The 72089-nt window shown below is 43.4% G+C and overlaps 1 protein-coding gene across 2 annotated transcripts; it reads left to right on the top strand.

Annotated features, from left to right (window-relative positions):
• The first annotated feature begins 10874 nt into the window (after positions 1 to 10874).
• On the top strand, positions 10875 to 52239 carry LOC147684704 (somatostatin receptor type 5-like). Of its 2 annotated transcripts, none has more exons than XM_086940542.1 (2): positions 10875 to 11270; positions 50601 to 52239. In XM_086940542.1, the coding sequence occupies exon 2, from the start codon at positions 50648 to 50650 to the stop codon at positions 51593 to 51595; it is 948 nt and encodes a 315-aa protein (XP_086796668.1). In that variant the 5' UTR covers positions 10875 to 11270; positions 50601 to 50647; the 3' UTR covers positions 51596 to 52239. The 2 variants fall into 2 exon arrangements, with proteins under 2 accessions (XP_086796668.1, XP_086796669.1); XM_086940543.1 differs by lacking the exon at positions 10875 to 11270 and adding an exon at positions 11284 to 11397.
• The last annotated feature ends 19850 nt before the right edge of the window (positions 52240 to 72089 follow it).

Raw genomic sequence — 72089 nt, forward strand, 5'->3', positions numbered from 1 at the left:
ACGCCACGCCCATAGAGTGATTTGCTCTCGATTCCCTAGGTTCATCCTCCGTTAATCCCAAAGAAATGCAATACCGTGCAAAATGGGCTTGGTTCAAATAAACAAAAACGACATGGCCTGGAATTTTTATTTACATATTCGTGCTAGTGCTATATTAAGTAGGTAATGGAGCCTATTATACCAACGTGTAAGAAATCCAGGCAGCCCAATCTATACACAAGCCCAATGGAAGAATAGTTCAATCTGCAATTTTTTTTTATATATATTTTTTATTGAAGTCCTTTAACATCATCACAAATTAATAGCAATATACATTCCACCGTCATTTCTTAAACTCTTACATGAGCCTTTTTTGGATAAAGCAAGGCCTATACACAAAACAAAACATTATAGCACTGCACTTAATTACAATATACTCGAAAAGAAAAATCTCCCAAACAGAAAAACAATAATTCCTCTCAAATCTAATCAAAGAATGTTCCCCAGATCCTATCAAATCTTTTAATCCCCCCTACCCAGTTCAATCTGCTAGACATGGCAGTCTATCACCAATCAGCTCAGCTGCTGCAGTTATCTCCATGGGTCAGGAAAAAGACCATAGACTTATTTAGGTGAAACTTGGGCATAGAGATGAAGCAGAAAGCTTTTAGTTTGATATATATATGTGTTCCGCTGATTTCTTCTGGAGGTCAGCTTTGGTGGTTTGTGTGTAGCCGGCTTTTCGCTGATACCGGCAAGGGACACGCCCTCTCGGTCTGGAGCTCCGCGAAATCAGCAAACATTTGGTACAGTACGAGGAGTACATCGCGGCGCCCCCCCAAGCAGAGGTATTCTCCAATTGGTGTGTATCTGCGCGAGGGGAGAGAGGAGGCGGCATCAAGCTGCATGATAAGGGCTCTATGAAGGTCTTGGACATACCATCAATACCCAGGACCCCTGACGTGGAATGCAGGAAGCGCCAAGAAATTGGGGTCATTAATTTGAGTCTGCGTCCCATACACCTGTATACGGGACCTCGTGAACTGCAACATCCACAATGCAGTGCTCCTGGGCGGTGCAGCACAATTAAGACACTCACCTGTGGGAGGAGGAGTCGAGAGACTGCTGTTAAAAGGAGTGGTCTCTGGAGCCCACGAATTTTCACTTGCCTGTGGGACCGGCACTGATGACGGCCATTCCGGCCAGAAACGCGTCTGCCACAGCGTTTCACAGACTACAGGAGTGCATGTACATTAAGCCAAATAAATCCTTCATTTGAGCCCGGAGCATGTGTCCCGCTGATTTCTTCTGGAGGTCAGCTTTGGTGGTTTGTGTGTAGCCGGCTTTTCTCTGATACCGGCAAGGGACACGCCCTCTCGGTCTGGAGCTCCGCGAAATCAGCAAACATTTGGTACAGTACGAGGAGTACATCGCGGCGCCCCCCCCAAGCAGAGGTATTCTCCAATTGGTGTGTATCTGCGCGAGGGGAGAGAGGAGGCGGCATCAAGCTGCCTGATAAGGACTCTATGAAGGTCTTGGACATACCATCAATACCCAGGACCCCTGACGTGGAATGCAGGAAGCGCCAAGAAATTGGGGTCATTAATTTGAGTCTGCGTCCCATACACCTGTATACGGGACCTCCTGAACTGCAACATCCACAATGCAGTGCTCCTGGGCGGTGCAGCACAATTAAGACACTCACCTGTGGGAGGAGGAGTCGAGAGACTGCTGTTAAAGGGAGTGGTCTCTGGAGCCCACGAATTTTCACTTGCCTGTGGGACCGACACTGATGACGGCCATTCCGGCCAGAAACGCGTCTGCCACAGTGTTTCACAGACTACAGGAGTGCATGTACATTAAGCCAAATAAATCCTTCATTTGAGCCCGGAGCATGTGTCCCGCTGATTTCTTCTGGAGGTCAGCTTTGGTGGTTTGTGTGTAGCCGGCTTTTCGCTGATACCGGCAAGGGACACGCCCTCTTGGTCTGGAGCTCCGCGAAATCAGCAAACATTTGGTACAGTACGAGGAGTACATCGCAGCGCCCCCCCAAGCAGAGGTATTCTCCAATTGGTGTGTATCTGCGCGAGGGGAGAGAGGAGGCGGCATCAAGCTGCCTGATAAGGGCTCTATGAAGGTCTTGGACATACCACCAATACCCAGGACCTCTGACGTGGAATGCAGGAAGCGCCAAGAAATTGGGGTCATTAATTTGAGTCTGCGTCCAATACACCTGTATACGGGACCTCGTGAACTGCAACATCCACAATGCAGTGCTCCTGGGCGGTGCAGCACAATTAAGACACTCACCTGTGGGAGGAGGAGTCGAGAGACTGCTGTTAAAAGGAGTGGTCTCTGGAGCCCACGAATTTTCACTTGCCTGTGGGACCGGCACTGATGACGGCCATTCCGGCCAGAAACGCGTCTGCCACAGCGTTTCACAGACTACAGGAGTGCATGTACATTAAGCCAAATAAATCCTTCATTTGAGCCCGGAGCATGTGTCCCGCTGATTTCTTCTGGAGGTCAGCTTTGGTGGTTTGTGTGTAGCCGGCTTTTCTCTGATACCGGCAAGGGACACGCCCTCTCGGTCTGGAGCTCCGCGAAATCAGCAAACATTTGGTACAGTACGAGGAGTACATCGCGGCGCCCCCCCCAAGCAGAGGTATTCTCCAATTGGTGTGTATCTGCGCGAGGGGAGAGAGGAGGCGGCATCAAGCTGCCTGATAAGGACTCTATGAAGGTCTTGGACATACCATCAATACCCAGGACCCCTGACGTGGAATGCAGGAAGCGCCAAGAAATTGGGGTCATTAATTTGAGTCTGCGTCCCATACACCTGTATACGGGACCTCCTGAACTGCAACATCCACAATGCAGTGCTCCTGGGCGGTGCAGCACAATTAAGACACTCACCTGTGGGAGGAGGAGTCGAGAGACTGCTGTTAAAGGGAGTGGTCTCTGGAGCCCACGAATTTTCACTTGCCTGTGGGACCGGCACTGATGACGGCCATTCCGGCCAGAAACGCGTCTGCCACAGCGTTTCACAGACTACAGGAGTGCATGTACATTAAGCCAAAAAAATCCTTCATTTGAGCCCGGAGCAGGTGTCCCGCTGATTTCTTCTGGAGGTCAGCTTTGGTGGTATATATATATATATATATATATATATATATATATATATATATATATATATATATATATATATATATATATTAGTTTCCCAACAAAACTCCTTCCGGATCCCTCGACCCGTGAAAGGTGGCGTGGACGCCGGCGGAGTGAAACCGACAGAAAAGTTCTCAATAAGCACAGTCCATACCCCACGCTCTCAGGAAACAACTCTACATATATATACCATGTAGCTCCTCCTCGAATCTCTCAGCGTCTCAGGCACAGCACAGCCTCGCACACCAGCAAGCAAAGGGAGACGGACCACAACCAATCAGCATCGGGAAGTTTTATTGATGCACAGAGATCAGCTACGCGTTTCTGGCAAGTTATGCCCTCGATCACGCTGTAACTTGCACAACAGACAGAATGCTTTTTTTATGCAGTGTTTGAAGAAACACCCCCTCACAGTGATGTGATACATCATGTGATGAATAGGCAGTGAAGACATACTACCACTGATAGCTAATACAATTAAGTCAGCACAGTGAAATATATCCGGATAAATCAAAAATTCACGTGTGTAGACTACAAAGGTATTGATAGTCTATCTACATACACAATTACGTCATCAAGTTCAACAGAAACTAACTGTATAAATACAAAATACTTATATGACATAACTTTAGACATGTATAATATGGTACACAATGTGCCAATATAGCTTAAAAACAGTGGTAGACAATAAAGTGCTAAGTGAGAGTAAAATATGTGCAAAGAGTGCGAGAGAAAAAGTGCAATACCATTCATCATAGAAGAGATAAAAACATCATAATATAGAAAACTTCTCAGATCCCTGAGATCAGTAGACTGCATTTTATCCATGAGAATAAATTATCTCTTAGTAATAAATAGTATAAAAATATATCAAAAATATGTTAAAAACCCAATAAATACACCTAAACCGTAGTAAATAATATATATACATATATATACAATGAATAATATGCACGTATATATATATATATACATGAGAATAAAAATGTGATAAATACAATACTTCATTTAATCAATAAATACGCAGTCAAATAGAAAAATAGAAGAATATGTCAAGGAAAAAATTGCATATGAACCACACTCAAAGATCTCATTTCATAATTCAACACATATGTATCCAACTGTAAAAAAAAACCTTATATAAAAAGTGTTAAAATACAAGGATACACATACATGAAGTAGAAATTACACAGAAGGAGGAATAAATACACTGTAAACAGGAAATATAACAAGTACTAATTGACTCTGGTATGTGTGTAGGAGGACAGATATGTGTAAAAAAGTATCTAGACCCAGCCTCAACCTCGAAATAGGGAACCTAACTAAGAGGTAGTGGATCTTGGATGCTGAGTACTAAATTCACACTGAGGAAGGAACAGCAAAGTAAGAAAGAGGCATCATAAAAAATGATGCATTTCCTCAATGTTGTTCATATATATATCTAAAAGCAACTACAAAATAATACAGTACTGAACAAGGCTACAAACGTTTTTAAAAGCACATTAGGCCCGGCAGCACTTTTTATTTTACTTATGAAATTGGAGGAATTTGGCAACTTTTTGTTAGTCTTTTAACGTGGAGTTCTGGCCAAATTCAGCCAATAGACTTATGGCGGGATCTTTTTCTTGTTCGAGCAACGCAATGACAATAAAACAGCATAAGGCTTCAGCAAGCGAGCTGGCAAGAAGAGCAATATTAGACGCCCCCGGCACGATTTCTGGGTGCTAGAAAGCCTCAAATACTCACATGGAAGCTTGAGTCAAGGGCAATAAAAAAATTGAACATTTCCTTTCACATGGAAACCCAAAGAAAATTAAATGGGATAAGTTTACTTTCATTAAAGAAAAGGAGGGGAATAAATACATAAGTTACAATGAGAAATTCAAACTCCCATGTTCAGGAATCTTGATTTTCCAACGTAAACAATGTTCAGGAAAACCGTATTACCCCCATGCCCCCCCGTCCTCGACACCTTCGGATACAAATGAGATAATTCTATCTCCGACAGAAAAAAAGAAAGAAGGAATGCTGGGACTTGTACCCTTTTGTAGTCCTGGCGTGAGGGGGGGTGGGGGTAAGTCCAGCATTCCTTCTTTCTTTTTTTTCTGTCGGAGATAGAATTATCTCATTTGTATTTGAAGGTGTCGAGGACTACGGGACCCGGAGTAATGAAGATTACCATACGTAATAGGACATTAACCCATGTCCGAAAAAAGAGGTCCTTCGGTTTTGCTAAAGATCTCGCTCAAGAACTCACTGTCATGTTGCATGGCTCTGTAGAGGACGACGCATACTTCAAGCAGCACTGCACTGCCACATAACCCAGGTGTGACCCTTCACTGGAATTTAAGGGTCGGTGAGTGAAACCACAATATTGTTTTCTCTCAAAATATGAAAAGTTCTTCTGAAAGCATGTTTTACAAGACATTCTTGGCCAGCATTGTGCATTAAAGTTTAACATGAGGGTGTATCTCCCACACAAAATTCATGTGAGATATTTAGACATTAGTTCTAAAAGAAATTCATTCTAAGCCTTGGTTTTAAAGTTCCTATGAGAAAGTTAAATGGTAAAATATTTTGCAGAATTTGCATATCGCAAAATACATGAATTTAATGAAATTGCACTCATGTAATACCATTTTCACACAGACTTTCTTGATTTCCAATTACCATAATAACCACTGAGCTAGAATTATCATGAAACACCATGAAGAAATTAGAGTAGCATGCATCAGGCTCAAAGTATAAAATAACATAAGGCTGATATTGATTGCTGAACAAATTGAATAATGCAGACCACTTCCCTGTGGAACCCTAGTGATGAATCACTTCACAAACTGGTGCTCTACAGCATTGTCCAGCTGTCAAGTCAATCTGGTCCAAGGTCCTACTTAAAAGTGCTGGTACTCTGGGGCGGCTCCTCCGTTGGAGCAGGGAGTGTCACCCCACAAGCGCTCCACAATCCCCAGAGATGAAAATAAAATGGAAATTTATTACAATTTTACTTTTCATGCCCTGTCCCGAACAGAGCGTCAGGATGGGGGGGGGGGGGTCTGCTGCTGAGTGACAGCAGCATGCCACTCAGCAGAGAGGAGGGTGGGCTGGTTGTGCACTGCACATGTCTTTTATGGTGGGCCTTCTTGCCACGGCCAGCCACACATGCGCACTTTAAACAGCTCTAACCCAGCTATCTTAAGACATCTGGGTTACAGTGTTTTATTTATTTATTTGATTTAGAGTTTTAGAGAGCGCAAACGTGCCCCGGTATCAGAGCGCTTCACCGAGAATTAGAAACTTTCAGTGGAAAAGAGCAAGCAATCATAACTAACATCAGAGAGAGAAACAGAGGCAAAAATATCCTTGTCTTTCTCATTCCACTCCTTACAAATTGAAGATGAGCCAAAGCAGACACCACCAGAACATATACACAGGAAAGTGAAAGAAGGCCTTGAGGTTCACAAAGGAGATGGAGACACAAATGAAAGGGGCAAGAAGAGATCAGTCAAAAAAAGACCAACGTGAATGAAACAATACTCATAGAATGCACAACCCAGAAAAGGGTATATAAAGGTGAGTGGCAACATCTAGGTGTCACAGAGCAAAATGCAACAGGGAGGCCACCTGGACATGAATAGCCAAACCATAACAGAAACACACGGAAAAAAAATAACAAAAAAATGACTTACTGATTTGGATGTGATATGTTGCGCAATACAAATATCCAGACTAGACTAGACTAGACTAGACTAGACTAGGAAAGGCTACCACTGCCAGACAGACAAAAACAGGTGGAGTGCTGCCCATGTCCCCTTGCTGTGACAGACAGGAAGGGGAGGAGCCATTCCTCGAGCCCATGGGGATGGATTTTATGTTTTTGGTAGGGATAGGTTAAATAAATATGGTGTGTGAGTGAGGCAATCTTTAATTCATAGTGACTGTGAAAAGGAGATGGTGTGCTGCAGCTGAAAGTGAGGTGGACCAATGAGATGATGGAGGTGATTATCTACATACAAGAGAGTGCAAGCTTCCTCCCCACAAAGCAGTAGGGTACTCGTAGCTATAGTAGGTGAGGCAGAGAGCAGTAGTGCAGATGTCTCTACACATAGCCACAGTAGGACAGGCTCCACCTACGCGAGGCATTTATAACTGTAGTACCTGCGCCCTCTGCACGTTGCCACAGTAGGACAGGCTGTACTCACACGAGGCTGATATAACATGCAAAAAATTAAGGAGGTCACTGCAGCTTTCACCACCCATGGCCCCTGCCAGTGGTGCCATTGACAGTACAAAACCGGCTACTAGCCATCACACTCCTATGAGTGGAACAATTAGGACTATTTCCGGCCACCAAAGCTATAAGATTAGCAAAGGAGGCAGGTAATTGCCCTTTTTAACGTATATTGAATTAATAAACAATTGTTGTTGTCCTCAGCTTTAAATCAGACAAACAGCTCCACCATGTAGGAGACTGTCATAAGTGCTGTCAATTAACTTAAAGTGTAGGTGCCCAGCACCGGAAAACACTGGTTCAAATTAAGCACAGCCAGGCTCTACCCACAAGAGGCAGATATAACAACATTACATGCACCCTCCACAATTCGCTACAGCAGGACAGGCTCTACCCACATGAAGCAGATGTAACAGTAATGCATGTGCGCTCGCCACAGTAGGGCCAGCTCTACCCATACGAGGCAGACATCACAGTTGTACATGTGCCCTCCATACGTGGCCACAGTAGGACAGGCTCTACCCACAGAGGTAGGAATAACAGCAATACATGAACCCTCTACACCAGGGGTTTTCAAACTGGGGGTTGAACCCCCCCCTCCACCCCAGGGGAGCCTCAAGTGATCCAGGGGCGGGTACCAGTCTCTGGTCAAAAGAAGCATCATGAAGATAACAGTGCTTAGATTTAAGCGGAAAAAAATTAGTTGCATCAAGCCGCGCTGTAATCGGCCATCACTAATCTTTTGCCATTGATATCCTAGCTGGGAGTATATTGATAACCTGGTAATTGTAAAGGCCGAAATGATCACTCCTAACGGTTTCAAGGCGCTGAGGGCCGATTGGGAGATTAAGTGAGCTGTTTCCCAGAGTCACAGGGTGCTGGGCTGAGCTGCTTCCGGCGACTGGACTGTAAGCCGTGTGCTCCAGAGTCCGCTGCCCTGACCGCTGCACCACAACTCTCCTCTAGAGTACGTGTCAAAAGGGAAGGGACTCCAAATATTCTTCAAAACCCCCACCATTTCTAATAATCACACTGTGGTAACTTGTATGCGTCAGTAAGGGCTGCCAGAGCAGAATAGTATGTTTCGCAATTGTGCATTTGATTGCATTTTTAAAACAGTAACAGAACTGAACTACAATATTTAAAAAAGTCTAGACATATTTCAACATTGCTAAATTAAACTGAATAATTGTGGAAAAGGTAGAGATGGGCCCAGATGATTTTTTGCCACTGGGGAAACTTGAACCGTTTCTCGATTTAATACAAAAACCCATGGATAGATTACTCAATTTAAAATTAAGGGGGCATATTATCAAGCCTGTGCGCTAAAATTATCGCCGCTTTATCGGCCGAAAACGGCCGATAAAGGGGCGATAATGGGCTTGATAATATGCTCTGTGGAATTCCAATCGAAGCCCATGTTAGATGTCTTCACATCTAACATGGGCTTCGATTGGAATTCCATAGAGCATATTATCAAGCCCATTATCGCCGCTTTATCGGCCGTTTTCGGCCGATAAAGCGGCGATAATTTTAGCGCACAGGCTTGATAATATGCCCCAAGGTTCGGGACCCTCCAGGGTGAATAAATTTATGGCAGGGTGGAATATTTTAAGCTCTCCGGCTAAATCTTGTCCTGGGTGTGCTGCCCCTAAGGAGTCCGTGGCTCATCTCTTCTTTGCGTGCCCAGCATATAGGGGTGCAAGAAATATATGGCTAAAGCCAATATGTAAGGAACTGGGCCTTAGGTGTCATAGGATGGCCCTGCGGGTATTTACTACTGATACTTCCTCCCTAGTCTTGATCTGTGGAGTAGCAACATTTTTGGGTAGTGCATGGCAGACTTGCATGCGCAGGATAAAGCACATGCCCCAATAGACGATTCTTTTTATGGATTTTGGTACGTTGTTTTTACGTGATTATATATTTGTGTTTTTATTGTATATATTACTCATTGTAAAAAACATATGCGTAAATTTTTGTACTTTTAATCTATAGCTGAATATACGTATGGATTGGTGGTTCTTTTTGTACTGTAATGAATGTCAACTTTTATGATAAAAATGTTATCGAATAAAGTACTACTACTACTACTACTACTATAATATTTGAAAATGTCTAGACATATTTAAACGTTGCTAAATTAAACTGGATAATTGTGGAAAAGGTTGAGGTGGGCCCAGATGATTTTTTGCCACTGGGGCGCGCACCATTAAAAGGTTTGAAGACCATTGCTCTACACATAGCCGCAATAGGGCAGGCCCCACCCACATGTCGCAGATATAACAGCAGTACACATGCTCTCTACAGTAGCCACAGCAGGGCAGGCTGTGCCCACGCGAGGCTGGTATGACAGTACAACATGTGCTCCCCTGCACATAGGCGCAGTAGGGGCTCTACCCGCAGAGGCAGGTATAAAAGCAGTACATGCACCCTCTACACATAGCCACAGTAGGGTAGCTTTCCCTAAAGCTGCCGGATGCAGGCGTAGTGCTAACGTTTATCACGCAGGCGCTCATCAAGCGCCGCCTCACAAGAAGCGCAGGAAAACACATCAAGGAGCTAGGTGAAGGCTGCAGGTTAATGATTGTTGATCAACTTTACCAGTGCTTAAAACAGAAAAAGAGAAGTGCGGGTACCTTATAACAGAGTGCCTGCTTGTTTATGATAAATGCCCATACCCCCTTCCCCTCAACCAGTGCTTGAAATTGAAATATAGAAGTGCAGGTACTCTGTACCAGAGTACATGCTTGTTTCTGAGAAGTGCCAATACTCTCCAATTAAAGGTATTGCAATTCTGTTGAGAAGTGCCGGTACTCTCCTTCTCTAAATAAAAAAGTGCCGGTACTCCGTACTGGACAGTGCCGGCCCATTTAAACCACTGCCCCCAGCTAAAAATATTGCACCTCTGCTAAGAAGTGCAGGTACTCTACCGCTCACAATAAAATAATGCAGGTACTCAGTACCTGACAGTACCGGTACATTACCTCCTAAGTCAGCCCTCCCCGTCCCAGTTCTAACTACATGAACCTGGACTGGGAGAGGGAGGGCTACAACTCGGAGTAATGAATATTACCGGTGAGTAACCGGTCATTTAAAGCCCTGGGCCTACCAGACAGAGACTGGGACAATTCTCCAGGGTTCAGACCTGTGGACTGGTTATTGTACGCAGGGCTGCATTGACCCACTGAGCTATCTCGCCTGCTCTGACCACAAACCAACCTTAGCCCAGTCCGGGTACGTGTTTCTTAAGCCTCCTTATGCAAGTTTATCATCAAGTTGGGTCTTTATTCCCCCTCCATGCGCTCGGCATGTGAAGGGTTAAATTGCTGTTCTCTTACACGTGTGAAGCTGTTCCGACTCATTTTGTTTCCAAATGATGCCGGCACGAGGCCAGCCTTTTGACGTGTACAGGCGCGTGATCCTTTAGTCTGCTCTGTGTTCATGCGGGGCCTCCTCTCTGTTTATGCGTGGCCCGGCGCGGCACAGGTTAATGTGTGGGGGTGCCGAGGGGGCTCCGAGCGCGGGGCCCTCGTGTTTCCCAGACAGTCAGAGGGCCGCTGCTCTCCCTGCGGCCTCGTTGGGGTGGAAGGGGCCAGGCGCAGCCCGCGCTCCCTGCCGTGGGAAGGCGGCCTCCTATAAAGTTAGCAGCAGCACATGCCGGGGATGGATGGGAACCGCGTGCCTGGGGGTGCCGGGGCAGGGTCTGGGCGGGGGTTAGCGGCGCTCGTGTTTTCCTTGTAGTCTGACACTCTGCGCCTCAGCTGCTGCCGCTGGGGGTGCAGCCGGGACTCAGTGTCTTCTCAACTTCTTACAGACGCTTTTGTTGGCCTCCAGAGCGAGAGCAGCTGCGGAGAGACGAGGACACTGCGGGAGGGGCCCTCCCAGCTCTCAGGTACGTGCCTTAGCCTGTCCGCGCCCCACTTTCTGCAGCATCTGCACTGTGGGAAAGAGATGGGACACAGGGGCCTGGAACTCACCTGTAACATTTACTGGCTGAGTTACCTGGAACAGCGGTCCAGGTGAGTCCTATTGCCTTTGGCCACTTATCCTGCACCCACTGTTCTTGTCTTACGGCTTCCTCTTCTTTTCTCTTTCTCTTTTCTTGTCTTCTCTTCCCTTAACTTCTTCGCCCATGTCTTTCCGTTTCATATCTTGTTCGACCCTTCTTTAACACTTGAGCCTCATTTGATCCTATTAATGTCCTTTCTCTCCTCTCCCATGTCAGTTTCTTTTCTTTCCTTCCCTTCCCTGTCCCGTTCTCTTCCCTGTCCCGTCCCTTTTCTTCCCTTCCTGTTTCCTCTCCTTTCCCACATGCATATGTGTAGAGACCACACAGGTATGTTCCTGTTCATTAGCCTGTATGATTAGTGTGATTTATAAATCAACTTTCCTTTCCTTTTCCTTTCCTTTTCTTTCCTTTCCTTTCCTTTCCTTTCCTTCTTCACTGGTTTCCCCTCCTTTCTCCTTCCTTTTCCTTTCCTGCCCCTTCCCTGTTCAACCCTTCTTTTACCATTCATTTGACACTTCTTTATACTGTTCAACCCAGTGATACACAAATTATGGCCCAGGGGCAGTGGCCCTCTGACCTTTACATGCAGCCCCCTGATTAACAGCATCACTGGGCTGCTGTTCACTCGATTCAGCACTAACATTAAAACAATGTTAAATATACAGGTAGGCCTTTGTTGAAAGGTTAATTGAAGTTAAAGAAAGGAAGTAACTAGGTTGTCCTGCACCAATTAACTTTAAGAACATCTTCATTTTCAAAGTCATCTTGTAGCAAAAGTATGAAAATATGATAAGGTTTCCTCAAAAAGTGTATTTCATTATCATGCAGAACTATTTCACCTCAGTAAATCAGATTAGATTGAGAAGTAGATTTTTTAAGTGATAGTTTTCAAATATGAATTTAGCAGCCTGCTTTCTTCCTCCACACTGACAACAATGCCAATAGTGAACTAAGAGGTAAGTCAGTAGTTATGTGCACTCTCTCTGACAGTGGCCTCCGATTATACACGAACAACATTATAGTTTATTAAATCAAACACAGGATAAGGTTTTGTGCACTGCACTTCCCAAAATCATGTATTTCAAGGTTCTCTTATGTGTGATGATAAAAGAAAAAGGAGGTAAAGCGAAATGAAACAATTGGCCAGGATCACACATTTTGGTGAAGTGGGAATGCTGGAATTCATCCCAGGTTTTCTGGTTTCACATTGTGCAATTCAGCCACTAGGTGCATCTGTTTTGCTTCCCCTATACCCACTTTAGTGTGCCTAACCAACCTCACCTCCCAAACTGTCATATCACAGACCAAACTGTGTGCACTGGGAACATGTATGCGAGAACCCATGGTTTAACCCCTTTCCCTCCTGTTTGTCCCCCATCCCTGTACTTCCCTCGCTCCCTGCTCGGAAATTCAACCTCATCTGTGTTCATAGTGGAATTATGAATACTTTTAATTGTGTAAATGACAACCCGTGTCTAAAAGCCACGGCAATCACTTTGATCATAATCCCATATGCTGTGCATACCACATACCGCTGCATACTCTCGCGAGATTACAAGCATCATTTTCCTGCCGAAAATGCATCTTTTCTGTACACTTCCCAAAAAGAAAATATAGATTGTTTTCTTTCCTAAAATGAATGTGCCCTACGTTCTTCAACACATTATGACAACTCCTGGTAAGCAATGGAATCTCCCGAAATAGTGGCTGGCGCCAGAGCCCCTAGCCCGGGGCCCTCTAATCTAAACACGCGCCAGGCCTTTGATAAGCACGAGACGGGGCTCTGGGCACGGGCATGAAAGAGGGCTCCGCTGAAAGGATGCTGAATTAGTAAACCACAATCTTGGTGCGTGAAATGCGGAGCTTCAAAAGAGGGCTCCTCTGAAAGGATGCTGAATTAGTAAACCACAATCTTGGTGCATGAAATGCGGAGCTTCAAAAGAGGGATCTTTTGAATGGATGCCGAATAAGTAAACCGCAATCTTGGTGCGTGAAATGAGGCGCTTCATAAGAGGGCTCTTCGGAAAGGATGCTGTGATTGTAAATTTAAGTCTCGGTGGTTGAAATGAGAAGCTTCCAAAGAGGCTCTTCTGAAAGGATGCTGAGATTGTAAATTTCAATCTCGGTGGTTGAAATGAGGAGCTTCCAAAGAGGCTCTTCTGAAAGGATGCTGAGATTGTAAATCTCAATCTCGGTGGTTGAAATGAGGAGCTTCAAAAGAGGCTCTTCTGAAAGGATGCTGAGATTGTAAATTTCAATCTCGGTGGTTGAAATGAGGAGCTTCCAAAGAGGCTCTTCTGAAAGGATGCTGAGATTGTAAATCTCAATCTCGGTGGTTGAAATGAGGAGCTTCAAAAGAGGCTCTTCTGAAAGGATGCTGAGATTGTAAACCACTTTGGTGCGTGAAATGAGGAGCATTCTTTAAGACGTGATATGATACCTTTTCTCCCCGTGTTGCACCGTGGCCCCAACGTTGCCCTCCGGGGTTCATGTACTGACAGCGGCTGAGAAGCAGCTGCTTTACAAATCTTTGCCATTTTTAATTCCAACCCTAACATGAGCTTGCGTTGATATATGCTTTATTGTGTCGTGCTATTATGTGCTTATGGCTATACTATTCTACCCTATAATATAATGCTGTATGTTATTCTCTGTAATTGTATGCTACCTTGCTATGGTATGCTAAGTTTTGTTACAGTAGTCTTTGTTATGCTATGTTTAGTATGCTATGGTATGGTATGAACATGTTATGTTATTGTGTGGTATGCACATGTTATGGTATGATGCTGAGTTGTGTGGGTATGTTCTATGCTATGTTATGTAATACTGCCCTGCTACGCTGTAACCATAACAACGCCTTCCTATGCCTGGCACCCTGTGATATAGTGGGCTGTGGTAGGTTACATTATGACGTGCTTTGCTGGACTATATCACGTTATGCTGTAGAGTGTGATGTTGCTATGAAACACAACACTGCTATGCCATACTATCCTATGCTATACAGTGCTATGGTATGTCATGGTACCGTATCCGGTGCTATGACGCGTTGTTATTCCATGCATTACTATGTCACGCTAGCCTGAGGTATGCTTTGGTATGTTTCTTTGTCACGCTGCTGTGGCATACTGTGCAATGCCGTGATACATTGTATGTGTGTGTGTGTTTCTCTTGACACTATTGCCACGAATAACCAGCTCCGCAGTAATCTGGCGTTGTAGCACACCAGGGAGGCATTCGGCTTCTCCTGGTGGGCCCGATGATGAAGCATGTCACCCCCCAGGGTGGTGAGTGAGGGCTTCTTGAAAAATCCCTACTGATTTCCAATGTGACTCATTCAGGTTGATTTTTCCTTCTCTGCTTTTGTGCTTATACATTTGTCTTTCACGACGCTCTTTTGTTGTTTGCAAAGAAATGATACATTGTATGTCATGCTACAATATACTGTGCTGTGCAGTCCAGTGTTATGGTATGCTGAGATAGGCTTTAGTGCGCTGTACTTTTGTGCTGCAATCTCCTATAACACTATGTTTTATCATGCTGGGTTACGTTATGTTATGTTTTGTCACGCTGGGTTACGTTATGTTATGTTTTGTCACGCTGGGTTACGTTATGTTATGTTTTCTCATGCTGGGCTATGTTACTTTACGCGACACTATGTTACATTATTCTATGCTACGCTATGTTGTGCTAGGTTATATTGTGCTATGTTATGCTATGCTATGTTATGTTATGTTATGTTCTGCTATGCTGTGCTTTGCTATGTTATGTTATGTTCTGCTATGCTATGTTATGATATGCTATGTTATGTAATGCTTGGCTTTGCTATGTTATGTTATGCTATATTATGTTATGCTATATTATGTTATGCTATGTTATGATATGCTATGTATGGTATGCTATGTTATGTTCTGGTATGCTGTGCTTTGCTATTTTATGTTGTGTTCTGCTATGCTGTGCTGTGCTATTTTATGTTGTGTTCTGCTATGCTGTGCTGTGCTATGTCATACAATGGTTTGCTATGCTATGCTATGCTGTGCTATGTTATGTTCTGCTGTGCTGTGTTATACTATGCTATGTTATGATATCTCACGTTCCGCTCACCCAAGATAGCAGTCAATATGGCATACATCGCCCCAGGCACTGGTTGGGTGAGTTTCTGTTCATTCTGAACAAGCAGCCTCCATCCCTACTGTCTACTCTACACGGTGACGTCTTCTCCCCACTCACACACTATCCTAGCGCCGCATGGTCCCGATCACCTGGCCGCAATCACGAAAGCAGTAGCCCTGTCCAGTTCAATGGTGCAGCAGGTGCAGTTGCACCAGGGTCAAGAAACCTGGGGGAACTTTGCACTAGAGCCTGCACTATCGCCCATGACTCACTCACTGCGCCGCTGCTCCAGTGGAAGCTTGACGGCATTATTATGGTCTAAGCCTGAAACAAAACACACATTTTCCTGAAACAAAAGCAGTAAAAACAACTTTAAATAAAAGAATGAAAAACCGAGGTCAAACGGAATGAATTACAATGTTTTAAAAGCGTTAGACAGATCGGCCTTTAAACAATTACTGATTTTTATTGTTTCCATGAGTGTTCAGAATTTATAGGTCTCTGAAATGGTATACAAAAGGAACCAGGGAAATTAATAGCACGTGTTCAACATCCCAATTACAGCCCACAGCTGAAAGCACTCTGTTTTGTTTGAGCACTCTGATCCTAAAAGTCTCTGGCATATTCCACCTTTTATTAGTATATTTGTCACGATGCTGTCACGTTGTTGCTGTCTGCTGCATATCAGCTGAAAAGGAGTCTAAATTTGTCAGAATTTTCAGTGTGTTGTAGTCCCCCAAAATATGACTGATATGCATAGCTAAAGTTTCACTTAAATAGCTCTTTCCAGTTTTTCTCTTAGAATAAATAAGGGTTTCCATACGTTGAGCATATGATGCCATAAAACAAGCTCAGAGAAATTAGCTGTTTCTGTGGTCACCGCACTAGTGTCCTTTCAATTGCTTATTGTTTTGTTCAGGTGCAGTGCTTAATTTGTAAAAAAAATGAAGTACCAGGGCCCTGCTGGGAAGGCCACTATAGCCTCCACCATCCATACCCTGCCAATGGCAGTACCAACATAACACCTAACCAACACATGCCTACAAGTGTGAAAATTCATACTATTTCTGGCCACACAAAGCTATAATAATGGCATGGGAAGCTAGTATTAGTAATTCTCAATGCCTATTGACTTAATAAACACAGTTGTTGTGCTTAATTCAATAGGCAGCGCCACCATGGGGTGGACTATCACTAGAGACAGTGCTGACAATAAAATGCTGGTGCCGAGTCCCGGAAACCACCGGCTCAAATTAAGCACTTTTCAGGTGGTAAACAAAGCGCCAAAAACGTGAAATCTTTCACCATATAGTATTAATTTGAGTTAAAACTACAACATACAGATATAATGAACCCTCAGTATGTGCTGCATGCTGGTGTGCCGTTCCTTGCAGGCCACCTGCTGTTTTGCAGCCAATCACAGAGGGTTGCAAATAATGAGCCTGCCTAATTATTATTCTTCTGCGACACCCTTTGTGATGCAACCTATTAGTAATTGGGTCAGATTGTAAAACTGAAGACTGGTTGAGGAAAAGGTGGTGCACAATTTGAGACTTCTTTTTGAGACCAGTCTTATAATCTTGGTCCCTTCTAAAGGGCCCCAGGAGAAATCCACAGTGGTTCAGCACTCAGAAAAATGTAAATCCCATCACTCATATTAAAGTAAGAGTTTAGCAAAACTTCTTCAAATAATTAATACACATGATCCATGTTTTTGTAGTACATAATATCCTTTAGACATGTTGAGTTAAACATTCTTTATTCATTTTCTTCTTTTGACAATTCATCCAGAAACATAGCCAACGCTTTTCGTCCTCGTGGACTGCTTCAGGGCTATAATCAAAATCTCTTCTTGTAGAGTAGGTAGAATATTCTGTGGCATTTATCGTCGTGTACGTAATTTGTTTGTAAAATTAGCTGATGTCATCCTCTTAGTTAGGGGGTGTGACTCGGTGATTACTGTATCAAATTGGTAGTTCAAAAAATATTCCGGGTAATATCATGGCATCCAATACAAAAATGTATTAGTCCAATCCAATTGGTTATGTCCTATTGATAAAGGACACGTTCCAATATATCTGCTCATATGGCGTCCCGTGGTCAGCCGCAGTCGGCAGTAGGGGTTCCTGCGGGGCCCGGATCGTCTCGTATGCTGACGACACTCAGCTCCTCTTCACCTGTCGCAAGGGTGAAGAGTTCGATGGTGAAGGGATCCGCGAGTGCCTTGGGGCTGTTTTCAGCTGGTTTTCACAAAACAGCCTTAAGTGCAACTCGGACAAGTCCGAAATACTATTCTTCGGATGCCCATCAGAACCAGATTGGCGAGGATGGTGGCCTGCTGACATGTTCCCTCCCACACAGTCCTCTAAGTGGGCTAAAAACCTGGGAATTAAAATCGACAACGAGCTCTCGCTCAAATCCCAGGTTTCCACTCTCACGGGAACATGTTTTGGGATACTTAGAATGTTGCGCAAGTTTTTTCCCCTTCTATCGGAGCAACATCGGAGGATTACTGTTCAGGCCCTTATAGGGTCCAGATTGGACTACGCCAATGTTTTATATCTTGGCTTGCCTGAATATCTCCTCCAGCGTCTGCAGATTACCCAGAACGCCGCTGCGCGTGCCATTTTTGGCCTTCATCGTCGCACTAGCGCCTCTAACCTTCTTGCATCCCTCCACTGGCTTCCGGTGCGGAAGAGGATACTGTTCAAGGCCATGACTCTTGCCCATAAGGCCTTACATGGCAATGGCGCCAAGTATCTTCAGAGGAGGCTGGACTTCTATCGACCTGCACGATCCCTCAGGTCAGAAGCCTTGGCTTTGGCGCGGGTACCACGTATTAAAAAGGCTCGGCTAGGCGGCCGGTCTTTTAGCTTCCTCGCTCCTCAGCTATGGAACTCGCTACCGTTGTTCCTGCGAAACACCTCAAATCTGCTTGTTTTCAGGAAAGACCTGAAAACCTGGTTGTTTGCTGGATAATCTTTTCCCTCTTTGGGCCCCTTTCTGTTACTGTTATGTTTCATGCTCTCCTCTATGGTTTGGAGCTCAAAGCGCCGGGACACTCCCTTGGAGTAGCCGTTGCGCTATAAAAGTCCCATTTTAACATAACATAACATAACAGGGCGGTGACGTGGGGAGGGGGAGGGGCAGGGTGGGGGGTAGCAATGTATGAATTACGGAGTTTAACAGGTAAGTAAACATATAAATAAATAAAACAAATTTTGTTGCGTGCACTGCATCACTAATTTCGTTGCGTGAAATGCGGTTTGAAGTGCCTTTTTAGTATTGTGTACACTGCTCGACTGACATGAGAGCTCAGTCAGACATTTGAGGTCCTGGTGCTGAATTAGTACTGGACAATGTTGAACTTATTCCGCAGAATGTTGCACTAATGTAATTTGCAATGCTAGTTATCACATCCCCTGTTTGTTCCCGGCGGTCGTCTCTCGTGGTCCGTACACGAGAGACGACCGCCGGGAACAAACAGAGGAGGGATTGCCAGAAGCGGCACACCGACTCAGAGGAAACTTACTCGTTTCCTCAAATTTGGCACGAAATAGGAATCCCCTCCCGGCTTCCCGCCTGATGGCATAGCGGGATACAGCGCTACACTATCTCTACAGGATTACCAAGGGGATGTGATAACTTCATTCCTATACTACCATTGATCTTTCTTTCAACCATCCTCGTCTGTGTATGTATACGCAGAATACCCTTTGCCTGAAACAGAGCTTGTAAAGACCCAGACTTACTCCAACCACACTGTGGTATTGGGAGTTTAAGCCCTGAAGAGTCGTGTTTGACTCACCCACACACGACGAAACACGTGTCGGCGATTGATATCTTTCTCAAAGTCTGGAGAAAAGTAAACAACTTACTGTAACAAGAAGTATCACACCAAAGAACCTGCTTCTGCGTTTTCTTTTTTACTGTTGGTCATTGAACCTTGTTTTGATATACACATATGTAGTTGCGAGAGCTTATTTATTGTTAAATTGTCTTGTCTTTGACTTGTTTAGACGGTTAAGGAGGTTTTGCCGTCTGCTCTTTACGCACTACACAACGATACTCTTGCTTTTCACACACTTTGTAACGTTTTAGCCCAGGCAGTGCGCCCCCGTAGTCCTAATTTTTCTAAAAACCCCATGCTCTGTTTCTGTAATTTGCAATGCTGACCAGTGCAAAACTTAGAATGCTCCAATTGACTAGTGTTACGGCAATATTTTACGATAGTCTGGTGCTGCTAACTTTGGTTCAAGATGAATTATTGTTTGGCTGCAGCACACCTTGCTTAGCACCAGTGGAAAGTTAACAGGTTTGGGTGCACTTTTAAGTACCTGGCCAAAGTTTGCAAATTGGGTTGGTTGCTGTTTGCAGTGATAGAAAAATTGAGAGGGAAGATTTAAAGTAGATTGGGAATGATGGTTGTGTTGATTACTTTCAAGAACTGCAGGTTAGAGGCCAGACCCAATCAAATGTGGAGAGTCCAACTATCCATTGCTATTTCACAGTGAACTGGAAATACATTGGTGTGTTTTTCCAAAAGGCCGGCTTGTCTCCTCTGCCTCTGGACTGTGTACAGTCGCCCTTCCCTTGTGGCCAGCAGTAATCCAAGTTCTGGTCCTATTGCTTTTTTTTTCAGCTGCATCAGGTCCACTCCAGCATCTTTGTGGTAGTTATTCTTCACCAAGTGCCTGCAGCCTGATATCCTGCCCAAGAAATGGCAGGGCTTTAATAAGAGAATACACACAAAGTACGTCTGGTACATAGAAGGAAGAGGAAACCAAAGACATAGTTGTCCATTGGAGGATGCTTTTTATAGGACAAGGATCCTCACTCACTGAATGTGACATGCTTCATCAATGGGTACCCTCCTTCACACCTGCAGCATAAGGTGCCTGGTGTGGGCTAGATCTCTTCAATGAAGAGGAGCAGAGGTGTTTTAGGTTGGATGAGCATTTTGTTTGAGTGAGGGGCAGTTTGCAAGCAAAACAAATGATATGAATAAAATGATCTCCTGGTGGGCGGATTATCAATTTTATTCTGGTGCCCCCAGTGGGCAGGATTTAAAAAGGCAAGAAATGGCAGAGTTTGAACAGAATACCCTCTTTACCAGGCCAACATGTTTCTGCCCTAGAGGGACCCTGCGTGGGGTTTGAGGACATTCATCAGGACCAAAGTAGTACAGCCACTCTGCAATAACATTTACATAACTAATACCGGCCTCACGATATTAAGCCAGGTAATACAGAAGAGGTTGTATGACATTACAATGCATGTTAATACATCGCATGCCATTACATCGCGGATTTTACAACGCAAGTCGTTACAACGACTTGCGATGGAGGGCGCTGGACTTAGGAATAGTATAATTTACTATTCCAACTCTAGACTACATACAGTAGGGAAGGTGTTGGATAGTAAATTATACTATTCCTTGTCCTAGAGCGCCATCCAGCGCAAGTCGTTGTAACGACTTGCGTTGCAAAAACCGCGATGTAATGGCATTGCGATGTAACAACCGCGTTGTAAACGACGTTTCCCTACAGAAGATGGCCCACAATGTCTATGTCACCGGGTCCACCGTCGTACTAATAGATACAAACACAAAGGAATAATTAAAAACATTCAAAAACATGACAACATTCAAGTCTACTGCTGAGGTAAAGGGCAGGGACCTGCGTGAGAGGAGTGATACCAGTACTCACCACCAATGTACACACTCATGATGGAGGACGAGTGAGGGGTAATCTTACCCGTAACAAAGCGTTCAGCTCACTCCCAAGCCTCACAAGGCCGAATAAAAACCACAGAGTTGTGTGATGCACAAATACAAAGATTATAAATGGAAAGAAACTATGGGTAACACATCATAAGGGGCTGGGAGGGCCACTAAATATGTATAGTAGTGGAGGTAGAGTCTATATCAAGAAGATCGCTGAGGATCATCACTCCAATAAGGTCTAAATTGTAAAACAGCATAGAGGCAAACACCTATCCTGTTAATGAGAGGCGTGTAAGAGTCTCTGTCAGCGCTTCACACAAAGTTGTTTAGGCCCTTCGCTGCTTCTGACGGCCAACGGCCGTCGCACCTACTACCTCCATAGTGCTGCGCACGTCCGTTGACCGTCACAGCCCCGCCCACTGTGCTAAACCGCCGCAGCGCAGCGGAATTGCCGCCACGGTTAAGCGGCTAAATGGCCTATATGAGTGTGCATTTAAGTGCTTCATCAAGCGCAATGAACAAAAGAACACCACCCAATCTGTATTTTAAAAAACAGGTGCCGTGAGGGCAGGGCCTCGCTTGGAGGGAAGGTATAATAGCTTCAATACAGGTCTTGTGACAAAGTACTCAAAACCAAAAGCAAAGCAATGGAAGGCTGGCACAGACCAAATTACAGTCTTATATGCCACATACTACCATGAATGATGAAACGCTATGTGGGTAAAATTATGCAAAAAGTTTGTAAGGAACCACATACCTCAATTGCGTCTGCGTGTTCTCTGGATGGCATGCCCTGCGAGAGTGAAACAAGGATGCCGGGTGCATCTTTTAAAGGAACACAAGTGACTGCTGATACAAGGCACGTGTGCTTGAGTGTCATGGGAACTGTGGTCGTGGAAGACTACTTGATGCAGAAAACAGTGTCACGATCAACGGGCCGACCACCAGGACTCATGGGAAATGTAGTCCCAAGCTTTAAAGAAGAGTCCAAGGAGTGGCTCGACACTAGGAACAACAATCTCAAATTCATCTGCAAATATAGCAAGCTGCTACTTCCTTTCCTAGACCTACTATTATACCCTCAGGACGGTGGTATATTTTCAAAAAAGTATAAGAAACCAATGGCTCGGAATTCTTTACACTGCTATTATAGGTTCCATCCACATGCACTTTGTAACAACTCAGTTCAGGAGGAACTGTTCGGAACTTGAGCAGTTCAAAAACATTAATTTCCACTCCCTTTCACAACCGCCAATGGCTCCTTCTAGCTCACACTCACATTCCTTCACTCACTCCCTCGTGCTCACGTTCACTGATTCATGCACACTCGCAATCTCAGATTCTCACATTCACGCTCATTGACATTCTCAAATGTACTTGCACAAAAATTTCACTCAATTCCAATTCACCATCAATCACTCACAAACACGTAGACATATGCGCAGAGATGTAACATTTTTTTACTTACCTTGCTTACTTAGCTGGCAAGATGGCGGCCCTGTGGCAGCAGCAGAGCAGGAATCTGGTGGTGGGCACTGGAACCAGCAAGCCATGATTCCCAACGAGGTGCCATATAAAGAAACATGGGGAGGATTGAAAAGGGCATGACCCACCTCAGTCGTTTTCCCAGCTGCTACATAGAACTGGAAGCAAACACAAGAAGATGATAGACGGAGCACAGAAACTTTTAAGACACTCACTCTCAGTCACTTTGCCACTGGATTCAAGCTAGCCTGGCTGATGAAGGGTGTTACCCCAAAACTGGTGCCAGGATACTTGTTTCTGGTCCAGGGAGGACCTGGCTTGGCAGTTTGGGCTGGACTATTCCCATGAGGAACAGGGTCAAGACTGATTTGCATATGGCTGGGTCTGAACTGGGGTAGTGAAGTGAGCTAAAGAACGATGATGGATTCAACCCAGATTTGTGATTGCCGTGAGTTCTGAAAAGTTTCAGTGCTCCATCCATCACCTTCTTTGGTTTTTGCTTCATAGAACTGGAAGCACAGTCCAGTAAGAAGCTGGGATAGTGCTGGGGATACTGCTCGTCCTGCTCCGTGTGGCTTTTCATTGGATTCAGGGATGCACTGATGTGCGCCCCAATAGCCACATTTTAGCAGATATACTGGGCAGCTTGAGGCATGTGCGGTATGTCTGCTAAATAAAAAGGTTTGCGCCTGTGTGAGAGAATTGTAGTTTAATTTTACCCCTGAGACATGTGCAATCCAGACATCCAGCTACAGAGTGTTTTATTTTGAAACAAAACTCAGTAGCTGAATCTTTCCTCTGTGTAATAACCTAATGTATCATACTTAGTGTATTATGCTCTCAGGGGTTGCAAGGTTTAGTGAGTAGAATGGCGTGGGGAAGTGTAGAGTGTGGAACTCTGGTTGAGGGTGGACTGATAAGGATTCAGTTGACCTCTTGGGAGCTGTAACGTGATGATGTGCAACCAGGCCCGGACTGGCCGTTGCGGGCACCGGGCAATGCCCCGGTGCGCCGCAAGGGTGGGGGCCGGTTTAGGCCTATGGGGGCCGTTTTTTTGTTACAGGGTCGTTTTTGCAGTAAAGTGCTCCCCTGGGGGGGGGAGCACTTTGCCAGGGCCGGTTTTGGTTCCCAGTCCGGCCCTGTGTGCAACCACACAGCGAGGCAGATGTTGCAGTATGAGGGAGCACTGAAACAAAGGTTGGTTGCGTGCAAGGTACAAATATGGTTGTCTTTAGAGGCACGCGGTAGGCAGTGTTTCACATTCAGGATGACAGAGGTAGTCTATAGAGGCACGTGGGTCTACTGGTACCAGTCGTGTGCCCGGTGGGTAAGTTAGAAAGCAGTGCCTCAAAGTAAAACAAAACATACCTTGAAAGTGATCATAGGACGTTTCCCCAGGTCTGAAGTGTCTCAGCGTTGCTTGATCTATGTCAAGTGGTATATGTGTAGGGTTTTTTTGTGTCACATTTTCTTGCTAAAGGAAGGAGTTCTGTATTAACCTAATGTACTGTATTTAGTGTATTATGTTCTGGGGAATGCCAAGGCTTAGCAAGTAGAATGTTGAGGGGAAGTGTTGAATGTGCAACTCTGGCTGCGGGTGAAATGATAAGAATTCCATTGACCTCCTGTGTTTGAGGTGGCTTGGTTGTTTCCTCTATCTAGTGTGTATTTCATTAAACTAGCTTTGGATCAACTTCCTGTGTGACTGGATTTCATTTACTACACTCAGCTCCCTCAGCCACCTCCTCCTCCTCCTGTCATTGGGAGCCCGAAGAAGAGACAGAGAAGGCTGACTTGCTCACTGGCAGTGCTCATAAAAGTGCGACTCGCAAATTGCGAGTCGCAATTAAGGAATATCTCCCCATTCATTCCTATGGGCCTAGAGGCCATCGATTAGCGATTCGCAAATTGAGATTGCGATTTCAAGGGTGCAGGGGTGTCCAAAGGACACCCTGTTGCACCCCTGAAATTGATGTGTGCGCATATGTTGCGCACACACATGCCCTTAGGGCATGTGTGTGCGCAACATGAAACTTTGAAAAATGCACTTTAGTGCATTTTTCAAAGTTTTTGCTATTTACCACGTAGTTTAACTTCGCTGCAAATAGCGTCCCCAGATTGCGAATTCGCAATTTTTAAATGGTTCATGAATTGCATTTAAGGAATCTCAAATTGAGATTCCTTGAATGCAATTCATCGCAATTTAGCGATTTCTATAATTGCGATTTTTGCATTTGGGATGATGAATCTCAAATGCAAGAATAGCGCTCGCAAAGGGCCAGATTCTCAGAAGCTGGCCCTTTGCGAGACAAATTTACTTTGATGAATCTGGCTGATTGTTATTTACAATGCCAATAGCTCAAACTAGATGCGTAGATGCGATACCTATTGCATTGCAGATAGGCACTGTGTTGCAGCATAAAGTTTCATAAACTTTATACTTCAGCACGGCACCTGCTTTCGTATTTTCAGTACAGATGCCATGCTTTAGTAAAGCGTGGAGCCGTGTTGATAACATGAAAACGTGCGCTGTGCTGAAGTATACACTTAATGAAACTTGATGCTGAAGTACGGCGCTTCTATTTCATATTATCAACACAGGCGCCACGCTTTATTAAAGTGTGGCACCAAGTGATAATATGAAAGCCGGAGCAGTGCTGCAGCATAGAGCAGGGTGCCTGTGCTGATAATAGTAAAGTGTGCGCCATTCTGTGAGAGAAGGAATCAGCGTCAGACACTGAAAGTTTGAAAAAGAGTTACCCAAGCACCGAGAAGCAGCGGCGAAACAGTTTTGAAAATAAAAGAGTTCTCCCCCGCAACAGCGAAAGACTCAAAGGGTAAGTAGACTGTACTTCACCGGTGCGCCTCAGCCTTGAAGGCAAGTGAAGTGTCGGTAAAGACAACGAATTAGGAGGCACCAAAGAAGGACAGTGGAGTGAACCAATGGTAAGTAGTAGGGGGGAAAAAAGTCTGATTATTGAATACAGCAGGTCTTGCAGACAGCGCATGCGCGCTATAGCTCGACCTAAATATGCGGAGTGGCTTCACAGGAGGTGGGGGACTATGCCCTGAAGCTCCTGATAAGGAGCCACTGCTGATGTATACATATATATATGTTTGCATTCATGCATGTCACTTATATAGCATGTACCCAGCTACAAAGCAATGGGGTGCTGCACATAAGTGGGGGTTCACAGCAGTGAGTATTTACAACAAGCGGGAGCTGAGAAAGGAAAGGAGGAAGAGCCTGTGTGTAGATACCCACTATTTCATTTCATTTCAATCTTTATTCGGTTTAAAAAACCTTGTAAGATACAATACATTAAAATCACAATACATCATAATAATACATAATAAGTAGCAACAGTGGGTAAAAGTTTATCACCACATCTTGTTTGTGCAAATTTACGCAAAAATCATCCGCACCGGAGTTAGCTAGTTACTGGTCAGTCCCCTTGCTGTACGGAGCACTAACTATATGTACACATAGTTAAAATAATAAATTAGTTATCTGATATATTTAAAAAGTGATATACACCATAACAATAAGACAGGCAGTATTATATTAGCAGACAGTCAGAAACATGGTAAAATAGCCCCTTTATATTTAAATTCTCTGGTTTTTCTTTTTCCTAATCAAGGCAACACATAGGAGGAAACGACTTAGGCTAAACACGATCAGTTGTGCAGTATCACCTTTAAATATTCTCAACCCAACCTTGGTTTGTCTAAGGCCTAGTCTAATACAGATCGGCTTGAGCCATTTTTTCCTTGCTTTAAGGTATGCTGGGCATATAAATAAAACATGGGATTCATCTTCTTTCACCCCCATTTCACATAGCTCACATATGCTGGATCCCGCAACCCCAGTCAGCCCTTTATTACAATTCCAGCCCGTTGTTCTATCTTTTAATTGCAAAATGCCATAGCGGAATTTTAGGTATAGGCTTTTAGCCAATGGAGGGTGGATTTCGTCCATGAAGGGCTCTAGTTGCATACTCATTTTGGTTTCAAAAAATTTTGCAGTTAGAGTCCCTGTTCTGGGATTTGTGAGCACTGAGTCTCTAGTATAGTCCCAGTACCTTTGCTTCAGGATATGTTTTGAACCATTTGTAAGGGAATCAGGGTCAAACCAGAAATCGCTTAACCCTAGCTTTTCAAACCATTTTTTGACGTACTCTATCCATGGTAAAAACGTGGTATTCTTTATTGCCAATATCTCTTGTAAAGCTTCTCTATAAACAGCCAACTCCTCCGTGGACCATAAACGGACCCAATAGAGTAGTGGGCGAAGAGAAGCATAATCATCAGTACGCCTAAAGTTAAGGTCCCATAATATGGGTGTCATTGGAGTTGACCCAGGTATCCCTAAGAGTTTCCTAATGAAGGAATTTTCCCTCACTCGGAAGGTATCCTTTAAAGCATAAGCCCAAAGGTCCGCACCATAAAGTGAAGAAGATTGCACTTTATATTTGAATAGTTCAATAGCTGGTGAGACTGCTTTGTAATGACTATTCCTATGTTTCCTTAGAATTGGTGCCTGATTTTGGGTTAGCCTTAGTTTTGAGTTCTCTAATTGCGTTTTCCATGTGATATCACTGTCTAAAATAATACCCAGGTATTTAAAATTGGGAACTTCTTCAATAGGTTCGTTATTTATTGTAAAAACCTTATTGAAACCTTTATGGGGGTTGATTGTCATGATTTTGGTTTTTGAGGAGTTAATTTCTAATTCCTTATCATGACAATATAGACTAAATGTGTTTAAAAGGTTTTGGAGCCCCCTAGGTGTCTGAGAAATTAAAATAGTATCGTCTGCAAATAGTAGTGCCGGAACGGCTTGCCCACTCAATTTGGGAGAGTCGTGCTCGCAGCCCAAAAGAGTATCAGGGATGTCATTGACATACAGGGAGAATAAGGTGGGTGCCATTACGCACCCTTGCCTTACCCCCTTTGCTATTTTGATTTTCTCAGTGACTTCTCCATTCGGTCCCCATCTTACACATGCATAATTGTTCTCATGGAGTCTAATTAAAATTTGAAGGATATTTCCAGGGACACCCATTTTGTTTAATGTTTTCCAAAGGGCTGCCCTAGGAACCATATCGAAAGCTGCCTTCAGATCAACAAAAGCCACGTATATGTGGGAACTCCTTATAATGGTGTATTTCCAGACTAAACATAAAAATCTAAAAACCTGGTCAACGGTACTTATCTTGCATCTAAAACCTGCCTGATATTTTGTGAAAATAGAGTGCTCTTCAATCCAGGAGGTAAGCCGACCGAGAACCTGTCGTGCAAAGATTTTTTGTAACACGTCAATAAGGCTGATAGGCCGGTAATGCGAGGGATTTGACCTATCACCCTTCTTGAACAGAGCCACAATCTCTGCCCCCTTCCAGGTTTCCGGAATGGCAGCTCCTTGGGCAATTTCGTTGGATAATAAATTAATGTAAGGGGCCCAGATGTAATTTTCATGTTTCCAAAGATCACCTGGTATTCTGTCAGGGCCTGGTGCTTTCCCTGATTTAACTGCATTAATTGCGGAGATAGTTTCTGTTAAAGAGAATGCAAGAGGTTCATTATGCGCTGCCAGGGGGGCGTATGAACTGTCCCATCCTCCACTTTCACCTGAGCTTGTGCAAGAATATAACATAGTAAAGTGCTCAACCCATATCTTTTCCTCTAAAAATTTGTCTTTACATTCTGTCGCTTAAACCGAATAATTAATTCTGTCGCTTAAACCGAATAAAGATTGAAATGAAATGATACCCACTATTACAGTGTGGGGTTTCACTAGAAATGATTTATATCTCTCGTAGAGGTTGATGGTCTCACCCATAATTGCATCAGAGTTGGGAAAGTGCCCCATTTCCTCAGGGGACCCATTCTGGTGGGGGCACTAAGGGTCCTTTCCAATTGAGCGGACATAGAGTTTTAGGACAAAGACCAACATCTTGGCTACAGGTACAGATGCCAATGTTTGACTGTCTTTTCTATTTGACTAGGGGAGTGAGCAAATCAGGGAATTTCATTTCATGAAGTCCTTCATCCCACAACTGGGAACGTTCTGTAATATAACCAGGGCTGCAAGGCCTCTTTGGGTAATTCCAAAGTGCGTGGCAAATATAAAATTTACAACAGTTAACCTATTTTTTTTTAGTTCAAAATGATTTTATTGAATTTTAGCAGAGAAAAAACACAAAGATACATACATAAAAAGTTACAAGTTATATCATTAAATTACATGCAACAGTTCACCTATTTTAACTCTTCACTGTTCTCTATGTCCATTCAGTTTATTTAGTAAGGCAGTCCTACCAATTTTTTAAATAAAATTCACAGTGTGAGAAGGGGGATGTGGAGCCTTGGAGGGGGAAAGGTTGATTCAGAGACTGGTGAAAATGTCCTGTGTTGTTTTCACGCCCCTTAATGGACATCAGCTGCTGAGAGCATCCAAAAACGAGCTTCGTTTTAACTCAGTGCAAGGGTTCCAAGCTCGCTTTGCCTGCTTCCACGTGATATTGGGTCTTCACCGGGTGATTGTGTGAAGGGAGCTGATATCGTGTGACACGCTGTTGTACAGCGTTAGTTGACAGGTCTGGTGAGGTCCTTATTCTCCACCATAGGAAAGTCAAATGTGTTCACAACATGAAGTTATAACTTCAAATAGAACTCAGAAGAGGCATTAACTTTAAATGTTTACATATTAGTGTATTTCTGTAGCCCTTTCGTCCAGTGCACACACATCAGTATTCAGAGAGAATGTGGTCTACCGGCTAGGGCGGTCAACTTCGGAGCTTAGGAATCAGGTTTGAGTCTCGGAAGGGGTGCTCAACATCCTGTGATTCTGGGCAAATCACTTACAGCTAGATTCATCATAATGCCATTTTGCGAGTCCTTAATAGCGATTATTAAGGAATCGCTATTAAGGACTTGCAAAACGGGATTCATGTAGGAATCGCTAAATAAATAGCGATTCCTACACATTCCTTATTTGCGATTAGCAAATTGCTAATCGCAAATAAGCAATGCAAATAAGGAATAACTCCCCATTCATTCCTATGGGCCTATGGCCCATAGGAATGAATGGGGAGTTATTCCTTATTTGCGATTAGCAATTTGCTAATCGCAAATAAGGATGCGATTTCATGGGTGCCAGGGGTGTCCAAAGGACACCCTGTAGCACCCTTGTAATGTAAACTACATTGGTGTTGCGCACACACATGTCCAAAGGACAGGTGTGTGTGTAACATGCAACTTAGAAAAATGCATTTAAATGCATTTTTCTAAGTTTTCGCTATTTACCACGAGGTTTGACCTCGTGGTAAATAGCGGCCCAAAATAGCGATTTCGCTATTTTTAAATGCTTCTTGAATTGCATTTAAGGAATCTCTAATTGAGATTCCTTAAATGCAATTATTCGCAAATATGCGATTTCTAAAAATGCGATTTTTGCATTTGGGATGATGAATCCCAAATGCAAAAATAGCGCTCGCAAAGGGCCAGATTCTCAGAATCTGGCCCTTTGCGAGCCGTTTTTGGCTTGATGAATCTGGCCGTATATCTCCCCTTCCCTAAAAAAATGAATATGTCCGTTTGCAACGTAACTGGTGCTCATGTAAAGTGCTCTGATACCTTCGGGTCTAGTTTGCGCTGTATAAAACTCCACCCAAAAAAATCTTGTATAATTGAGAACCCTAAATGTCATAGTGACGTTACAAGTAATGACACCTATATTTTACATGCCTTTCAAAGCTGCGAGCCAGACACATGATTTTTTTGTAAATCCAATAAGGATGCTTGGTTATATGCTTGGTTATTGTCAAGTTTGTTAGAATGAGCACTGTGAAGGCTCTTGTGATGCCCCCTCTGGTATTTGTCCACAGACATGACAGTGAGCTCCGTTCATTTTAAGAAGCTGTGAAGCTGAAGAGGCATGTATGTGTAAAAACATTAACCAGAATGCAGGGTTTCAACTCAGACAAGCCTATAAGCCATTGAATAATCTCCATGTACTGTGCCACGATAGGAAGATGTCTATCCAGTTTGAGGGAGTTCCTATGAAGTGTACATCAAAGACAACTTCTCTTTAAATAATATCCTAAAATAGTTTGCATGTTGGCCAGTGTTGCCTCCATCCCATTGCAGCTCCTCCAGCTAACCATTCCAACTTTGTAGAAAAACATGACAATGCAAAACAGCGTATTTTTTGTGGTTGCTCAGTGTATTGGTCGCGGTCCATTAGAAGCTGTATGCTGTTGGACTTCTTGTCAATTATGTGGAATACATAAAACTGCCTTGAGGCAGAATTTATAAGTGCAGCTCACCACTAAACCCAAGACACTGTAGCAAAGTCCTTCCTGTGCGAGCCATCCTGACCAGGCCTGGAATCATACCCATGTAATTCATGAGCCGTCAGACTTGGGCTCTGAAGAGGACATAGTGAGGCACTTAGACCTAATGTGCTGTTATCTCTACCTCCTTTCCAGGCTAGCATAACTCTCAAATTGTCTATGATTGTTTATGTGCAGGAAGGTCTCCCTTCCTGCACATAAATAATCATTTTTAATAAATGCCGTTTTGTACCTTCTATGTGTGCTGCATTAACTAGCTAGCTAGCTAGCGCATATAGAAGTTACAAAACGGCATTTAAGATTTTTAATGTGCAGTAAGGTGGACCTTCCTGCCCATAAACAATCTTCCCCTAAATATAGGCACGTTTGCACTATGGTGCAAGGCTGCCTGCGTTGGCGCTAGGCAGCTTAATTTAGAGCCAGTGCAGGGGGAAATGCAGGGCACCATATTCTAGTGGGAAACATCCTTTACAACGCAACTTTTAAAATGCACTACCATTACGACGCAACTTTTACAACGCAAGTCATTACAACGAATTGCGCTGGAGGGCGCTCTAGGATAGGGAATAGTTTAATTACTATCCAACACCTTCACTACTATCCACGGGGACTGGAGTTGGAATAGTAAATTAAACTATTCACTATCCAGCGCCCCCCAATGCAAGTCGTTGTAACGACTTGCATTGTAAAAGTTGCGTCGTAATGGCATGCGTTGTAAAAGCATGCGTTGTAATGACATACATCCATTCTAGTAAATTTGGTGCAGCCCTGCGTTTCTAAAGTGACAAAGCGTGTTGTTTGCCTTCTTGGCTTAACAACACGCTTTGCCACTTTATTGTAAATATTCACCAAAGTCTATTGTTGACTCATTAATATGCCTAATAGGGAAAAACAGTATCTCAGCAAAACAGAGTCCAAAGGGAAATTTTAAAAAAGCACACTTGCCCACTCACACAAAGCCTGGAGCAACTGTGATGGGTAGAAGGCAGCACACAGGAATAGGGCATCAAGGTAACATATTTCATCATGATGGTGCAATTTTAGCTTCTTCAGGCGGCTGTTTGGGAAAGATGCATAGATCCACCCAATGCAGGTGCCACAAAAGTCTGGATCCACTTTTGTGGGTACCTTGAGGTCCCACTCAATGGATATGGAAGTGCATGAATATAATAAACACCTCTTGTTTGTGCAGTGCACTTGTCTGCACTCACCCCGGCCCCGGCCTCCTTCTGGGAGATGGGCCAAGACTTCCCAGGAGGGGCAATCCATGACACCATTCCTTTGTGGGAAGGGTTCTGAGAATTACTGGCATGCTCCATGTGTACTCCCAAAGGGGATTTTCAAGGGGTGCACTGAAAGTGCACCACTGTGTGGGTGGTAAGCATTCATGTTTGCATGTGCCAGGGAACTGTTTTGTCCATGCACCTGGATCTGTAATCAGAGGTTGAGCTTAAGTAACTGCAGTTCCCTCTTTTCTCTTAGCCAAATGAGTAAACTCTCTATTTGAAGATGTGCCAGCAGTATTGGCTGTGTAGTCGGTAATATAAAATTTACTCCATATGTCCTTCTATAAACCAAAAGAGGAAACCTTTTGTAATCGGGCCATTGATCATCAGCTCCAACAGGGTATTTACTCTTCTTGAATCTCCCCAACCACCATGGATACATGGGCACTTACTGCCACATCACTAAAGGCCTGAGCAAACAAAAAACAGGCTAAGGCCCTCAGTACGAGTGACCTCTTAATTCCGAAGGGGCTGGTACCAGCAGTTACCTGTTCCTTCGGAATTATGAGATATGAGGAAACACTGCAGATTTCTTCCTTTTTACCCAACCCAGAGCTTTCTGCAGCTAAAAAGCCAAACAACCCAGGTCAAAGCTCAGACCTAATGAGGAATTATCAGAGGAATCACACATTGAGTTACTGATTCCCATTGTGTTGGGTTGGGTTTTCTGGGAGTATTAGAATGTGGGGAATTGGAATGTTCTGGTAGGAATGTGACAACAGGGTTTCTTGTGACGCAGTTGCTGCCTGACTTGTGGAACTGCAGTTGTGAGAAATAAACTGAGTCTAGTTTATTGTATGTGGCATCTTTTCATTGGTGATAAGTTGCCACTGGTTTTCCTAGATCCCTCACTGTGGAGTTGGGGTCACTCTGACCTCGTCAAGAGCTCTTTGCCTGGAAGCCACTGTTGGGCTGTGTGGCTGACTTCTGGTGGTTTTGCTTGCTGACCCAGCTCTTTGCGGTCAAGCTAAGGGGTCAACCAGGACGTTGACGTCTGGGTTTGACTGGGTTCCGGTACCGAGGATATGACTTTTTTCCTGAGGAGTTTTTCAGGCCTTCATCATCTGCGCTATCCGTGTGCAAGTAATCCCAATTTACTCTAAAAGGCATGTCAGCAGCCATTTTAAGGGATTTAGCAGTCTGTAGAAAAAGGAAATAAGCCCTATTCGCAATTAAAATCACGTTGGGCGGTGCTCTTGGCAGCCATTTTAAGAGATTGGAACAATTCTACAAAACAAGCCCTATTGAATATTGAAAGCACGTTGCGTGGTTCTCTTGGAGGCATGGGTGCGCAGTTTATTGTGATTGCATTGTATATTGCTTACATTTATTTTGTTTTTATTAAAAGATAATCAGTATTTCTGTGGCAGCAACGACCCACGCTTACTGTTTATTGTGGAAAAAATAGAAGCGCCACCTCCATTTCTTCACTTCCAGGTACTGCTTCCCTCAGTTGAGAACAGTGGTGTGAAGCCTTTGAATTGTACTACAAGGCTATTAATGGTGACATGTTCACTTAAAAAAAGAAAAAAGCTCTTTCAGTATATAATTTAGGATCTGAAGGTAGAAGTATTTCAAAAGCACTTCCATTAGATGTGGTTAATGTTCGCATTAGTGGAAGTGATGAAGGTGATGCAGCTGAAACACAGGATGAAAATACAATCCATCATTAAGGCTGGATAAAAGGTTAACCCAAGGAAGAATGTTGTTTTCGAACGCCATATATTTCTTCAGCAGGCCCAGCTTCCAGGAGAGTTACTTGTAATTATCACTAAATTAAGTACTAAATAATTTGTAATCAACTAATCGAGAGAACAAACAGAAAGATTCAAATATTATTGTCAACAGAACATCTTAATCTTGAATCTGCTTTACACATTGCAAGAGCATAGAGCTTTCTGAAATGTGCAAGAGGGTATAAACAAGGGGTAATTACTAGACAATCTAAAAGAGGGACAGCAACGCCGAAATTTGATAAATTTAGAAGTGCAAGGTCTCACAGTAACATGTATCTAAGGTGTTCCTGATGTGGCAGTAAAACTCATTTGGGAAATGTTAATTTTTGTGTTTCTCTGAATCAGATGTGATTAAATATGTAAAAAGGGTCACTTTGCAAGGATATGCATAGCTTCTGTCGGTCAAAACTCACGGTGGAGTGGTGTGGCTCACTGGTTAGAGGCGGCAGACCCGTAAGCAGAGAACGGCCCGAGACCAGGGTTCAATCCCTGACTTGGCAGGGTCGTGGACCAGGGTCAAACGGACTCGATAATTCTCGCCTCGGTGCCTACTCTAACCAGGGAACACACTCGGCAACTCTGGGCATTAAGCTTGCCTCATCTCTACAACGGCCCCCCACAGACGCCGGGGATGCCTGGTTTCACCTTAGAGATACCCAGAAAGGGACCATCTCACAGGGAAAACCAGGAGGGGTTCCCCAGTGGTCTTCAGCGCCAGGATACTCCTTGGAGTCACAGTGCGCTTTACAAGTACACCCACATTTACATTTACGGTATGTCCTAATTGTCAAATCAATTGATGAATGTGTCCAAGTGGACAGTGATAATGTTGTGCTGATGTTGTCCCGTCTGTGAACATGAGGAGGAAGGAGTATTTGATTTAGCTACAGTGGAGAGTGTTGTGAGGAGGAATCCACCTTATTATATGATTTCAATTAACAACAGTAACAGTAGCATCAGAGTCATGGACGATTCTGGTTCTCCATTCACATTGATTAATGAGTGTGAATGACTTAATCTCAGAAGGGTGCAGTTACATAACTCTCACATAAACAGTTTTGCTTATGGTGGCAAAAGAATAGAAGTGGTTAGCAAAATTGAGGTTACAATTTGACAATTGTGATACCCCTGCACAGGATTATGTTGTTAGGAATGGATTGAACTTGTTGGGCAGGAACGACCACAGTGATTTTAAGATGATTTTAGATCCCAATTACCCTCAAATGCTTGCGTCCAAACAAACTTTGCTCAATTCTTCATCCAATATGGTCAACCATGTTAATGAACAGGGGTGGGTGGGTGAATTTTCACATGTGTTCATGGATAAATTAGGGACATTGAAAGGTTTTGAACACCACATCATTCTGAAACAGGGTGCTCAACCAGTTGTACACAAGGGCTGCAAGGTCCCCATTAGTTTGAGAAAGGAATTAAACGTGGAACTGGAGAATTTATGCAGTTTTGGGGCTTATAAAACTAATTGAGGGCTCTGAATGGCTTGCTTTTGTGGTTCTGGCATGCAAGTCCGACAAATATTTAAGATTTATGTGATCTAAACTCGAAAGTCTGGGAGATCCGCCAGCCTCTATCCAACATAATGAGAAGTTAGCCACATTGAAAGGGGCAAACATGTTCACCTCTCTCGACATGTCATCTGCTTATCATCAGATAGAACTCTGCAAGGATTCTAGGCACATGACCTCTCTTATGAAACATGAGTGAGCTTTTCGTTATGTCTGAATGCCATTCAGCTAGGAGTCAGCTTTCTCTGTGTTTCAGAGATTGATGATTAATTTATGGACAGTGTCCTCTACTTTCAAGAAGACATCTTGATTTATGGTAAAGATGAAAAGGAACATAATATGAGAGTTAAGAAGATGCTAGAGGTCATTGGTGCTGGTGGGCTCATACTCAAAAAGACAAATGTAAATGTATTTGCTTGTGGTGGAATATTAGGGTCATGTTGTCTCTGGAGGAGGCATCGAGCATAAGATCAATATTTTGGAAGCCATGAAAAAGGCACCTCCTGTCAAAAAAGACCAATTGACATCTTTCCTCAGTCGCATACATTACTGTGTCAAATTTGTAACAATGTTTGCTTAGCAAGAGATCGTGTCTGCAATATTTACTTTGGAAAAATGTAAAAAATATATGGGACAATGAATGTGACAAGGTATCTGAGTTGGTCAAAAAGGAAATTGTAGATGTAAAACCATTGAGACCTTTCAATGCTAGTGATTTGACTATTATCACTACAGATGCCAGTAACCAAGGCCTGGGTGCAGTATTATTGCAAAAGAGAAGGAAAGGTAGTGAAGAAAGTCTGGCTTTTGCTTCAAGAGCCTTGAGAGGTGTAGAATCCATGTACACTACCAATGAAAAAGAAGCTCTTCACTGGGAATCACCTTTGACCACAAACTATCCATGTCCAATCACAATAAGAACTCCGCCAAGAGCGCCTTCCTCAATCTGAATCTCCTCAACAAAATCAAACCCCACATCCCTCCTACCGACCTCAAGCAAGCCACCCAATTCCTGGTGTGGTCCAGACTGGACTATGGGAACGCAGTCCTCTCCGGTCCAGCTCGCTCTCCCCTAGCCCCGCTCAAAACTAACCTCAATGCATCAGCCAGAATGGTCACCGGAATCAAGAAATTTGACAACATTTCTGCCGCACTCGGCCGACGCAAGCATGGAACAGGATAATAAACATTTTAAATTCAAACAAATAATAATAATATTATGAAAATACCACACTATATTTTCACAAATATAACAACCAACAAATATAATATTATTTACAATTAAAAAGCATAACACAGTTAACCATTAACATAATAAATAACAGATTTCTTAAACAAGAAATAAGTAATAATGAATGTATTATTACTTATATAATTCCTACCCATAACTCTACAAAGTAAACAGCACATAATTAAAATATATCTTACAATTATAATAATTACACATTTTACATAATTAATTATCAATTAAACAATTGATAGTAACGAACTAATAATACAATATTTATATTTAATTAACTCCCCATCCTTTATCCTTACAAAGCCAATGATCTGCACCTAATAAATATTTTTTAGAAATTCTTATTACATAATTGACATAATTTTCAAATGAATAATTAATAACCATTAACTACTAATAAATTAATTATATTTAATTAACTTCCAACCCTTTACCCCTACAAACCCTACAACCCACACCTAAAACGTAACATAATTAAAAACATTAATTACGCAACTAACATAAATAATTTTCAATTAAATAATTAACATTCATTAATAATTAATTATTATTTATAATTCATTTACTTCCCTCCCTGCAGCCCTATAAACCCCACAACCCAGTACAGGATTAAAAAAATAAATAAACTATTACATGAAATTTAAAAACAACTAAAAATTAACAAACTATATTTAAAAACTTTAACAATAATTATACAAACAATTTATAACATATACAATTAAAATAAATACTAAAACACATTAAAATTGTTGAATAAGGATATTAACAAAAATAGTTTTGTAAACGGTATTAACAACATAGATATTCTGTCTGGTTGCAAATACATATTGAAGACATGCTGAAAGCTTCCATAGGAATGCATTACACCCGTTGCTTACCATTGTCTTTGTGTTTTGTAACTCCGATTTAATTGCTTTCTATTTGCTGGTTTTATAAGCTGTCCAGCATGCCTTTGTCCCTCCTGTGATGCATACCCTGTTTACTACAACTCTGACTGGCTGCTTGTATTCTTCCAAAGATACTAACTTTCTCAGAACTCTTTTTTTTCTTTTTTGTGAGACACTTCAGGAGAGTACATCTGTATTGAAATGTCCCCTTTATGCTAGTAAAGTTTCCTGCCTAATATCTTTCTATTTGACTGATTCTAGTCAGTGCTCTTTAGTAGTAGCATAATTTAAACAATCTTTTTCCAAACTTTCAGGTCCTTGCCATAGGCGCTAGACGTTGGGTAGTGGGGGTGGTGAAGCACCCCAAAGATAACCATGCTAACGTCCAGAACTTAATGAGCAATAAACAGGCCTTTCAAATGAGTTTTTTTCTTGTCACATTTGCTGTGCAAAGACAGAGATTTAATGTTCCTCTGTCTTGCAGAGAGCTTGGTGTTTACATTTCTTCCTCTGACTATAAAGTGAGACGATTTATGTGGAAATCTTGCTGGGGGTGTGAAAGTAAAGGCTTTAGAATGGTACTTTTTCTAGCACATAACATAATTTAAATGTCAGTAAATGAGCTACACAAATATTTCTACATATATCAGAACTATGAAAGCACAAATGAAGCACCTTTTTTGTATCTCTGAAGTGTGGTGGAAATAAATATTATAATACGATCGAAACAAATCATCACACTTGGTGATGCTGATTTCCACACATTATCATATATGTGATGTATACTTTTATCAGTACAACTGTATGCCTGCAAATGTAATGGTAATTTCAACTGAAAATGTGTTGTCTGTAATGGTAGGGCACACCACACCGTGCATACTCCACTGTACGCCACTCTACCCCTCGCCTCTGTACAGCACTCTATATCAGTACACACTACGCCACTCCACTTTACAACAGTCACCTGTATGACACTGTACACAGCTCCCCTCTAAGCCCCTCTACTCCACCATATGCCTCTTCCCTTCTTGACACTTCCCTCCACTCTACACCATTCCCCTCTACACCACTATAATCCACTCTACTCCACTCTACGCCCATCCACTCTACTTCACTCTACACTACTTCCCTTTATGACACTCAACTCTAAGCCAATACACTTTACACCTCTCAACTCATTCTACTCTTCTCTAGTCCACTCTACAAAACTGTACTCCACTCCCATCTACATCACTGTGCTCCACTCTATGCCTCTCCACGTCTCTCATCGTATCTGCCATGATCGCGTCCAGGTTGGACTATGGCAATGCTTTTTATATCGGCCTCCCTGAGAAACTAATCAACAAGATGCAGGTGATCATGAACGATGCAGCTAGGCTCATGTTTAGGCTCCCCAGATGGGCTCATGCCACCCCTTTGCTGCTTAAGCTGCATTGGCTCCCAGTCAAACAGAGAGCCAAGTTTAAGGGCCTTTGATTTGCCCATAAAGCCAGCTTTGGCCAGGCGATGGGCTATATTAAGGAGCGCCTTACGAAATATGCTCCGGGACATACACTGCGATCATCCACGGGAGGCCTTTTGGTCCCCTCACTACCCAAAATGACATGAAAAGGTGGCAGAGCATTCCCTGTTTTAATTCTCCAAATCTGGAAGGAATTACCAGAGAACCTTCATAAGGAACCCACCCTCCTCCTTTTCAGGAAGTGTCTTAAGACTTATTTGTTTAGGGAAGCCCTGGCTATAGTCTAATACATTGGTTTGGTGCTTTTCTGGAAAATCAGTAGCTACCCGAGCTTTCTCTACAAAGAGTCCTGCAGGTGATTAGGCACTATATAAGCTACAATTAACATAACATAACATAACTCTACCCCACTCCACACAGCGCCACTCTGCTCCACGCTATGCCACTCCATGCCACTCACCACTGCACCAATAACTTTTAGCCATGCTCAGCAGCAGCCATGTTGGTGTTCGACATGTCTAAAACACATTGGCAATGCTAATCGGTCTTGCATAGGCGAAACCTTTATGATCTGCCAATGCTTGTCAAGTCTGGGCTTTGACAGGATGGCTGTAAAACTGATCTAGTGCAAATAATATAGAATGGCTTTGAGTTAACCTCTTTCAACTGTTCACTTTTTTCGACCATCCTCTTTGAGTCATTGGCTTGAGAGTGTGTCAATCGTGCTTTGGCTCAGGTCAGTGAAGTTTTGTATCGCTCATTCAATGGTGTTGACTGTTTGGGTTGATCCTTCCATCTCCTCTTCAGTGCTTGCATTGCATGAAGGACTTTACAAATATATTCCTCTCTGTCCACTTCTGGGGCCTCCCTCCTGTGTATCTCTGTCTAATGTGCTAATGCTACATGTATTAGCACATTAAACTCAACCTCATTGGGTTTGCTAATGCTTGTTAAAAAGAATCAAATTCCACCTTGAAATATTCTAAAACATTAACATTCAAAACTTTCTCCCAGTAATTCAAAAACGTTTTCTCACACTATTGTTCCATCAAATGATTAATTTCCTACATTCCTCCTACAACACACCCACACACATCAAAATTATCATCCAACTCAACTCGACTCCTTCAGTTAAAGTTTGGCACTGATAATTCAAGCAGGAGCCAAGAAAAAAGGGAGGGGGAAGCAGCCAAAACACTGATTTCCCATGCCGAATTGCCTTCAGAAACTTAACTCATTGTTAAAGAAAAAATGGCTGGATGGACTTACACAAACAACTTCAGCTGTACTTAGAAAATCTGCTTATTTATGATTTGGTGTAAATCAATTCAGGCATTTTGAAGAAATTAGCATTCAAAGTGATGCTCAGGTTGGGCTTGAAGGGGTTAAAAAGTTAAGTACACCTAGAATGTTAGCCCCACGGACGTCCCATGGTGCAGAAAATTAAAACAAGATGACCTTCTGATTGACTAAGGGAGTTATTTCTCCTGTTGGCCATTTCAGTACTGTGGGACAGGTCCGGTCCCACAGGACCAAACATTCTGGCTGGCTGGCCTCCAAGCAGAAGAAAATGTTGTGGCCTACCTTATAGGACTTGGGGACTCACTTGTAGTTGCCGTAAGTCCTTTTTAGGTTGTGCCTGGGCAGAGCAAGCGCTGCTCTGTGAGGCATCTTGTATTCAAGTATGGACTTGAAGCTCCGCCCACTCTTCCCAAATTTTTAATTGGCTTGTGTCATAGTCCTTTGTAAATGCTGGCTTCTGATTCGTTAATAGGCTTGTTAGTCCCTCCTTATTACTGCCTTCACTTTATTTGTTACCTCCCATGAGAACTATCCCTTTTACTTCTGTTGTTACACGGTATGTCTTATTTAGTCTGTAAGCACTATTTTCTTTGATGAGTTTCTCCTACTGCAGGCATGACATGCTTTCCTGCAACATTCAGCGCGCGATTCGTGCTTTCACTTTCCAAGCAGCCGGGGCCAATGGCGGCTGCTTCTTTGAAGTGAAATAGGTCGCACATTTATAAGAGTTTGAGCTATTGGCATTGTAAATGGTAATGCCTTTTATTTATGTGATAATTGTCAAAATGTCTAAATAAAAGACATTGTCATTTACAATGCCAATAGCTTAAACTTTTGCAGGCCTGGTAGGGACATGCAGGCCTAGTAGGGACAAGCTTACCCACTGGCACCTGTTGGTAGACTCAAAGGGAGCCATATACGGGCCACAATTAAACAAAAGTACTTGCTACGGGTTCCAGGGTACACCCGCATAACCTAGTGTGGCCCTTTTGTGAGATATCAAATCAGGGTGCCGAATGCCTCTCTAAACAGGAAATGTAAATTCATAATCACTAACATTTGTTCACATAGCCCAACTGTTAAATGGAGCCTAGCTATTATGCCCACTTTCCAAAACTCACTCTTTCTTTCTGGATGAATCATTAGTTTGTTCACTTTTGCCCTTTTTAACAAAAATAAATGTATCCCTTGATATGGATGTTTTCCAGATAGTCATGACCTATTGCCATGCATACTTAACAGACTTTCGTTTTGTGATTTTCAATTTGCCTCTAATTCTCAGCGTTGCAAATGATTCTGCCGTAAAATCCAATGTGTTGACAAATCAAAGTCAGAAAACCCCAAAAAAGACTGTTAATCTATCTTGTAGCTGGCCTTTAGCTCCCACTTGAATGATAGCCATGAAAGTAGATCATACGCGGGTCTACAAGGGTTGTAAATCTTCAGTCATCTTTTCCCATTTACATCCACAACTTGGCTCCCCATTAGAAAGAGAGCATTGTTCAAATTTCTCTGCCTGACCTATCATTGTCAGGTTTAGGCCCAAAATGTCTACATGACAGGATTATTCCATACCACCCTGACATATATCTATGATCTAAAAATCAATATCTTTTATGTCCTCAGCAGATTAGAACTTCCAAAAATTTGGTGGCCGGGCTTTCTCCGATCTTGTAGTCAAAGAGGAATCCCTGGGTGTACGCTAAAATGAGTCTGGTGTGTGCACTACATGGGTTCTAGCCAATCATGCAGACATTCCTTATAAGGGCATTAAAGAGAAATATTTATAAAAGTAAAAAAAAATTTGTAGATAAGGAGTTCCACACTAAAAGTAAACGTTTACAATCTTTTTAATGTTTTATAAAAGTAAAATTTCTTGTTGCAAGAAGATAAATAAAAAATCCAAAGTACATCTCTTTGGATAAGTACATTGAAATATCAAAAGACAATTAAAAACAATTCATAATACATAAAAAACATAATGTCACATTCATCAGAATAATAAAACAAAGGAGAAAAAGTTAATCAGTGCAATTCCACAATCAAAAACAACAATTGGATCCTTTTCACAAGCCCCCTCTACTTGTGGCCCTGATATTTTTTGCCACTACTCATATAGATCCCCTGGTCTTTTCTTTAATGTTGCTGGTACAGTAGTCAGTATCTATAGTTTATGGATATCTGCTACCTCCTTGACCTTTATGGGATTCTAGCCACAAAGCATTGACGCGTTTCGGTGTTATTGTACTCGATGTTGTAACACCTTCATCAGAACATGCCGTCTCTTTGGGGTCACCGGCTTCTACACTTATATTTAAGTAATTTCTGTATGGATACATAGAAAGAAAACAATGTCACTGTTCTGCGGGCGTGTTTCTCCGATCTTGCCCCGTACCACTGGAAATGGCTTTCTCTGTTCATCCGCGCATGCTCCAGTTTCTCTAGCTTCTCTCAACATCTGGTTCCTCTAATTAGCTGCCTCGTCACCTGTCTGTCAGTCACAGCGCTGTGATGTCCCTTCGGGCCGAGTCGTAACGCTATACCAAGAACTAAATAACAAGAACCAAAATAACACTCTAACTCTTTTTTCTTTCAAGGAGAGACCATTTGAGAGGGGAACACTATTCCTCTTCCTGTACATTTGTAACATGGGCTCCCTTTTTATTTTTATTTGTATCTACATTTTGAGGCAAAACTACTTCTGGGGAAACACATGGAATCATCTCCTAGTTTCTTCTGTCTACTCTCCTTACTCAGTTTCTGCAGGCATTACATCAAGTTTAATATGATAATGGTCCCTGTAATTTACATTTAGGCCCCTTTTAATTTCCTTTCATACTCAGTTTCTTCTCAATTATTCAGTTCGCCCCACAATTCCCAATACATATTCATCTATTCCCCAATGGTACTGGCCTTGTTCCTCTCAAAACATGCTTATTTAGTTTTTGCATAAATGTTGTTTGTTGCAAACTCGTCTGTAATCCTAATCCCTATGACCAACTTCTTTCCTGTCATATTGAAAACAAACAGAGACATAAAACACAGTCTCTGTAATATACCTGTGGTCTCCACAGTGAGAAAGGACTCCCTGCAGGGTGTTATAAATTGGGGCAGACTCAATTAACCCCTACCGCAGTTCAAGGCGGGCTGATACAGAATCCTTGTATACATGTACCTGAACGAATTGTAATGATAAGTAAAGATCAATAAAAAAGATTGATCAAAAAAGAGGGAAAATTCTCATTGAAAAATGAGACAGTTCCTCTAGGAACCTCCCCATCCACTTTCCCAAGGTAGTTGCACGCAATAGTGTAGTAGGTGCAGTGGCACCGGTGCCCAGATGTTAGAGGGGCCCACTACACACCAGTTATAGCTGTTTTTTATTGGCACACCAGGGAATGGGAGCCCATTTACCCTTGTTTGCAGTAGGGCCCTTGGCCGCCTCTCTATGGCAAGGTACCCATTTAATGCAATCAATTTATATTTCAAGAGCATCACTTCTTGTCTCGACCAATTAATGCTATATATAGTTCGTGTACACATGTGCCTCAAGAGAATGTATTGCATGTCCTCTGGAATTGAAATAATGTTTGACATACAGCGTGTAACTGCTAACTGCATCATTATCACCCGGACCACTCAATTATGCATTGAAGCATTTAGTGACCAGTTATCCCTTCTAAACATCTAACGCACCGCTAGACAGGAAATATAAATGTGTTATTACTAACATCCTTTTCATACACCATATGCTAATTGAAGCCCAGCTAGTACACACACATCTGTCACCCATCTCCCAATACTGGCTCTTTATTTCCGGGTGAATTCTGAGTTGTTTTTTTTCTCCTTGTCTGTTTAAAAAATAAATACATTAAAAAGGATCGATCTTATGTCACACCCCTTGGCATGAATGTTTTCTAGTTAGTCCATAGCCAATTGCTTTGCCTAAACAACAGACTTTAGTTTTACTTCCGGGTTGGTCGTTTTATCTGGTGGTGTAACAAATGACACAGGCTCAAGAAGACCTCTTGTGTTGACAACGGAGTCAGAAAGTCTAATACAGGAGTCCTTTGATCTACTTTGCAGCTGACATTTAGCTACCATTTGAAGGACAGCCATGAAAGTAGATTGGACACGGGCCTGGAAGGGTCTCCCTGTAAGCCTAGGGCTAGCCATGTTTTCCCATTGCCTTCCTTAGTCTAACCCTAATCTCTTCTTCTTCATTCCCTTACAGGAGTTTTTCTTAATGTCTTTCCTGCAGCGTGCTACCACCTATGTGCCTTAGTCACAGCCAGCTTGCACATATGCTCTTTCTCCATCTCTCATATGTGTATTATTTTTGTTTTCTATTATTCCATACACTTTCTTTCATTTCCTTTCTGTATATTTGTCTTCACACGTGGCTGTGGAAGCGACTTCTCCTAACCTTTGAGTCCTTTATTAACCCCTCCCCTGCTGGTGACATAACCACTCCGTCATCAGCCGCGGTTGCGCTGTGCTGATGACGGAGCGGTTCCATCCGTCATGAGCACAGCGCAACCGCGTCTGGTGACGGAGTGGTTCCGTCACCAGCATGCGCCTGCCGCGCGGCCCCCCGCCCCCTTAGCACTGCGGCGGAATAGCCGCCGCAGTGAAGGGGTTAAGGTCATTGTAACAACACACAACATAACGTAAGATAGCACAGCATAGCATAACATAACATAAAAGCATAACATAACATAACATAACATAACTACACAGTTGATCTCAGGGCAACCATTCCAGCAGGGGTGTCTTTTCCAGTGAAAAAATGGAGTGCCTTATTTGTGAAAAGTGACGCATCGCTGCGTGAAAACAGTAATGCGTAACTTTTCAGTGCGCCCTCCTTGCAACATGATGGATGCATCATATTTACTGTACGATGTATCATGTCGCAAGGAATGACAGATATGTCAGTTTTACTGACGTATCTGTCGGCACAAAAATGATGCATTGCTGGAGTTGTGTCAGAAGTGTGACACAACTCCAGCAGTGCAGGGGGGAGGGCTATGAATACAGCACTGCGTCATCCTTACGCCTGCCATGAGGCAGACGTAAGGTTTTGATGCATTTGCGTACTAGAAGTGGTGCAGTAAAATCTCATAGATTTCACTGTCACTTTTACGAGGCTTACTTGCGTGGGAACCCCCCCCTGCATACATTATATCTGACGCAGGTATAATGTATCGCAGAAGTTTACAAGGTGACGCATTTGCATAGATGCGTCACTTTGTAAATAGGGCATAACAGGGGGCATGTTTTACGCCGCTGATGCATCACAAAAAGTGATGCGACAGCGGCGCAAAACTGTCACAAGGCTTCATAAATAAGGCCCGCAATGCCCACAATTAAGTTTACTGAATATATAGCACCCCGAACACAGAGGGCCCGATTCACAGAACTAACTTAAGACAAAATCCTAAACTTACTGCCATTTTGGTATACACAGAAGGCATTTACTCCTTTCAGTATTCACAGAAGTTAGGAGTTCTAACTTTAGGACACCTAAATGCCTTCTGTGAATACCGAAAGTCTTAAAGTTAGGATTTTTCTCAGTTTAGGAGTAGTAAAGTTAGGACTCCTAACTTTAGGTCTCCTAAATGCCTTCTGTGAATACCAAAAATCTTAAAGTTAGGATTTTTCTCAATTTAGGAGTCCTAAAGTTAGGAGTCCTAACTTTCTTTCAGCTCAGAATATTTGGATGATCTAACTTTTCTGTCGGATTCAGTAAAATTATGGCTTGTTATATTTAGGGGTGATGGTCTCAGGGGCCTCACTAACATATTAGCATAATTAGCAGTGGCAGAAGCCACAATAAAGAGGTGGTGGTGTAGGTGAAGGGGGAGCGGGAGGGGAAAAGCTCAGGGGGGTTATAATAAAAACAAAATTAAAAAGAAATACTTAGCTGGAGCTGCTGCCCCCCTCCTGCGTCACGCTACGCCTTGTCCTTCCTGGTCCCAGCAAACATTGGGCCCACATCACTGACTTCCTGCAATCCCTGTGCTGCTCTTATGTGAGCGGGCTGGAAATACACTCCTCTCAGACCACGGAGACTGTGGGGGTTTCGCCAGCCCGGCTGCTCAATGCAGCCGTGCTGCAGAAACCTAAATGCACATGTGTGTTTTGGTCGGCCTGAGATGGCAGGCCAAACACATATGCACACGTAAGGAGTGCACATAGCAATCCTCCTCCCCATGCCATGCCCCTCCCTGCGTAAGCTGGCTCAGAGCCAGAAAATGACAAATAAACCAATGCTGTGGTTTAATTTTTCATTTACTGGCTCTGAGCCTGGCAGTTGGGTGACGCTCCTTCGCCATTGCAGAGGAGCCGCCACTGATAATTAGTGCCTGACCATTTCTCGACCCTCTTGTGACCGATTGCTCTCTCCTGCTTTTACTATCAATCAGTAGATTTGTAGAGTGCTTCTTGCCACCCGTGAGGGTATCCGGGCGCTGCCACCTTTATTTTACTAGACTGCACACAGTTCACATCTTGTGCATATTAACCCTTCACTGCGGCGGCTATTCCGCCGCATTGCTAAGGGGGCGGGGCGGAAATGCGGCGGGCGCATGCTGGTGACGGAACCGCTCCGTCACCAGCGTCGGTTGCGCTGTGCTTATGACGGAGCGGTTCCGTCATGGCCCCGCCCGCTCAATAGAACGCTCAGCGCAGGCACGGAATTCGCGCCGCGCATGAGCAGCGAGCGGGCCATGACGGAACCGCTCCGTCATCAGCACAGCGCCACCGCAGCTGATGACGGAGCGGTTCCGTCATCAGTGTGGATGAGGCTAATCACTCAAGAAAACATGCCCCTTTAGTAAACCCTTCCGTTCTTTGTTCCATAGTCTCTGTCAACTTTGCAACTGACAGAGAGTCTTTCGTACAAATGCCCTCACTCCTAAGCAACTCTTCTGTTCTTCCCGCTTCGACTAGCCGTCTTTGTCTATTTGGGTTTTCTTGCCAGATGTGTTTCATCACATACAGATCAGCTCAACCTGCATATACCTTGCACTCCAATTCTATTGCTCTAGGCAGTTTTGTATGTCTGCAGTCAGACACACGGCTCTTGGGCACTAACTCCTGACTAGAGCAGAGCGAAATTGAAGTTACGCTATCGTAGTTTGTGTAAATTCGGGAAATTTGAATTATGCTTCTTACGTAAAACACCCAAAATGAATCCATTGCGCCATTTCACGTAATCATGCGCCATTCGCAGCAAACATGAAGGGGCAGATTTACAATGAAAGTAACTTTCAAAGCACAGGGATGCAACATATTTACAACAATTTGTTGCATATCTATGCATCTCTGTGCTTCTCCCTGCGCTGGTACACAAACTGCAGCCACGCGCCGGCGCAGGCACCCTTGCACCATGGTGCGAGGATGCCTGTGTCGTGGGGAGATTGTTATTGTGCAAGAAGGGGCACCTTCCTGCACAAAAACAATCACTACAGGCGTTTTTCTCTGTCAATGAGTGCTGTAGAATGCAGCACGCATTGAAAGAGGAACAAACGAGAAGAAATTAAAATTTTCTCCTCGTTGCGCCTCCCTACGCCTCCCCAGTCCCTACACCTCCCCTGGGGAGGTGTAGCATTCACATGCAATTCCAGGTTTACGATTCCTCGTAAATCTGGCAATGTGTCTCGTTCCATGAGTGTTGCGTGGGAACACCCAGAGCAACACCCATGGAATGCCCCTTTCATGCAAAGTGCTGCGTGTAAAGGGGCCATATTAACAAGGACAGGAAAAGCCACCCAGGGTGGCTTTTCCTGTCCTTGTAAATATGAAGCAGTAAGATACGCCACCAGTACGTCACAAAAAGTGACATACTGGTGGCGCAGGGGGCTTGTAAATCTGCCCCTTACAATGAACGGTGCAATTGCACAGGAACAATAGAACGCAGTGGCTTTTGCTTAAGGTGCTTTCTATTTAATACATTTTCTTACCAATAATGGACGTCAGGGTTAATTTCGAGGTAAAATATAGTGGAAAAGGAGTCACCATTTGCATTAGTTGCATAGATTTGCATAGATTTGCATATTTTCAAAATTGTGCATGTTTACGCACGCACTAGCAAATAAAACAAATTGTGCCCACCCCTGTTTCTGATCTTTGGCACATCATTAGTTGCACTACACACATTAGGCGCTAGTGCAGCTGATGAAAAAACCAACATACAGGGGAGGACACTACCCTTACAAGATGATTTAAAGAACAGATGTGTCACTGAGCATCATAGGAAAAAGATCAGAAATTTGGGGTTCCAAAACTCAACTTCATTATTCACCTCTAATGAAGCCTTTGTTACCCTTTGGTCCTACTCCCTGTCCTTTGTCCCCATGTGATCTCTCAGTGTGAAGAAATGCCCACCAACACTGATACCCGTGTTTAATTTGAATAGCTTATCATGCTATTCAATTACTGCCTCTGAAATATCATCCTATAGCTGATATCAAGAGCCCCCTGTAATCCTGCAGGTACATCTGGGATTAAATAGATGGGTGAATATTTAGAAGATGCTTGCTAGTTGTAAACTTAATCATTGAACTGTGGTCATGGAGTTTGACTAAGATAGGCTCTAGAACCATTCCTTCCTGAAATATAGAAGGGGGACCCCATACAGTATTTACTGGAAGTGTGATGCATAACAATGGCTTTTGCGTTTAAATGTCTTTAAATATAGGGCCCTGAATCGGCCAGATGTGATAGGAGCAAGTCAACGACCCATCTTTCATTGAAGGTTTTAAACACATGCGTGCGGCGGTTATTTTTGCGCTGTGCGGCTTTTTTCAAAAAGCCGCGTTACATGACGAGCTGAGCTCATCATGAGCATGCGAGCGGCACAACTCATGACGAGCTCAGCTCGTCATGAGCACGGAAGGGGTTAATCTGAATGTTGTGGTAGATGATGTCAAAAGCCACCAAAAGAACAAGTAAGATCAGCACTCTGCACAACTGCTATCAACAAGCCACTATATGTGACCTAAAACAGACAGTATCGCTAGCTTGCTGATATGGCCTGACAAAAGAGTCACTTGGAAATTAATCCATTTTATTGCAGAAACTGTTGTAGTTGGCTCAAAGTCACCTTTTTCAAGAGGTGGCGGAAGTTGTTTACACCCTCCACTCTTGGTGATGGGTATCTCATCAGTAGTTTCAGATATCCAGGTTGTAGGAAAAATCCTGTGATCCAGGGAGAAGTTAAAAAGTAGGAAGGGCTCATTGTTCAGTATCAGGAGGAGGAGTTCCATGAATGAGGTTGGACAAATGTCCTTAGGAGAGCTAAATAGACAGCTTCCCTTGAATGAACACAACAGTCATCTTATCATCAGATCAGAAACTGGTTACATGGAATCTAATCAGGACACTCAATGAACAATTTAACTTTTGCCCACAAAGAACAAAGTAAAGCACCAAACGACATCTTTATTTCATTGATGTGTAATGCATACTATTTTCTAGTAGTATAAAACACCTAGACAGATGATGCATCATCCTAATATTCAGAATGAAAATCCTATTGAAACACAGGATTGCTCCAACATCATTCCTGTAGCTAACCTACCTCACACTTTATCTGCAGTCAATCTGTGTTCAAAGGTGGTGCTCACTGAAAAAACACAAAAAATGGTTTTAGCTTGTTAATAAGAATTTCATCATGTCAGCTTTCTGTTAAACATTTGATGCTATACGTCAGCTCTGAGTACAACCTTTATTTTCTGGAACCCTTAACCCCCTGGCTTCGGCCGCGATTCTGCGCCTGTGCGGCACATTCCAATCGCGGGTGCGGTCATGACGGCCTAGAGCCGTCATCAGCACACGAGCACTGTGTGCCATGACGGCTCCCGGCCGTCATCAGCATGGAAGGGGTCAATAACGATTTCATCATTTTTATATGGTTTATCTGTGACATATGCAGATAATTCTTTGTATTTGGTCACCTACCACATAAACTAGTCAGAAAGGCAGAGGTTCTTCAGTAACAATGGGGGCGATATTTAGTAAGATTGCCAAGTCTAAACCTATGTGTTACAGTTATGTTAGCATTAATAATATGCACTTTCTTTTTCTTTTTCTTTCAGACAGCATTTGGTCTTTCAACTTTCATTGAATCAAAGAGAGTGACATAATGGATTACTTTCCCAATGAAGACCTGATAGAGGAGCTGTCTGATTCAAATGAGACCTTCAGTCTCAACGCGACATTCACTCACGAAATAGACTATGGCGTGAATTACATCGCAATCCCAACAGTCTACTTCTTGCTCTCTGCCTTTGGATTGAGCAGCAATGCTCTTGCATTCTACATTACTTTGAGATACACCAAGCTAAGCAAAACCATCAACATCTACATATTCAATTTAATAATAGGGGACATCCTTGTGATGATCGGACTTGTGTTCACCGCCTCACAGCAAATTAAGCTCTCCTGGCCTTTTGGCTCCTTTGTGTGCAAGATGGTTATGACAATCGACTTTATCAATCCACTAGCCAGCATCTTTTTCATCATGGTGATGAGCATTAGTCATTGCGTATCTGTGCATTGCCCAAAGAAGTCGTCAGTGTGTCAGCGACTGACTGTGGCTAAACTCCTCTCTGCACTAACTTGGCTCATTGCCTCCCTCTTCGTCCTCCTTGTGATTATTTTTGCAGATGTTGATACTCTGAGCGACCAATGCACCATTATCTGGCCTAAACCTGGAACTCTCTGGGATGCCACCTACACCATCTGTGTATTTGCAATGGGCTTTTGCGTACCTATAAGCGTGAGTGGGATCAGTTTCTTACTGCTATTAGTTAAAGCAAAAAGCGCAGTGTCCTCAGCGGATCCGACCAGTTGTCGCGGCACTTCAGGGGCCAAGCTCATGATCGGGCTATGGATTGTGTTCATATTGTGCTGGCTTCCGTTAAACCTCTTGAGTGTTATCGATGTAATTGTGGGTCTTCCAGTTGAGCTGGTTAGAGCTTATGATCTGGTAGTCATCTTGGCTTACACTAAAAGCTGCATCAACCCCATACTGTATAGGTTCCTGTCTGAGGACTATAAGCAAGGTTACAAGAGCGTTTTCGGGTGCTGAATTAAGAAATATGTCGGAGAGTCAACTGATAATGAACCAAAAGAGAATGCTCCTAGCCATGGAGCAATACCAGTAGCATGGAGTAAGAAATGTGGACATCTGCACATATTTGCACCCACAAGTGAGAACTGCCAGAATAAATCCACATAAGTATGGAACCACAACAACAGATATCTTCTGCAACTTTTAGAAAGAGCCATAGCTAACCAACAAAGAATAGTTTTCATCTAGAATACATTACTGGAAGGATTAGAAGAGAATACATATTATAGGCTGTTTTGCAATTGAGGAGGACTTTCCCAAACTGAATCCGGTTGGGTCTCATCCAACGCAGCATCATGCCGGTGGCACTTTGTTGACATGCATAAATGTTTTATATTGTTTCCATTGCAGCTTTTGAGCACCAAGATTATTGTATCTGTGATCCCGAATGGACATCCCCTGACCAGGTTGTGCATGTGCTCTAAGGGCTGAGCAGTAATTGAAAGTGGACAACTGCAAGAACTCCAGCATTAGTTTCCACAAGCGCCACCCACATCATGATAACTGTAATACCAACTGGATATTGCCAAGTGTTCTGTAATAATATCCCCGAAAGATTAATAAAGAATAAAAAAAAAATGCAAATATTGGAATTTGAAACTAACTAAGGGCCCGATTCACAGAACTAACTTAAGACAAAATCCTAAACTTACTACTTTTGGTATTCACAGAAGTTAGGATTTTGTCTTAAGTTTGTCTTAAGACAGACTTAAGACAAAATCCTAACTTAAGTCTGTCTTAAGTCTGTCTTAAGTCTGTCTTAAGACAAACTTAAGACAAAATCCTAACTTCTGTGAATACCAAAAGTAGTAAGTTTAGGATTTTGTCTTAAGTTAGTTCTGTGAATCGGGCCCTAAATTTATAAAGAATAATATAACAGTTTTTTGAAAAGCACAGAAATACAGTTAGGCAAAATTTCTACAGTTTTGGGCATTCATATAGTAGCTATTATTTTAATAAAAGGTATTGTTTATATTGTTTAAAGGGAATTTGGTGGTGTTCACCTCTGCCCTTTCATTGTTGTCTTGATTATTCTTCACAACGTCATACAGAAATGAGTATAGAAATGTTCACACCATTATCAGTTAGCATTGTGTCAGCCTTAAAGATTACTGAGGGGAGGACAGGAGGTTTGGCTCAATGTTAGTGGTCATCATTTGCTTCACATTGCTTGCTCAAAGTTATATTATGAACATAGTTTGCTTTATGTTTATCTCTTGAAAATAAATGCATGTTATTTTTGAAACCTCATTATTACATCTTAGTATACATGTATCTTCCAGCTTTCTTCTGGGTTATTTTAGTGTAGAAGCCATGTGCCAATTTCTTGTGGTGATTCAGGTCCGGTGAAGAATATGGACAACCTGTTCATGCAAGAGAATTCACAAAAAGATCTACCTTCACCATAAATGTGAACCAAAGTACAAATCATGGTTTCAGTTTCAGTCAATAAGCCAAGGTCTAACCCTTTCGATGCTCATGACGGAACCATTCCGTCATGACCTCACCCATTAACATTGGGCCCCAGCACCGGCGGTAAATCGTGGCAGCACGGATGAGGTTAAAGGGCACAGAATCTAGACACAGCTACCTTTAAGGAGCAGTCAAGGAGTACCAAAATCATAGTAACTGGGATCACAAGTGGACATCATCTGACCTTTTTCTGAAGATGATCCAAGGATTCAAGAAGAAAGGAAAATGGACAGCATTAAACACACAAGAAACAAGATTAATAATATTGACGAATGAAACACATTGGCATACATTTATAAGCGGAACTTGCATTGCAGCAACTCTCTGTGCAATGGTAACTTTAAACTTATGTCTCAGAAGCAGCCAATACCAAGTTTCTTCTTTCGAATTCAGAAGTAAAAATTTAAATAATGTTTTGCAGCATTATTTACAGCTCTTAAAACACATGGAATTGGTAAAACATGTTCATCTCATATATTCGATCAACACCAGCACGAATGTCTACTTCTAATGCTGACAATAGTAAAAATGTAGCTATTTCTGATCAACGTTATGAGATGGAAGACAATGAAAGTATTAACACTTCTTACTACCTTTCTTGTAAAAGAAACATTTATGGAAACTCACTTTTATAAAATAAAAGCCATCCATAAATAAATATGATCCTTTATGACTATCCAGATTTGTATATTTATTTCGTGTGGTTGACTCGCTGAAATGCATATATTGGAAGCAAGCCCCAAACTAAGGGGCTGATTACAATGGCTGTCGGACTTGCATCCAACCGCCATCATATCAGGAATGGGACTGCCCGGCAAGCTGTCGGCAGTCCCGCACCCAAAATTACAATTCGGCCACTTTCAAGGGGGTCGCAAAGTGTATATTTTGTATTGCGGTGTGTGCTGCTGGCTACCACATGGTGCAGGGATATGTAGGGGGGCACCTAGCCCCCCAAAACCCAACAATGAGTACTAGGGGAAAAGGGGGGCCCACTACAGGCCCCCAATGTCTCTTTCTGCTTGCCTTTTCATGGTGGGTAACCCGCCATGAAACCGCTGGTGGGGAGGGACATCATAATTTTTACAGCAGTGCTGGTAGGCACCGCCACCATTATAGGGATTGGAGTGCCCTCTGACGATCCGACGGGCTCCTTCCATCACAGTAGAAGTCTGTTCCTTAGTATGTGAGTATCAGGTAGTAGTAACACATTTTACAGGCTTGATTACGGGTTATGAGAAAATGTGCGCAGAGATTCCCAATGGTTGCAATTGTTGCTTTTAGCTGCCATCTCCACACATATTTATTCCTATTATGAGTTGACACCCACAGATTGGGGAATAACTGTCTGGAACAAATTTGCCACTGAAATTTCGCACAGTTTCTATTTTGCCTTGGTTTAATAAATGCATTTATCACCTGTTCTGAAAAAATGATAAATGTGTCCCATGGGGCTTATTGATAGTGGTGTGAAAGGCGGGGGAAGGAAGAGGAAAATATCGGCTGTCAAGGGGAGCATTACATATTCTTCAGTGCCTTGTCTGAGGGTAGTGTGGGGGCCAGGAAATGATTCTGAGCTGGAATGTAGCCAAGGTGATTTTACCTGCAGCCTTTTCGGGCATCATGTCCCCAGCCCACTCATGATTGATCCACATGGGAATTCCTATCCGTGCAACAGATAATTGGGCCACTATGTATTCAATGACTGACACACACCACTATCTTTACCCAAACTCTCTCAACCCTTTTGTGGTGAGGCAAAATCCATGTTTCATCTGAGCTTCCTGGTATTGGAGGCTGCTCATTTATCTTTACATTTGTTCAAAAGCAAATTCACTTTACATACAGCTAACATGTTCTCGTAACTCTACCCCCATTGCTCTGTTAATCCCTTTCTTGTTGTGTCTTTCTTTTTCTCTCTCATTCCAGCTCATTCTCCTTCTCTGGTTTGGCCTGTTTCATAAAATCAATCAAGAAAACATCCAGAAAACACATTTTGTTCAAATCATATGAATTTCTTAATTTGTAAGTGTACTTGTTCCTCCAAAATGTAAATGTACAGGGCGATCTTCCAGTTTAATTGCCAAATCCTGCAAAAGCAGATACTAGCTGGGCCGTATTAGATTAATCCAATTATGGACAGGCTAAGCGTAATTACCTCAGGCTGATACCTGAATCAGTATCCAATGTCCACGCCACCTAACATTTCCAATGTAACTCCTGACGATGGATACCGATTCAGGTAACAGCCTGGGGTAATTACGTTTAATCTTCTATGGCTCAGATAGCATCTTTGTTTGCATGATTTGGCAGTTAAACTGGGAGATCGCCCTGTACATTTGCATTTTGGATGAATAAGTACACTTCCAAATTAAGAGCCCTGATGAAGTTCATATGAGTTGAATGAAACGCGTTGGCTGGATGTTTTCTTGATTTATTTTTATGAAACATATGGAAGGTATTTATAAAGACCCAGAACTGTGGACATTATAATATTCTGGGTGTACCATTCCATTCTTTTATCTCAAAGGTTGGATAAGTGTTGGACTTTGGAGGGGTTAGGTTTACTATTGCTACTCCAACACATGCAGCAATCAGAAAGTGTTGGTCTTTGAAGGGGTCAGAATGACTATTCCTACTCCAGCATAAACAGCAGTAGAGATAATATTACACTTTAAAAAGCTTATACTTATTTTTCTCTATCCTAAGTTAATACAAAATAAATTTCAAAACATACTAAATAAATAAATTAATAAAAACTAAAAACACCCATTTAACATATAAAATTAACCATATAATTATATAAAAGACTATGGGCCAGATGTACAACCATTTGGAATTGCGACTCGCAAATTGCAAAAAATAGCAAGTCACAATATGCGCAGTTCCAAATGTACAACAGTGTTAGATACTCTGTTAGCGATTCAAAATGGGGTTGTAAAATGCAAGGCTCATCAATATTCATGAGGCATTCACATTTTGTGACCCCATTTTGTGAGAATGGCTGGCCCTCCCAGGGATGGTGGCCTGCTGGGCTCAGCAGACCACCATGTCTGGGACTGCTTTAAAATAACGCAGCATTTTTTTTAAAAATACAGCCCGTTTTCCTTAAAGGAAAATGGAATGCATTTAAAAAATGAAACGTTTTTGTTTCATTTGTTAAGGGCAGGCAATGGTCCCTGGGACCTCTGCCAGCACTTAAAAAATATTTTCGCATGCATTTGCAAAGGGAAAGGGGTCCCCTGGGGACCTCTTTCCATTTGTGACTGCATTACCACCTACTTGAAGTAGGTGCTAAATTGCGACTTGTTTTGCAACCGCGTATGCGGTTGCAAAACAGTCATACATGGGGCTCCACGTCGCAATTAGGAAGGGTCGCCCTTGAAACGCCCTTTCCTAATTGCGAGTCACAAATGCTATTTAGCGAGTTGCGAATAAATTGCGACTCACTAATTAGCATTTGTACATGGCCCTGTAGGGTTTGCAAAAAACGGATCGTACATCTGGCCCTATATCAACTAAAAAATGTAAAAGTAGATTTTAAATGCTTCCCATTCTAGTACTCTAACTGGATGGTGGCCTGCTGGGCTCAGCAGACCACCATGTCTGGGGCTGCTTTTAAATAAAGCAGCTTTTTTTTCAAAATGCAGCCCGTTTTCCTTAAAGGAAAACGGGATGCATTCAAGAAAAAAAAGATGAAACGTTTTTGTTTCATTTTTTAAGTGCAGGCAATGGTCCCTGGGACCACTGCCAGCCCTTAAAAACATTTGTCCATGCATTTGCAAAGGGGAAGGGGTCCCCTTCCCATTTGTGACTGCATTACCACCTACTTGAAGTAGGTGGTAAATTGCGGCTGTTTTGTGACCACGATTGCGGTCGCAACACAGTGATACATAGGACTCCGAGTCAAAATTAGGAAGGGACGCCCTTGAAACGCCCCTTCCTAATTGTGAGTCGCAAGCGCTATTAAGGGAGTCACAAATACATTGAGACTCTCTAATTAGTGTTTGTACATGGCCCTGTAGGGTTTTTGCATGCGCAAACGGGTCGGAGACCTGCTTGCGCATGCAAAAATGGGTGGTACATGGCCCGATATAGATTAAAAAATGTAAAAGTAGATTTAAAATGCTTCCCGTTCTAGTACTCTAAAATTCCAACATCAACAAAACAGATTCAATTAATAACAGACAAAATAATAATACACATTCTTAAAAATATAATAACACTATAACATTAATTCTTACACAAAAAGCCTTAAACATAATATAATTAATTAATATCCAAATTATCAAAACAATTAAATAATTAACACAATCAGCTAGCTCGTTAGCTCTACATCCTGTGATTCTGGGCAAATCACTTTATCTGCCCATGCCTAAAAATGAATGTGTCCATCTGTAATGCAATTGTTGCTCATGTAAAGCACTCTGATACCGTTGGGTCAAGTTCATGCTATATAAAACTGCAACAAAAACAACCCCACAATTATTTACATAGTTAATTATCTAGTTAAGCAATTAAAACTTTAATTAAAAAAATTATAATCAATCAAACATAAATATTTAAAAGACTTCTCTCTCTAATCCCAAACAAACCCAACAACCAGCCAAAAAAAAACAATAGAAAAAACCTAAAATGTAATTACAAATCAAAAAACAAAAGTACTTTAAAAATAATGAACCATACTTAACATTAAAATAATAACTTTTAACACAACTAATAAAACTCAAATAAATAATTTAAAAACTATATCTTGTACAACTACATTTAAAAAACAATATAGAAAAGACCTGAAAACAATATTCTTACCTTCTATATTCCTCCTACAGAACCTTTGACATCTCGACTGATTTTTTGTCGCAACGTTTGTGTCTCGCAATATTTTTGGGATCATATTTTGGTGAATACCCCTGTAGTATTACTTCCAAACCGCTTAGATGGTTTTGTGAATCAGCTCCTTAATGTGCGCCTATTTAAGCATGCCTAACACTCAAGTAGCTTCTTGATGTTGATACTTTCAAGTCCATACTCAGGACTGAGCAGTAAATAGGAGATGCAGCAGGCTTACATTTTTTCAGCAATGGCCATGAGGGCATCATTCAGGCCAGATCTTAAGGACATCCACTCACATTGAAAAAGATTTCTTTTGAGATTAAATGAGGTAAATGTATCCCATGTGGATATCCTGAAAATTCAGAATGTATGTGGCTCCTGTGAGCCAACATTGAATAACATTGGCTTCAAACATCCCAAATGGTCTCCTCTTTGGAGGGCAGCCAGTTTGAATATCATCTCTGAGGTTCAGCTGAAAGTCTGGGCTGGAAGAGGGCCATGGTCACTCTGTAATGAAGCTCTTTTCTCTTTTACACTGCAAACAGTGTACAGAGTGAAAGACTAAGGTGTTATGTTCTCTGAATACAGTGCCACTTAGTAAAGGTGCGCACTTACCCTCTGCAAGGGTGTGTGTATAAATGTAGTATACTCGTGAAGCGCACAGCTGCCCCAGCAACGGGGTGTCCCTGAAAGTCTGGGCAGGAAGAGGGCCATGGTCACTCTGTAATGAAGCTCTTTTCTCTTTTACACTGCAAACAGTGTACAGAGTGAAAGACTAAGGTGTTATGTTCTCTGAATACAGTGCCACTTAGTAAAGGTGCGCACTTACCCTCTGCAAGGGTGTGTGTATAAATGTAGTATACTTGTGAAGCGCACAGCTGCCCCAGCAACGGGGTGTCCCTGAAAGTCTGGGCAGGAAGAGGGCCATGGTCACTCTGTAATGAAGCTCTTTTCTCTTTTACACTGCAAACAGTGTACAGAGTGAAAGACTAAGGTGTTATGTTCTCTGAATACAGTTCCACTTAGTAAAGGTGCGCACTTACCCTCTGCAAGGGTGTGTGTATAAATGTAGTATACTTGTGAAGCGCACAGCTGCCCCAGCAACGGGGTGTCCCTGAAAGCCTGGGCAGGAAGAGGGCCATGGTCACTCTGTAATGAAGCTCTTTTCTCTTTTACACTGCAAACAGTGTACAGAGTGAAAGACTAAGGTGTTATGTTCTCTGAATATAGTTCCACTTAGCAAAGGTGCGCACTTACCCTCTGCAAGGGTGTGTTGATAAATGTAGTATACTTGTAAAGCGCACAGCTGCCCCAGCAACGGGGCGTCCCGGCGCTGTATAACGCTGTGGAACCCTTCCTGGCTCTCCCTGTGAGATGCCCATCCTGGGCACCGCCAAGGTGAAGCCGGGCATCCCAGCATTGTAGTGGCCGTTGTGGAGATTAAGCAAGCTATTGCCCAGAGTTGCAGCATGGGACCCGTGATTAGAGTAGGCGCCGAGGCGAGAGAATTATCAAGTCCGCGGACATTAAGCCCAAGACCCTGCCGCGTCGGGAATTGAACCCTGGTCCCGGGCCTGATCTCTGCTTCAGGGTCTGCCGCTTCTAACCAGTGAGCCACACTGTATATGAGCTTACATAAACAAGGTTAATCACACTTAACACCACTTTCCCCATCACTGTGGATGTGTGTAAAAAATGGTGTTACTGGTTGACTGAGGTGTGAGCCCTGGTCTAGCAGCAACTACAATCCTGTGAGGGCAAGGCACGAGTAAACATCAAATGAACCTGTGCTCAACCCCCTGGTAGCTTGGCACAGAGCAGTCAGTCTTAACTTAAAGGCAATGTGTAAAGTATTTGTGTAACACTTCAAACACAGTGAAAACATCATGCAAAAAGGATCCCACATCAGGTTAGAACAATGGAGCTGAACTTGGGATATTTGGTAATGCTGGACCGGGACAAATTCAAAATGTATGCTCACCGCAATGGACTGTAGGTCACATACAGTCCCAGGTTAGCCCCTCCGAAGATTTACCTTTTCAAGTGCGTACCAAGAGTCCCTTTCACGTTGCAGAGGGCTGCAAGGAGCACAGAGAGCATTGATGGATGCTGTCGGCGAAGCTCAAGGAGCCGGACAGCATCCTGGGCGGGCGTAGCTGAACCTTCACAGTTGCAGTCCCCCGCTGCAGTGCAAAGACTCGAGCTGATGAACCTTTGCACTGATTTGTGGTACGAGCGACGAGGTGTTTGTGGAAATTGGCCCATTAGCGCTCACAAAGAACTCCAAAGCTTAAATTCAGCACCCGTTAGTCACACCTTAGAGGCACTACTTAGTGTTCAGGAACTTGCTGCAGTGCGGTCCAGGAGCTGGTTCAGGATAGTGGGGAGCCTTTGATGTCCCTAAGTATTGTAGCAGGAGCCCAGCTGAGTAGCCCTTGGAATCACTCTTGGGTCCTGGGTTCAAGATGAAGTTGCAGATCCAGTTCTTCCCAGTCAAGATGGCAGAAGGCAGCATGTCAACACAGCAGGGCAGCAGTTACTTTAGAACAGCAGTCCAACAGAGTGGCAGTTCTTGAAGAAGCACAGCATCCTTCTTCCTGGCATAATATCCACAGGTCCTGAAGTGTACTGAGTAGTTGGTTTTTGAGGTCCAGTCCTTATACACAGTGGTGCCTTTGAAGTGGAGGAGACACTTCTAGAGGTTTCTTTGGGAGTCCCCAGGCATCACGCCTTCCCTGTTTTGTCTCCAGACTAAATACAGGGGGTATGCAGCTCTTTGTGTGGAGTTAGGTCACAGTCTATTCAAGTGTAAGTGAGACTGTGCCCAGCTTCTCCCTCCCAGCCTGCCAGTAGTGGTGACCCATCCATCCACACCTAAGCACCCTATTGTGGGTGGCTGTCTAAGATGAAACACAAAGCCCAACTGTCAGCCTCACCCAGTTTTGTGACCAGAAACAGGCTACAGGCACTGAATGGCTGAGGCAGAAAAATGCAAGCTTCCTAAAAGTGGCAATTTCAAAATTGCAATATAAAATCTGACTTCACCATAAATTAGGGTTTTAAATTGTGACTCCAGACACTTCAAACTTGAACTGGTTAACTATTCCCATTTTGGAAATTACACTTATAGAATGTAATAAGGTATCTCCAGTATAATTGTATGGGAGAGGTAGTCCTTGCAATAGTGAAACTTAAAATACATGTCCAACATTTTAAGTAAATTGCACCCTGCCCTCTGGCTGTCCAGGACCTACCTTAGGGGTGACTTGTGTGTATTAAAAAGGGAAATGTGGGCCTGGCAAAAGGTTTATTTTGCCAGGTCGAAATGGAAGTTTAAAACTGCATACAAACAGGTTGCCATGGCAGGCCTAAAGACATGTTTAACAGGCTACTTAAGTGGGTGGCACAGTCAGTGCTTCAGACTCACTAATAGTATTTAACTAAAAGGCCCTGGACACAGGTAGTGCTGATTTATTAGGGATTTATTAGGAAATTAAATATACCAATTAGATGTCAACCAATGTTACCATGTCATAAGGCCAACAAAAACGAATTCAGGAAAAATGGAGGAGTGAAGGCAAAAAGTCTGGGGATGATGCGGTAGAAAAGGCCAAGTCCAACAATGCGATATTGATATCAAGATAACAGGTAGATGGGCTGGTTAAGTAACCTGGGCTCTAGGGTGCATGTCACAAAGGCTAAGGCTCAGATTACAGTTGAGGAGGGATTATGCTCAGAGATTCCAGATTTCTGGAATTTCATTTACCGGCTGGAATCTCTGCAGATAATTCCTCCTATTACAAGTTAAATATACAAATCGAGAGCTAACTGTGTGGGATTTACCTGTAATTTCTCAGTTCCATGGGGTTTAATGCATACGTTTACCACCTGCTCTGAGAAGGTGGTAAATTTGTGTGAGGAGAATGATGCAAGGGGGGTAGACGAGGGTGGGGAGTGTGTTTGAGTCAAGGGGAGGATGTTGCCTGACATGGGGACGCTTTACTTGCTCCACCCTGCGTCTCGGCAGAGGGTGGGGCAGAGGATGGGGACTGGGACAATGCAAAGTTACTTGTCAGTAAAATCAGGTGTACTATTTCAGTACCCTGAAAATGCAAGTGTAGGACCACCAGACCACCAGACCACCAATAATTGTGCAGAGCAAAATTCTACGTAGGAAATGCATTCAATACAAGCGAATTAGGGGTCTTAATATTAAAAACCTAAACAAATCATGATAGATCAATACATATTCCCTTACACCATAAGATATGCAACTGATATCAGTAATAAATATTTATTACCAGTGTCTCCACTCTAGTTATGTTTTATGATTAGTAGATGTTGGTCCTGACATCCTTGGCATAGGTTTCCCCCCAACATGTTGCCTTCCAGCCCCCTGTTTTTGCTTGCTTTAGGAATCTGCACTCTTTACCGCCAGTAGTGGCTCCTGGAGGGAATGCTGCGGGGCGGGGAAGGGGCAGGGTGGGGGGTAGTAAACTCTGGCATACGGCCGATCGGAGTTAGGTAAATAAATAAAAACAAATTAAATTACGCGTGCTGCAACGCGTTTGGCCACTCGTCTTTGGTCAGTCACCTTTTTCCGGTGCAATAATTATGCTTCAAACTGCGGCGTAATCACACGACGTGGCATAATGACATAATTTTAGCACTTTCACTAGACAAGCCTAACACAGAATTCCCCCAACTATGTGATTAATGCCGGTGTGATTTAGAGTTTGACTAGGCCTAACTTAAATTCGTCAGTCATACATTTAAATGTTACACTTGGTCATATCTTCTGCAATTCAGCTCTCACTGAATGCTTGACAAGTTTTTGCTGTGAGGATTTTCTGAGTGACATCTCTCCTGATGCATTCACTTCTAGCATAAATGTGTTTTCTTCAACTCAAAAGCTTACTAAGAGAAATACGTCAGCCACTCATACTTAGGGATCTCAGCTTCTGTCTTTTATGTGCTGCAGATGGTAGATAATGGATCCACCCACACACAGGTTTAGAAAACTTGCTTCTGTAAATATACCCTATTTACCATATTATATACATAAATTACGAGTCAGTTGTATTAAACTGAGGGCATTGCTAATGCAGTTCTCAAAAGACAAGTGTGCACAAAGCACTCTGTCATTTATTGTAACACTAAAGACTAAGGGGCCCATTTACAAGCCCTGTGCGCTGACCGAACATCACTTTTCATTCCATTGGCGCTCAAGGCTTAGCCATATCTACAAGGCCACGTAAAGCTACTCTGCGTGGCTTTTCATGGCCTTGTAGATATGGAGTGAGGCAACACAGCACAAGTTGCTGCGTTGCGTCACACTATGATGGGGAGGTGTGCATGGGCATTATGTTATGTTATGTTATGTTATATTTTATTTCTATAGCGCACGGCTACACAGTAAGAGTGTCCCGGTGCTTTATTTAGGCAGCTCAGTGTAACAACATAACACCATAAAACAGAGACAGACAAGGAAAGGAAAGACAACCTAAAGGTTAAAAAGCCAGGTCTTAAGGCTCTTCCTAAACAGGAGCAAATTAGGAGTGCGCCGCAAGGCCAGAGGCAAGGTGTTCCACAACTGAGGGGCCCTTAAGGCAAAGGAGCGACCCCCGATACGGGCCTTCCTCACTCGGGGGACCACGGCCAAAAACAAAGATTATGACCGCAGAGATCGCACCGGGCGATAAAAGACGAGCCTGCGCTGTAAGTACCTTGCTCCGGAGCCAAAAAGCGCTTTGTGAGCTAGGGTCAACGCTTTGAACATAATCCGCTTCCGGATGGGCAGCCAGTGAAGCGACTGCACCAACCCGGATACTCTCGCTCGCTTACACCCACATCAACACCCTTACACGCAAAGTGTGGCATGCAAAGGGGACATATTTAGAGGAGCAGGAAAAGTGGTTTTCCCGGTACTTGTAAATATAGGGCACTATAATGCGCTGTCAGGGCGTCACAAAAAGTGACGCACTGGTGAAGCAAGTGGTTTGAAAATCCGCCCCTATGACTCTTGCTCCTGCTACTGGGAGAGAACCCAGTGCCGGTGTGACTTGAGAGCAGTGCCTGTGAGGCTGTGGTCCTAACTAGAACAGTCCTTTGGCCCAAAGCTACACGAGAACTGCAGCTCTCGTGCTAATGTTCAGTCATTAATCTCCTGGCTATTAAGGGAAGACGAAAATTAGCCATTGATAGAGCTCCATCAGATGTGCTAATCACTCATTTTCAGATTACTGCTGCCAAGGGTCATTAACTGGGCTGTTAGTTCTGGGACTGAAGACATCTGTTTGCAAAAACTGGACAATTTACCAAATAGACTGCAGAACATGGCTCCTTTCCAACCATAAGTGGACATTTGGCTTGTGTAGGGCCTGGGCATTAAATACAGCCATCTGTGGGGTGTAGTGTCCCTCTGACTCCGTTGGGCATGGCGCCGCTGCACCTGCTGCACCAATGACAGCTACGCCCCTGGCTGAGCATTGATGGGAGTTGGTGAAGCGCAAGATTTTCAGAATTTCTCATTAATAATCCTATGTGGGCTGACGACAGACTATAAAATGTAAACTTTAAAGTAGTGTGACAACCTTGGGGGTCTGGGAACTAAAAGCAGCCCTGAAAAAATCTGCAAGGCTCACCCCTAGTGTACTGAGTGAGTGTGGTCAGTTAGTTTTACCTTGTCTTGGAGGACTTGGGGTGGGTGTATACAAGATGTATGTGTGCCCAGGAGGTATATTAATTAAGATGGAGTAAACAGAGTATTCTTGGTAATTCCGCATTTCTCTTTGATGCAGAATAACCCATAATAATGCAATTACTCCTATTTGCATAATGAAGAGTAATTTGGGGGGAAACAATCCTACTGCAAGAGCATATTTAGTGACCATGAGCAGCCGCTTGGGCTCGCTATTCGTGTTCTGCTGCGTTTAGCTCTATTTCTTAGAGGAAATTGCATCCTCACATCCATTTTGGATGTGAGGGTGCATTTTGCCCTAAGAAAATAGCACTAAATTCCAGGATAAGTTGGGAGAACCCCCTACACCAAGAGCACATTTAGCTCACTTTCTTACTGCAAAATACATTCATCTGCCCATTTTTGACACGAGTGGGGGCTTTTTACCATAAGAAAATAGCGCTAAATGTTGGAAGTAAATTGGAAAAAAATCCTACTTCAAGAGCACATAGAGCGGGTAGCTGCATTAGTGCTATTTCTTAACACATATGCATTCATGCGCCCATTTTGGATGCCAGGGAGCATTTTTGCATTATGAAATTGTGCTAAATGTGCTAAATGCAGAATTACTCTTCTTGCGTAATTATGAATAATCTCGCAGACTTTTTAGGTAATTCTGCAATATTATGCTACACTCAGTCACTCAAACCTAGCCCACTCATAGCTGGATGCTAAGCTGGATAGCTGATGATTCCTTCATGCATCCACCCCGAAAAGCAGCCCCTGATCATCGGCATACCGGGGGTTTTCCCTATCTCCCCTATGGCCAGTCCAGCCCTGTCTGACTCAAAAGTGTTGTGCTTGCCACAGTTGTATTCCCCCTGGCTCTTGATTAATCGGTATGGATATCACCTGGTAAATGTCTTACCTAGCCTTGACTGTCATGTTTAGCCTTAATCCTGACTGATGACTTTTAGTTCAATTAGTTAAATACAAGTACGGTGTTTATAAAACAAATGAAAAAAAGCAGCCACAATGTTTATCATGCATTTCTGAACCTTTGTGCATTAAATATACTTTCCGGCTAGCCTCATGGACACAAAGTTAGATGTCGCTACTCTATGTAGTGTGTCAGCCTACAGAGGAAAATTAGTTATCCTGAGTTCTGCTCAGGTCACATTTTAGGACAAGGAGAACAAGCATTTGCAATGCAATAGGACTTGCATTAGTGAAAGTTAGAGCTATTGGCGTTGCATTATTGTTTGCAACAGCAATAGCTCAAACTAGTAATGCAAGACCTATTGCATTGCAAATGCTTTTTTTTATACTGTGGCTCTCAGAAAAATAACATTCTTTCTACAAGAGCACGTTAGGAAACTGGAGGGAGCAGGTAGGAAGGATAGACCTTCTAGCCCATGCTTTTTGTTGGGTCTTGCCTTGAGACGGCTTTGAATGACTTGCCCGCGTCATGTTTTCAAAATATTAATAATAAAACTGCATATGTAGATGCATACAGTGTCTTTGGGACAACCATAATGATGAGCTGGTCTGTTTAAGTGTGATTCCATTTTGCTCCTGCCCACCCCAGCATACAGAATTGGACAAGGAGTCAGCTCAATTCATCCACTGGCTCTCTTCACTGTGAGTGACAGTGTTTAAAACCGCATCACATGAGCGCTGATACCTGGGGGCACAAAAGGCTATTGTCAAACCCCTTGTGAATGGGTGGAGACAGCATTTTTGATTTATATGTGTGGTAGGTGACATCTCAGCCCCTTAACAAGTCTGAGATGACCGATTCTGCCAACACCTATTCCTCTTTTTTCTGGGAGTAATACACAAAGACCAACTGCCAGCTACACCTAGTAATACACCCCAGGATGCAGGCTGCAGGCACCACATGGTTACGACAAGAAAATACTAACTTTCTAAAATTAGCATTATCAGAATTGTGACTTTCAATCTGGCTTCACCATTAAAGAGGATTTTAAATTACAATTCCCCAAACATTAAACTTCGATATCCTACATGCTTCCAAATGAAAGTTATCACTTATTAAATTTAATATGGTAACCCAATGTTGTCCTATGGTAAAGGTAGGTTCTGCAGTATTGAAAAACAAATGTAAGAGCTTTTCGCTACCAAGACATGCAAAAGCAAAACATGCATGTCCAACTTTTTAAAAACACTGCACACTACCCTAAGGGCTGATTAGGGCCTATCCAAGGTTTATGCCTGTTAAATTCACCACGTCAATATGACAGTTTAAAAATGCACACAGAGGCCTGCAATGGAAGGTCTGAGTCATGTTTAAATGGCTACTTAGGTGAGTGTCACAATTAGTGCTGCAGACCCAGTAGTTGCATTTAATTTACAAGGCCTGGTTACATGTAATACCTCTTTACTCAGGACTTACCAGTAAATTAAATATGGTACTTCGATGTAAGCCAATTTCGCCATGTTCCAGGAAGAGAGCACAAGCACTTTAGCATTGTTTGGCGGTGGAAAAATGCACGGAGTTCTAAAAGCCAACAAAAATGGTTCAAAACACAGAAAGGTGAAGGCAAAATGACTGGAGATAACCCTGCCCAGTGGGCTAAGTCCAGCCTGGGTGTCACAATGCAACCCTCCCTCACATACAAGGGATACGCTGAGCAGACGGTGCAGAAGTACAAATTCCCATCACACCCAGGGGTACCAGAAGTGTAATGATCGGTCAGAGAACGGCAACTATACAGTCAGTAACTGAAGCTGCACTCAGACAATACTCAAAGCACAGTCAACAGGAGTGCATGTTTCCTTCAAACAATTCACAACAAACATGCTTTTTTCAAGGTATTATTAAAGAAGAATGAATGGATACAAAATGAATTACAATGATTTCATAAATTGCCTCTGGGAGAATATAACAAACAAGGAAGAGTGAATTAGTTCTCTAAGAATTGTATCAATTAAATTGCAGTTTTTTCACCATCAGTTCTGACGCACGTGGGGGGATTTAGGCCGCTGTATGGGAAAAGCTTTTAGGTTGTACAGTATGTCATGGAAGACGACCCAGAGTGCACACCAAAAGATTAGCAAATAGGAAGGGAATATAATTCAACAACACATCAGGAATGAACTATACTGGATATTTTGCATGTTTCTCTGATTCCTGCCCATTGTTCCAATTTTCACTTTACTCTTGTTTAAAATGTCTTTTGATTACGTTTTGAATTTGACAGATAATTAAGCACTTAGGGGCCGATTATGATGAGGGAGAGACCGCCACCGACAGGCTGCATGTTTTCCACCACCACATTATAATGGCGGGCAGAAGGATGGCAGTGGGAAAGTCCAACCGCCACTCATCCGACACTGTGGAGAGACTCGCATTCCCTACAATGGTGACCTGCCTACCAGGTACCACCAAAGGAATTACGATTTCCCATTCCGCCCGCCTGTTCATGGCGGTTAACTAGCCATGAAGAGACAGGAGGAAAGAGACTTTGGTGGCCTGTAGCGAGCCGACCTTCTACCCTGGCCCTAAGCTATGGGCACTGGAGTGGGGGTGTTAGAAATGGGATTTCTTGGTTGGCTAGGGCAAGCGCCTAAGCCAAGCAGAAACCACCACTCTAGTCAGGGTAAGGGAGTTACACGCTGAAGATAATCCCTGCTCACCCCCTTCGTAGCTTGGCACGAGCAGTCAGGCTTATCCCAGAGGCAATGTGTAAAGCGTTTGAGCAACACACACACACACAGCAGCAAACCACTAGGCACACCACAAAAGAAGCTCCACACAAGGTTATATAAAAATAATAGCCTTTGTATTATCCAAGTCACATTAGAACCATAATCACACATATACATTGTGCCCACTGGCACCAGGTAATAATTTACAGGGGTTTATATACATGACAGGACCAATCGGGCCACTGTCAGAACCTTTAGAAAGCACGAGTAGCAAATATAAAACAGCTAGTAACTACTGGCAGAATACTGTACTCCGCATTATCACAAGCAACATAAGCACATTATGTCTGCATCACATTTGGCAGAAACACATTATGCATAAATCACATTTAGGAGTGCACTGTAGAAACACTCCCCAGGTGCATACATCACCTTCAGCATAAACACATTATGCAATCTCATTAGGCATCACCATAAAAATGACCCAGGCCAACTGGCCTTCTCTGGGGCCCTAAATGCCCTCTGTCCCAAATGTCAGGGATTCTTAGCTGCCACAGCAGCGGGGTGCAGGCCCAACAGGCCAGCCCCACAAATGAGGGCGAGGGTGTGATCCACCCGGGTCTCTCTAGAGATCAGAAACAATGCCCTAAACGTTGCAGTTGCCCGCTGTCCGGCGTGGCAGCTGGAGAGAGTCACAAACTGGTCCCAACAGTGCCTCATTTGCTCCCCTTCACCGGGACTCATCTGGTGCCTGGTCACCAAAGAAAAAGGCCCACTTTCAGCCCCACTCACAGGGCTCTTTTTCATAAACTGGCACCAACAGTGCCTCGTGGGCTCCCCTTCAACGGGACTCGTCTGGTACCACGACCAGGCACCAAAGAAAAAGGCTCACTTTCAGCCCCACTCACCGGGCTCTTTGTAGACTCCTCCGGTCTCCTCCTCAGGCCGGAGTTAGGCACCACAAGGTGCTTTGCAGGCCCCTGCTCATGGGACCTCTCCGGATGTACCCTGGTCTCCTCATGGGGGCTGTCAATCCCCGGGGACTTGCCTCCTTCTCCTCGAGGTGGAAATGGAGCTACAAGGCTCCTACTCTTTTGACAACCTGCGGGGCTCCCACTGACACACGGGGGCCCTGCCTTCCTCCAGACACAGTTCGCCTGATTGCCGTGCTGCGCCACTTTCTCTTCGGCCAGCCGTCTGCTTCCCTCCCATGGCCCCACCCACAGTCAGGCAGCAGGCGCCTGGCTCCGGGTCACTGTTGGCTGCGGCTTTGCTCGGTGCACCAAGATGCGAGGTGGGCTCCCAGTCTGTTTTTAGGAGGCACCCAAAAGGCAGGGTAGGCTCCCGCTTCTCAAGGGGGCACAAAAAGGCGGGTTAGGCTCCTGCTTTACTTAATGCAGGCGCAAACATGTGGGGTAGGCTTCCACTTCCCTCCTGGTCCACGGGGGAACCCCTCACATCGGGATTTCCGCAGGGCCCGTCGCAGCCCAGTGCTGCAGGCTCAAACATTCCTCTCTCCGGGCCCGATTCACAGAACTAACTTAAGACAGAATCCTAAACTTACTACTTTTGGTATTCACAGAAGTTAGGATTTTGTCTTAAGTTTGTCTTAAGACAGACTTAAGACAGACTTAAGTTAGGATTTTGTCTTAAGTCTGTCTTAAAACAAACTTAAGACAAAATCCTAACTTCTGTGAATACCAAAAGTAGTAAGTTTAGGATTTTGTCTCAAGTTAGTTCAGTGAATCAGGCCCATAATTTCTTAGAGGCACTATAAGGAAGGGTAGTCTCTCACTCAAGGTGGCAGCACAGTGCTGCCGGGCCTCACACTGTTCCTGCCACACAGGCCAGGCGGACTCCCACTCTGTGGGATAAGACCCCAACAGGGCTCTCAGCAACCAAGGTGTAGCACTCACAAGGCGCTAAGTCCAGTATCCAAAAGGCAAAGCTGGGCCCAGGCAGGCTAGCCCATAAGGCCCTCCAGCAGAGAGGCAGTCCCTCATGGCGGTTCCTCCTGGGGCCCAGCAGGTCCAAGCAGCACCCAAGACAGCACAAGGAAGCACACCTTCATGGGGTCAGAGCACCAATATTTATACAGCATTTCTCTCTGTCTGCCCTGGCACAGTGCTTGGGTCAACCAGTCTCAACTGGTTCTGGGGGTCGTTGAAGCAATCTGTTTACCAGGCTCACACCCTCCTTTGTCAGATTGGGCTCGGTCCTCAGGGGGCAGAGCCAGCATTCACCTAGGCAGGCACAGACCTATTCAAGGTCAGGGGAATACTCCTCCCACTTCCCCAAATGCAGATCTCCTATTCAGCCTAGCGCTGACTCGCCCTGCCCTCCCTGGAGCCACACACCTCACCCAACCCTGTCACTCCAGAGCCAGACATGCAATACACATCAAGCAGGCAGACACATAGCACACAGAAATGCCAGCTTCTAAAAGTACCATTACTAAAATAGTGATCATAAATCTGCACACACCATTACACAGCATTTATTATCACTATTCCAAACATACCAAACTTGACCATGTTGCTTCTCTCATAGCAGGAATTACCAATGAAACAGTTATCAGGGAATCCCTAATGCATTCCTATGAGAGGGCAGCCTCACAGCAGTGAGAAACCAAAATGGATGTTTGTCACTACCAGGACATGCCACACACTTAAGGTAGATGTCCTACCGTCTACCTACAATGCACCATGCCCATTGGGCGAGCTAGGGCCTAGCTTAGGGGTAACTAACATGCAGTAAAAGGGGGGTCACAGACGTGGCAAACACTTTAGGTGTCACGTCACAGCGGCAGTAACACTGCTCGCACAGGCCCTGCAATGGGCCAGAGGCCCGAGACAGGTTTGAAAGGCTACTTTGGTGGTTGGCGGAATCAGTGCAGCAAGCCCACCAGTAGCATTAATTTACTGTCCCTGGGTATATAAGATACCACATTACTGGGGACTGACAGGTAAATTAAATATGCCAAACAGGTGTAAACCAATCTTACCATGATTACCACAGAGAGCACACACACTTTACACTGGACAGCAGTGCTAAAGTGCCCAGAGTACTAAATCCACCAACACCAGGTCCGAAAAAAGGCTAGGAGGAAGGCAAAAAGTTCAGGGATGACCCTGCAAAAAGGGCCAGGTCCAACAGGAGGGCACCATACAGATCCCTGCACCATGTGGCAGGCACGGCATGGTGCCTGATACATAGTGCAGAGATATGTACGTGTCCCTTTCTTGCATTGCGGCAGGCGCTGCAGCCAGCAGCACGTCGCAATGCAAAATATAGGCATTATAGGCAGGCGGTGGTTGCGGTCGCATCCTAATTGGTCCCTTATTTTGGTATTCAATTAGGAGGAATAACATGAAATCTATTGATTGATTAAGGAAACCAAACAACAATTCTCCTCAAAGGGAGCAGTAAAGAATTTAAAAAAATTGAATACCTCATGAAAAAAGAGATCTCCCAACAGATAAATGCAACCACACTTATAGAATATCACAAGGAACATAGGGGCATATTTACAAGGGCATCGAGCCACAGGAACGTCACTTTTAATGACATTCCTGTGGCGCAATGCCGTGCTCAATATTTGCCTTACCGTAGCAGTCTGCTGCGGCAAAGGGGCAGGCAATGGGTGTTGCCCTTCGCGTTCTACCGCATCACTCATTGCTTTTTGATGCTGTCCCCTATTTACAAGGGTGGTGGAAATATGGGGCAGCGCCAAAAATAAGGCCAGGAAAACCCAGGTCTTGAACAGGTGCAACAAGGAGAAATTATTAATTTCTCCTC

Source organism: Lissotriton vulgaris, chromosome 10, assembly GCF_964263255.1.
Source record: "Lissotriton vulgaris chromosome 10, aLisVul1.2, whole genome shotgun sequence".
NCBI lineage: Eukaryota > Metazoa > Chordata > Amphibia > Caudata > Salamandridae > Lissotriton > Lissotriton vulgaris.

Excerpts from the sequence above, each read along its gene's own strand:
- LOC147684704 (XM_086940542.1), top strand. The coding sequence starts at position 50,648 with ATGGATTACTTTCCCAATGAAGACCTGATAGAGGAGCTGTCTGATTCA.